The following is a 72,089-nucleotide window of genomic DNA, read 5'->3' as shown; positions in this document are numbered from 1 at the left end:
TATTTACATAGTCGAGCAAAGAGTACTAAATCTTGCATGAAGATTCTTCGATATCGAAAGTTTGTTTGCGGGAATATTCGCTTGTTGGTAAAACAGACAGACACTATCAAAATCTACTATAATGCAAGACTAGATCTTATCGTGCCTGTTATGTATTCCCAGTGGGGCTGAGGTACCACATTCCAAGCTGTATTTCCTCCCCAATGAGGAAGAAATTCACAGTGGACGTAGTTCGTTCTAAGACCATCAACATCACCCTAATTCAAGTCCATCTTCACGAGCAGAAGAGAGGTCAAGGATGAATACCATGATGACGTCTGGCGATCCTCAGCACTTTTGTGTGGTAGTATTACCGTCGACAAACGTTTGTTGACGTTCTCATTCAGGATGAGTGGACACTTATGATGAACAGTGAAGGATTCGCTCCAGGTAAAGCAGTAGACCAGTCAAGACCCTGGCTGCGATGAAAGGATCTATCAGAGATGAACGAAGTAGTCTGCTGGTCTCCAGATGTGCTAAGGTGAGTAGAAATCTTTCATAATTTGATGTTTTCCTTGTGTATATTCTCTCCAACCCTTCGGTTTATGTTTATCTAACCATAGAAGGAAATCGGAATGATAATATATCCTTCATAAAAAAGATAATTCTTGATATTTTGGTTAGCTTCAGCAAAAAACAAATTTAATTGGGTACTTTAGGGGAATTTAGAACCCTGAGAATTACTTTTTATTCCACCAATTGGAGAAGAGTGAGGAAAAGAGTTTAGTGTTTGAAAACCCATACATCCAAGGAAATGCAAAAATCTGTGTGTATATTACTTCTTATATCTCAGTCACCGAAATTCGAAGAACATTTCTGTTTCACATACATATTAATTTCTCGAGTCATCTGTCAGCTTTCTACTGCTGTGTAAAAAAAAAAAGTGCGTGTACACAGAAAAACCTTAGGCCCATCGTAACAGAGAGAGAGAGAGAGAGAGAGAGAGAGAGAGAGAGAGAGGGAAAGAGAGAGAGAGAGAGATGAGTGTACCCAGCTCATAAAGCTACACAATACAGGCCATCATTTCCCCTGCTCCACCCTGGCCTTGTTTAATTATACACCAGCTGTTTCATCATGTTGAACCATTTTTGTTTGTATTTCTGGCTTACATCTCGTTTTCCTTTCATGGCTGGTGTACGGGTTTTTCTCTTTCGTGTCTATCTAAATATCTTTTCTTTTGTGCTTTATCTTTGTCCAGGACGTAATCTGGTTTCCTATTTTGCTATTTTCATTATGAATGTTTACGTAAGAGCACCTGGAATAACAGATAACAGAAAACCTTTTGGTCTATGATAAATACATTAGGTAAACCATTTATTCTAGGTAGCTGAGGTTAAAATGGAATAGTAAGAAAGCTTTCGCTCGGTACTCCATTCCTTCCCACAACACCAATCAGAAGGAAAAATACGAACATAAAGCATCTATCGGCGAAGTAAAGCAAACATGGGATTCTAGATGAAGGAATGAAATGGGGGGGGGCAAAAAAAGAATTCTTTGGTTACTCTCAGTGCTCTCTTGTTAAACTGCGCTGCACTAAACTGCTCCACACTCAACCATGCTATACTGCACTGTACGCTGGCAATGGTTTTGGTTTAAGAGAGTCATCTTCTGAGTCAAGGATGAAAGAGATTATGCTCCTATATGTAAAGTGTTTTGTTTTTTGTTTTCATTTAATAGATACATGGACTGGGCATATATCTATCTCTCCAACCGCTCATAGAGGATGTTTACACTTCTTGCACTGACAACTTTCGTCGATGATCTGCTCACTTGCTCAATGGTCCTGTATGGAAAGAAGATTCTCCCACGTTTAGCTTTAGACTCTGAATCATTCCTTCTACCAGTCACAGCCGTTTCCTTCTCTTCCTGTATGGCCTTCCTTTGGAGAGAGAGAGAGAGAGAGAGAGAGAGAGAGAGAGAGAGAGAGAGAGAGAGAGAGAGAGAGAGAGAGAGAGAGAGAGAGAGAGAGAGAGAGGTGAACAGCAGGGCAGGTAATCCCTTACACCACCGCCCCTCACAGAGCCAAGTGAACAACACACTTCAACGAACCTGGCAGAAGCTGCAGTTGACCCTTTGATAACCATGCCTCTCTCCGATCGCTTATTTATCATCCCCCCACCTCTCCTCTCTCTCTCTCTCTCTCTCTCTCTCTCTCTCTCTCTCTCTCTCTCTCTCTCTCTCTCTCTCTCTCTCCTCCACCCACCCTTCCAAGAGCCAGAGCCCTCCTAAGGCCTCCTCTGGAGGGGACATGAAAAGTTTTCCATAAAGTATTAGGCACAGTAATATATTCCTCCCCTCCGTTGTCTCTCTAGGTTGGTGTTGTTAGGAGCGCTCATCCCAGCTAGGCTTGCTTACCCAAGTTGGACTTCCTGAGGAAGTGAGGTGAGCGCCCCCTCAGAGGGAGGGAGTGTACTAGAGAAGGAGGAGGAAGAGGAGGAGGATAATAAGAAGGGAGAGAAAGGGTATATATATGAGTATGTGTTATGAGGAGGGAGGATCATATTCTGCATCAGTCTTTTTTATTAGGGTAATGTGGCTACAACCATGTTTTGTGTGTTGAAGTACTGGTCTTCTGGTTTTACGGGCGCTTGTATTTGTGTGTGTGTGTGTGTGTGTGTGTGTGTGTGTGTGTGTGTGTGTGTGTATGTGTGTTTATGTGAATGACTAAAGGTGTAATTGATTTTCTCCATCCTTTGGGACATTCTCCTGTTCCTCAAACATAGGAAAGCGCACTGAGTAGGAGCGGCCCAGCCCATTAGCACAAGAATCGACTGTTGAAGACAAGGAATGCCGCCCTTTCATCTGGAAGTAAATACGAGTTGTCTTCCATCTATGAGTCAAATGAATTCGAAATCCAATGCCTTCACGTTAGGAAATTAGTTCGTATAGCAACCTTTTTCTTCCGCTGGAGGTTGGGGGTTCTAGCGACAGATGTGGGGGTATTATCGTTATTTCTCTGGTGGAGGTCGGTGACGTAAGAACTTACGTACGCTGGAAAAGACAGGCAAGAGAAAGTTCCTTTGCCCACATCCTGGTAACCTGCTTATAACCCACTTCTGTCCATTCGTGTGTTTTCTCGAAGTTGATGAAGTTAAGGTTGAACAATATAAAGGTTGTCTCCTCATTATCTTTACTCCTCCAGCAAGAGAAAAAAAGAAAAACGTATACATACAGACTACTTTCGAGAGAGGAAAGGTTTAAAGACAGCCACTCATACACAGAATAACATATAAACGGGATATAGAAATTTAGTGAAGAGACAAGCGTTGAATAAGGAAAGTACCTCATTCACAGAGAAAGAGAGAGAGAGAGAGAGAGAGAGAGAGAGAGAGAGAGAGAGAGAGAGAGAGAGAGAGAGAGAGAGAGAGAGAGAGAGAGAGAGAGAGAGAGAGAGAGAGAGAGAGAGAGAGAGAGAGAGAGAGAGAGAGAGAGAGAGAGAGAGAGAGAGAGCAGCTCTGCACATTCTTGAAAGCTCAGATCCCAGACACTTCGATCCGATTAGATGTGGAGAGAAACGACAGAATATGAGGCTGCGAAACTCTTGGTTCGAGAAGCTGACTGTTCTCTCCGTCAAAAGTCGAGGAATTATCATATTCGTGGCAACAACAACAACGATGTCAAAGGATGAAGGTCACACTCAAACCTGGTCGACACAGCTTCACAATTTACCCTAAAGGAAACCGCGTCCATTGTTGGGCGTTTGGACTTTATTTTTCTCAAAACTGGTTGATCTGTGTGACAACGTTTCTGTTTATTGCAAGTGGAAAGACGTTAATTATTATGTCAGAAACATTTTTTCTACCTTAGAAAAATTTTAGGATATAAAGCCAGCTAATTGTAATTGTTATCAATATATATCTTATCTTAGAAACGGTCTAGTTCAAGTTTATTCGTTTGGTTTATAAAGCAGCTTAGGTAAACAACTTAGCAAAACATTCAGAATATACGACTGAAGGAACAAATACAACACATGACCTAACTGGCACATTGTCCCTCCTGCGTTGCTACAGCAGTACACCCACGTGATAATACCAGCCATAGTAATAAAGTATAACGTCTAGGTCTAATGGTCAAGTATTATAGTACCGACGGCAGAGTATAATGTTCCATCATCTCCAGTCCTCCAAGTTCTCTTCCTGGCCTCTACAAATGATCGCTCTCTCAGCCTTTCCAACACAATGGTCTTTGGTCATCATCCTTGACGCTCTCTTTTCATCCTTCCTACAGTCGTGTCAATCAGACTCTTGTTCTCGAACACAACTGGTCCAATTCTACTTCCTCAACACGATCACCTCCAACCATTCCCATTAAGTAGTAATTATTGTTTCCAGACTATCTTCCGTCCTTTTTTTCTGTACTTGTCGGGTCATTTTTCTCCATCTTCCTCCATACCCACATCTCAAAGGCTATACCAGTCGATCAATGAATCCTCTCTTCGGTGAACACGTTCGGGATCCCGAGAGAGCCACACTTCACAGCCAACTCTCTTTCCAGTCTTATGTTTAATTCTCATGTTCGTCGTCAGCAATCCTCACTTCCCAGAGAACGTTTCTTGTGCCATCCTAATCCTTGATCTGATCCGTCCTTCACCTCTTCCATTATCTGTGATCAAGTCGCCCCCAGAGGGTCTGAAATTGTTAGCCTGTTCTACTCTTTTGCCATAGTTGATGATGTTAACCAAACCCTCACCTCTCAGTGGAGTCCCCATCATTCTGTCATTCCCAGATTCATTTTCTTGCTATACAATATTTACGCTTTTCATCAAATTCTTTTGACCTCTTTTCACACAGGCTGTCACTCCCTGAAAACCGTTTTTCCTTATCTTCATTCATCATTCAGATCATCAGGCATTTGCGCTCAGATCCTACACACACACACACACACACACACACACACACACACACACACACACACACACACACACACACACACACATGCGAGATAAACAGGGTCTATATTTCAAAAAATAAGAGTTAGACACAGAATGTTGTTACCAACTATTAATCAAAACTGCTCTTACTTTTACACAGCAAACCAGTTTAAGGTATTTGTTCACTGCTACATCGATGTTGTGTCATAGATCTTTGTAGGAACCTTGAAAAAAATGTGGCACAGAGAGCAATGAGCTGAACCATACGTTTGATTCTTGGTCCTACTGATTGTAAAGGCAGTCTCCTCACACACTGCGTCACAGGGAGTTTCAACGGGGTGAGCGACCTCCTCAGTGGAGCCCAGGATGTAAATGTCTCTTGGCCACAAAGATGAACATCACCAACGAACTATCCTCAGTGTAAATAAGAGAAAGATAAAAAATCCTTGGGATGGTACTTGTACTCAGGGTTAAGGCATTATGAGGATCTTGAATGAGCGCTATGTGCAACATGTTTCTGATGGGACTCGTACTTAACATTAACATAGGACTTAGCAGTGTTGTGCTTTCTGGATCTCAGAGGTTTGGTGAGTGCCAGACACAGGGAGAGGAGGGAGTGACAAGGAGAAGTGGGGGATGATGTGGTTGATAGGAAGAGATGAAACAGTGGCAAGGATAGATTTCGTTGCAAGTGATAAACAAGGAGAGAGAGAGAGAGAGAGAGAGAGAGAGAGAGAGAGAGAGAGAGAGAGAGAGAGAGAGAGAGAGAGAGAGAGAGAGAGAGAGAGAGAGAGAGAGAGAGAGAGAGAGAGAGAGAGAGAGAGAGAGAGAGAGAGAGAGAGAGAGAGAGAGAGAGAGAGAGAGAGAGAGAGAGAGAGAGAGAGAGAGGCAGACAGAAAGACAGACAGACAGACAGGCAGGGCAAAGAATACTTGCTACAAAATTTAGTCAAAATTCAGGGCTCACGTGTAGTGCCCACCGCAGGACTATGAGGTATGTGTTGTCAAGTATTGTGTGTGAGATGGCGTGATCGTACGTTTCTGGGCTGAAAACCACGAAAGGGTTAAATAGAAAGAGAAGACAGATACCTGAGTCAAGGGAGTGACACTTGACAGCCACTGAAGTGCTACCTCACTACGCATCCTGATACATAACCGGACAGTACATGTAATGTACTTCCCTTTGAAAATCCGGGTCATGCTGTTGATCAATGTAAGTCACTTGATATAAACCCAGCTTCATCTTCGTCAATAACTAAGATCCACATAAATTGATAATTCACAAAAGATAGAATATATAAATAAGATAAAATGGAAAAAAAAAAAATTATCTCCTGCATCCGCTCCATGATAAACTTGCAGAGCGAGGCAAAAATTATAATGAGACAATTAGGCGGAGGACATAGATTATACAGAACTTAATTATAACTCGACCGTGGGCAGTGCTGTATACAAGGGCACGTCGTAACTCATGTGAACAAAGGACGGATGTGGCGCTCGTGGGAACCACACCTCACATGCGTCTGTCGTACTTGTATTACCATTTTTCCGTCCTGTTTTCAACGTCTCTCAGATATAGTTGGAGAAGAATTTTGCTGTTTTTGTCTTCTCGGTAAGATTACCTTGTAGATGGAGGACTGCTATAGCTTCACTGAGATGAAGGCTGGATCGTCATCACAGACGTTCAGGGAATAAACAGTGAGAACCATGCTTGTTTGCTCGCGTCTGACACTCAGTGTAATGTCTCGATGTTCCAGAGTTCCATTCTCCAGTGAGACTTGACTGATTAAAAGAGTTATGCATCTCGTTATATCAATGTGATATTCATCTCTATAACCATACAGTTGTTTGATTGTACTGACAACTGCTTTTTCATTGATGTATAGTTTACAACAAAAGGTAAAAGCATAAATCATTGTCTTTATCATGTAGGTGTAGAGTGCACAATCGCGAGGTGACAGTGTGGCAACTGAGTTTTGGTTTTATGCGAAACTTGTCTTAAATAATGAAAGAGAAATGAGGAAAGCTGTAAGAGTAATATTTGTTACCAGAAAAAAACTGATTCTATTTATATATATGATTCACATCTGAATATATGACCATTATATCGAATGTTCTATATCAGGAAATCTTACTTGTATTTACTTAACTGACTTGAGAAATGGTTTCTTCCATCTAATGTTGTATGTCTTCCTTTCAATAATATCTAAGTGTACAGAGACTCTGCCAACGTACTTCTAATAATAATACTCTTGACGTATTTTTTCCTCATAGAGGAGAATTCGTTCATATCTAAATGTCTCAAGAAACACAGATTGGAATAGCGTCCAATATTGCAGTTGGAAGAAAACAGTCTCTGTCATTATCTTCAGCATCTGCTCTCCCTCACACCACCAGCCAGTCTACTTTCTCCCTCTGTGTGTATCACACAGTACAGGCAAGCCGCGGCAGTAGGAGGCAATTAGGGACTCTGAAAACACGTTACGACTCTTTGAATCTCTGCAGAATATAAAATAACACATAAACTCGCTAATGCCGAAGATGGGGGAGGCCACAAGAATGGAAGGCAGAAGATGGTCGGCCAGCTCCACTCCAGACCATCTGGGGACACACATAAAAGTAACGTTAGGCAGGTAAGAGCCAATCCCAACGTGATAAAAACTTACCCATGAAGTGGGTTCATGAGAGGGATAGTAATTGTCTCTCCTGAGGAGCTGGCGAGCTAGGGAACGGCCCTGGGAAAAAGAGAGAGTGAGAGGAGTGGGTTACAGTACACGACGATGTGGCCAGAGTGAACACTGGAAGCGACTGTGTCGAAGAGTTATCTGTAAATTAGCAAGATTCTCTTAATCGGTGATTATCTTTGGAGTCTTTGGTCTTCGGACTGCGATGACAGTCATTAAATATAATGATAGCAAAAGTGAAATTCATGGAGGATAAAGCTGATTTTCTGCAGAGAGGATTATTTCTCTTTATGGTGAAACTCTAAAACTTTCATTTACAAAAGTCGGTTTCAGAGTATCTGATCTACAAATACGAATGCAATGCAACAACTTATGGATAGACATTGAACAGAAAAGAGCGATACATATATACAGACTGATGTATTAGAATATATCAAAAGGGATTAGATTAAGCAAAAACACTGATAAAGACATTACAACATCAATACTCCAGAATAATCCGGAGATAATGGTTGAGCGTTGATATGTGAGGCTGCTTAGTGGCTCAGTAAGAAAGATTCTCCCTCCCTCTATCACTATCCTTCCTTGTGGTGCTGGTGAATCATGACTACCCCAGTTTTTGATCTCTTGTCTATCTAGCCCCATACCTTGTCCCCTGGTCAACAACTGCCCTGAAGTATTTCACTACTGCTGCCTCAAGCCACAGAATAATGTAACGATCGGTTTTCAATATTCTCTTCATCTTGTTGGAGTTAAACCTTAATTCTTTATGTTTAATAAGTAAAGTGACAATGTTCTTGACTCTGACATTTCTGCCTCGATCGTCTTATGTCTGAGCTGTTCTTGTGAAATGCTTTGATGTGTTCTCGTCCATGTAAAACCATCTAGCTTGGGCTTCTTAATCGTCTTAGTCCTCAGCTCCGATGCGCTGGTGCTTTGGAAACCTAATTCTCATACTTCCTAAACCGATTTCCCCTCCCGGTTTCCGTAATCTGGTCGCTATCACCTAGAGTATTCCCCCCCTAATTCTTTTGTCTCCTCTAAGAAAAATACAGAAAGGCCGTCAGTGACTGTATGCCATCGCGCCCTCTCAAACATTCACAGCAAATGACACTCCGTTCACTTCCCCACACTGGCTGTACATGACTCTGTGTACTTGAGTAATGTTCGGTAGTGTTATTCCAGGAAAACTGAATCGACATATACTGGAAAAAATGCTGAAATGAAGGTCTGTATTATAGAGTGTTTTACACACGATAAAGTGTGGTTCATCCTTTGAGAAAAAAACATGAGATACAATGAATTACAAATCTGTTTCCGACTCCTTATTTACTCAGCAGACGCGAAACAGATGTAATTAAGCTGAGCAAATGTTTACACTTCTATTCTTATGTCTTCTGTAATTACTATACTGAAGGTGCAAATAGAATCAGACATAAATTGTACATAGAATATTTTCCACGACCATTCTTTCATATCTTTGCACTTGCATATATGTCTTAGCCTCTTTAAGTATACCAAAACGAATATTTTTTTTTTCTTTACCGAATTGGAAGTTTTAGCTTAATATCAAAGGAAAAAAGAAATCTAAAGTAATCTAAGTTTTTCTCTTCTCCTTAGTTCCAGACACACACGCATACACACACACACACAGACACACACTCACACACACACACACACACACACACACACACACACACACACACACACAACACACACAGGAACTAATGCCAAACACAAGGACGTGTCCAACTTGACTATCCTCGAGTGAGGGAACTGTGAAGCGAGTGTCAGGATGGGTGTGTCTGTCTCACAGACGTCACTGTGTAACCTGAGTAGGCTACGTCTGACTGAGGCGCTGACAGAGGCGGAGGCTGGTTGGTCGGTCTTCAGATAGACTGAGTAGACATTTCGGGGCTGGCATGTTCAAGGAGGTGTAGGCCAGATGGTCGGTCACTAGATGGGAGTCACTGAGTAGGCTTGTCAGTGGGGAGGTTCAGGGAGCTGGATGGTTGGTTTGTGAAGACCACCGTAACTCTAAAGACATGTCTGGACTTAAAGGTGAGGATGGAAGACGCTGCTCTCCTCTTTTTGGGATGTTTTCAGCAGTTTTTGTAAGAATGGAATTGCTTGCTTGTTTTCTTACGTTACAGTACCTTCGTGTTTTTTCTACTTGTATCATTATCCAGAGATGTCTAACTTTAAAGTTCCGTTGATGACAAGTAGACCGTAAAACACCCCATTGAAGAATGAAATGCTATTTTTGCTTAAGGCTGTTTTGCGTCAATGATCCAGCAAAGTATGTGTCATGCCAATCAGTTTTAACAAATATATCATTTCTTTTCTACCGTACCAATGTCATCTGCATCTGTTTTGTCATATTCTACCCTATGTGAACAATGAAAATATAGATATACTCCGTGATATATTTCACCAAATATCATAATCTTGAGTCCTAAGAAGACGTCGTAGAGGAACGTGAATGAAAAATGTTGGATGACAGAGAAGAGCGACGCTGAAGGAAGAGGTACCCACTCCCACAACGTACAGGAGGGCCTGAGGCAGGGAAGATGATAGCTGGCGGGCAGGGAGCAGGGCTCCAGGTAACTGCTGCAACATGGATACTCACATCCTCAACTTGAGGCGTCATAGGGAGGAGAGTGAAACCGGGAAGGAGGGAGGAAGTTACCAGAGAGGGAGGAGTGTTCCAGGATGGGAAGAGGGTCCTCGCCAACTAGGGCTCACACCCACGTCCTGACAGGCGGAAAAAGGGAGGGAGGCAAGAACGTTGAACTCTTACGGTGGGTAGGGCCTAAGTCAGACACTACAATATGGAGGGTCACATTTTCAACTTTTCGGTGGTTGGGAAGTGGAGGAAGAAGCCTCAGGAAGTGTGAAGGGTCCCAGACAAGGATGAGGGGCTCCAGGTAGAGAGTCTCAGGAAGTGTGAGGGATCTCAAGCAAGGGTGGGAGCCCCAGAAAAAGGGCTTCAGGAATTGTGAGAGATCCCAAGCAGGGATGAAGGCTCCAGGCAGAGAGCTTCAGGAAGTGTGAGGGATTCCAAGCAGGGATGAGGGCCGCAGGAAGAGAAGTGGCTCCAGCTAGGTGGGAGGACACCATGTAGGGAGAAAGTCCAGAGCAATTGCATCAACGTAGAAGCTTACATTTTACCTAACGGGGAGGTGAGATATTGAGGAGGGTCCAAGTTAGTGAGGCCATGGACAAATGCTGGTGTTGCAGTGAGGAATAACAGCCCCATGCAGCTATATAGAGGCTGACTCCCACAACCTAACTGGGAGACTGAGGGAAGACGGCTGACTTCAGGAAGCTACTCCAATTCTTAGAACTCACTCTTTCAACCTGACAGACGATCAGAGCTAAAATGAAGGCTCTAAGGAACTGCTACATCATGGAAACTTGCTCTCTTAAGCTGACGGGGAAGCTAAACAGGGAGGAAGGCTTCCAGCAAGAAAGAGGGTCCCAGAAAGATAAGAAAGCCTCATGTATCTGATGCAAAACAGAGGGAAGCTAGGCAAGGAAGAGGATCCCTGGCCTCTGTTACAGCATGACCACACCTTCATCCTGATGGCAGCAGTGAGGCAAGCAGGAGGAGTCCTTCTCAATCGAAGGAAATACTATTCTACAGTGTCAGAAATACACACACGAGTGTGTGTGTGTGTGTGTGTGTGTGTGTGTGTGTGTGTGTGTGTACAGGAACAAAAGGGCATTCAGTTTGCTGAAGCCCAGGCAGTAAACAAAGCGAACGGACTGGGACCTGGCAGAATAAGTTCAAACATCAGTGCCACCGAAGAGTTATGGAAAGGTTCGACTGTTGACGAAACCCAGTGATGAGGGAGACTCGCTGCCCACCGTTTGATCTGACCCTTTGAAGGTCAGACTGTGTCACGTTCAGGTAAACAATCCTCTGACATTTCTTCACCTCCCGAAATTGTCACAATAGAAGGAGACTCAGCGTGTGCCAGCATCCTTGTTGACGTACAGTGTTTGTTGGGCCATTCGTAAACTGATCTGGCTCTTGCTTAGTACACACACAAGACAGCCTTTCAGTCCCGCTTGACCATATGGTAACAACAGGGGCAGAAAGCGATCTCACCTATGGACGATTTAGCACATAATGTATCAAGTCAGCTAAGAGGAGGAAGGTGAAAAACAATGGAGACTTAACGGCTCTTGTGACTAGGGACGACCCATCCCCCAAACCCCAGCCTGAGGGAATCCCTTTCTTTATATGTTTAGACGGATGTCATCAAGGAATAAAACAAAAGCAAGTTACAATGCACTGAACCGTAAATGATATTTGAATTATGGTCGTCCATTATTGGAGAGAAAAAGAATAATCGCTTTATTGTACTTGGACCTGATTAAGATCAAAGTGGAACTGTGCTTTTGGAGCGTTTTCCATTTTTCAACGAGCTTTAGAAAAAATGCGATGGCCATGATCGAGGTGGTAAAAGACTTCGAGCTGAAACGATGGAAAAACGTCGTTATCGTCATTAATTCCACAAAAAAATTGGGAGAGTGGGATGACACCAGGTGGTGCCCAGCTGAGGCATCATAAACAACCACGCCAGAAGTCGCCTGGAACAGTCTGCTGCACCACGCCTACAAGAGCTGATCGGGACGAATTTGATAAGCTCGACAGAGCCAGTCACTGTATATCTCTTTAACTAAATGTGTTCATTTCGAATGTTGCTTGGATGTCATAGTCTAGTGTTATAATGCTCAGGCATTCCCTACTGGATGTCTCATTATACGCAACAAAAGGCGTTAACTCACTCTTATCTTCTGATGTAAACATTTCAGACAATGCAACTTAACCCATCGGAGTAAATTTTATCAAAGAAGTGCATTCTCTCCATCAGCGACTTTTACCAAAGAATTAACTTTACGAGGACTTACGTAATGACCATTTTTTTCTTGTCTCTTTTACAGAATTTTACAAAAAAGTCATCATTACATGATTGGAATAGGGATTAGACACCTTTACAATTCAGAGATTAATGATAATAGGCAAACATCAAGGGTGCTGGTGATTGCAGAAAGGTAGAATGTATTCGAAATATTATATGGAAAACGATTCATTCGGAAAAGCCAAAAGGTATTAGAAGCATAAACAAATCAGAAGACCACATGAGTGGTATCCAGAGAATAAGGCTATGAAATGATGACACAGACAACATACGAAGAGGTAAAAGAACCCAAGTTCAGAATATAAAGATACACTCCAGTAGGAATATGCAAGTGTGGCATGGACTGTATACGCGGCAAGAGTGAATTTGAGTATAAAAAAGTTTCCACATTTTGAACTGAAGGCAAAAGTCATTATGAAGGCAGGTGTTCATTGTACCACTTAGAACTATGTAAATCATATTCAGAAGGTTGAAATTGCTTTATCTGCCAAGATAGTGATCTTGTATGATCAGCAGGACACACACACCTCCTTCTGGACTCTATGTACCATAATGTGACCAACAGAAACGAGATCAAGTGAGCATTATAAACCTTCAAGGGAGAAACAGATGAAGACAAGAGATGAAAGGATAGAAAAAGGGAGTCATTGTCACTGTTGTGCCCAGGGATGTGAAGGATGTCAGTAACATTGTTGCCAACTTATTTCTACAGCGTTGACTGCCTCACTCTGACTTGTCTCTCCTAAACCACTGACAGGAATTTTTTTTGTTATCCCCTTGAGCTCGTTACACACACACACACACACACACACACACACACACACATATATATATATGTATATATATATATATATATATATATATATATATATATATATATATATATATATATATATATATATATATATATATATATATATATATATATATATATATATATATATATATATATATATATATATATATATATATATATATATATATATATATATATATATATATATATATATATATATATATATATATATATATATATATATATATATATATATATATATATTCATTTATGGAATATATCTAAGGGGATTTTAATCGTGAAAGTGACTCCTATAGTTTAATCAAACATGATAAAGTCAACCAGCTCCCCACCACTGTTTCCAGACCGTCATAAATACTGAACAATATTTTTCCAAAATCCAGGGGAGCGGCGTTTATCATCCCTAGAAAGATAAAAAGATGAGAGAGTATGAAAAATAAAGTATAGATTTAACATTTTACAGTTACAGGCCAGCGACCTGGAGTCAGACCAGAGATTAAATGGATTAAATCATTTATGAATAAAGAACAGAATCATTTTTGTCTTTTTGAACTCCATCCGGCCAGCTTTTGTGTCAGCTAACATGTTTGGGTGGAGGGGAGGGACCTTAGTTCTGATGGGGAGGGAGAGAGGAGTAGGGAGAGAGGAGGTAATGGGAAGAAGAATATTGGGAGAACACACACACACACACACACACACACACACACACATATATATATATATATATATATATATATATATATATATATATATATATATATATATATATATATATATATATATATATATATATATATATATATATATATATATATATATATATATTATTATAAATATACTTAGCCGTTGTCTCCCGCGTTATCGAGGTAGCGCAAGGACACAGACGAAAGAATGGCCCAACCCATCCACATACCCATGTATATATATAAAGGCCCACACACGCACATATACATTCCTATACATTTCAACGTATACATACTTATACATACACAGACATATACATATATACACACATGCATATTCAAACTTGGTGCCTTCATCCATTCTCGTCGCCACCCCGCCACATATGAAAAAATAAAACAAGAAATCCCCCCACTCCCCGGAAACAGAGCAAAATGTATTGTATGATGAGATATGGTAAAGTTGGGAGGAGGAAGGATGTGATAGGAGATAGGAGGACTCCTACTCCTCCTGGAGGTGGTGGAGAGGAGACAAAGAGAGAAGGAGGAAGAGAGGGAAGTTATGAGATGGTCAAGAGGAGACAGATAGAGGGGGAGGAGGAGAGGGAAGCTATGGAGATGGTCAAGAGGAGACACAGAGAGAGGAGGAGTAGAGGGAAGTTATGGAGATGGTCAAGAGGAGACACAGAGAGAGGAGGAGGAGGAGAGAGAGGTTATGGAGATGGTCAGGAAGAGACACAGCGAGAGAAGTCAATATTCAGGTGTTGGCGGCCACAGTGAGGCAGGGAGACGGATGACAGACGGTCAATGTCAAGCATTATAACCGCCAGCGGTGTGGATCACGGCCACATGGTGCATGAGTCTGGTGCAGCTCTGATCTACTGCAGGGACTGGCTGACTACAGGAGGCAGGGGTTAGAGGGGCGACCCCTGCCTGGTGTGGGTGGGAGGTAGGAGGCTGGGTTGTGACTGGTTGACTACGGGAGGTAGGGGGTTAGGGAGACGTCCAATACATACACACACACTCTCTCTCTCTCTCTCTCTCTCTCTCTCTCTCTCTCTCTCTCTCTCTCTCTCTCTCTCTCTCTCTCTCTCTCTCTCTCTCTCTCTCTCTCTCTCTCTCTCTCTCTCTCTCTCTCTCTCTCTCTCTCTCTCTCTCTCTCTCTCTCCACTCAGCAGACATGTAGATAAGCATTTATCTATCTCTCTTCAGTCATGAAGGCAGGTCCTATGGGGAGAGAACACTATCCCCAGTAAGGTATAACTTCCTTCTTCTTCTCTACTTACGATCTTCCCTTCTCCTATTCTTCAATTCATAAGTCTCCAAATTTTCATTCACTCTTGTCCACCAAACCCTTTGCTTCCTCCTTTTCTTCAACTTACCCATCTTCCACCCTCCATCCATCCTGTTTACTACACCAATCACTCTCTCTCCCATAAATTTCTATCCATTATCCCTTATACCCTCTTACTATTCCATCCCTCTCCTCCTTTATCCGGGCCCATATTTCTTTCCTCTCCCTCACTTATATATCGCAAAAAATAAAAGAAAAGCAGGTAAGCCATCAAGGAAGCCATCAGGCAGGAAGGCTCCTGGCGAACCTTATCGCCAAGCTCCTTCCCAGATGGGGTCCTGATGGCCGCTCGGAGGGAAGCAGCTCTTGCCCAGCTCAGACTGGCTTTACTGAACACTTCTGGGGTAGTCCAGGATGGTCCTCCTGCTGCTGGAGGGCTGAGGTATTTCAGGATGGTCCTTCTGCTGCTGGAGGACTGAGGTACTACAGGATGGTTCTGCTGCTGCTGGAGGACTGAGGTACTACAGGATGGTCCTCCTGCTGCTGGAGGGCTGAGGTATTTCAGGATGGTCCTTCTGCTGGAGGACTGAGGTATTACAGGATGGTTCTGCTGCTGCTGGAGGACTGAGGTACTACAGGATGGTTCTACTGCTGGAGGACTGAGGTATTACAGGATGGTTCTGCTGCTGGAGGACTGAGGTATCACAGGATGGTTCTGCTGCTGCTGGAGGACTGAGGTACTACAGGATGGTTCTACTGCTGGAGGACTGAGGTATCACAGGATGGTTCTGCTGCTGGAGGACTGAGGTATTACAGGATGGTTCTGCTGCTGGAGGACTGAGGTATCACAGGATGGTTCTGCTGCTGGAGGACTGAGGTATTACCGGATGGTTCTGCTGCTGGAGGGCTCAGGTGTCCCTGGTCGAACCTGTAAACACATCATAATGCGAGGGGAGAGACGTGAGAACAAGGGCCGTGGTGAGGAGAGGGATTATTGTTTAAAGAGGTAGGAAGTAGAAGAAAAAAAGACTGGCGTGAGGGAAGAATTGAGAAATCTTTGATGAGAGTCGGGTTTGTACCAGTAAAAGCCGGAACAACTTAAAGGCGGGTCAAACCAGGCAAAAGAACAGATTACGAGAGATAGAAAGGGTCACTTCCGTCTTAGCCCATCCCTATCCTCACTTCCTCCTTCCGTTCCAGTGATAATGGCTGGATGGTGGAAAGCCTCTTCCACATTACCCTCAAGGAAGTTGATGATAGCCGCTGACTGTTGGCACATCTCTCCTACACTTCACAATAGTGGTGGTAGTACTCAATAGGAAAGTGAAATAAATAAACTAGGGGTAAAGTCAGTAACATGATAGATGTTTCTTTGAGTTTATACTTTTTCAGGCATGTACATATGTACTTTCGTCTGCCTGTTTGTCTACGTTTGTGCCTAGGGTTGAGAATCTCAGTGAAAATGAATGTATATGTCTGTCTAAACATCCTCGGGACTTCACGTGTGTTTATGTGTCTGCATTTTGTGTATCTTACCTTTTCAGTATTCGTGTGAAGATTGACACGCTAATTTGTAGCTAAGAATTCCCTTAAACACTGAAAACATGGCTGTAAGAAAGGATGGTCTCTTAGCCATCCTTATCCTCAACTATTTGTCATTCGCGTGTGATCTAAGGATCTGATCAGATCCTTCAGTATTCTCCCTCTTGGCTCTGACTGAGATCGACCACGGTACGAGATATGGCCACAGGGACACTATACTTCCCCTGGCTATCACGAATAGGGTCGTGTAACACATACGTTAGACACAATGCACATGACCGATAAGATATCAGTTAATCGCACACAGCCGAGCACGTATTTCCAATATGATTCATGGTCGAAATACCACAGCGAAAATGGTAATTTACTGCTTGACATCATGTCGGAGAGCTTCATCTCTTCTTCGTCTCTCACAAAGGTTATAGAGAAGTCAGAGGGACTTGTTCTCAGTAAGACAGTATGACAAGTGATCCAGCCGATGCTAGAGTGCCTCAGGGTAGTGTCCTTGGTCCCCCTTTGTTGGAATATCCTCTTTAAGGTCTCTATGAACCTGCTTCTCGGGGCCAACACCTACGCTGATGACTGCACCTTGACCTTCTATTCTGAGAAGGAGATGGCGCCATCTGTGATGCAAGCCATCAATCATCGCTATCTAAACATAACATCGTGTGGAACCGAATTTCAAGGAAAATTTTCTGCTAAGAATAACACTGCTGATGGCAATCACACAGCACCACGAAGTAATATTTTGCTCAATAATGACTACTGATGCATCACATATAAACCTTAGCAAGCACAGTTGAAGAGGAGCAAACACTACCTTATGGAGAATATCACATACATCAGACAGAACACGAATGGTTTACATCTGTGCAAATGCTCTGGTCTTTTTGGATGGCACTTCCTCTCACCCATATTAGCGTCCTGAACCAAAGGGGCACCGAACACAGTGAGGTATCTGCAGTCTTTATACTACCACACCAGACCGTACGTGTCGGCAGAGTACACTGCAGATTTTTTCCAGTCTATTCTTAGTAGAGAAACCCTGTAGGTAAGGTATAACATTTTCTGAATTCCTCTCCCATTGTGATACTTTCTTTCTAAAGTCAAAGTTTTCAGCTTTCCAAAATAGTTTTGTGGCAGCCATTGATCAGGCTTATGATAGAAGATCTTCTATAGATTACAAGTTACAACAGGGTTTACATCTATCATTTTCTTTTTTAGTTATTACAGAATTTTACATTGCCTTTGAAGGATGCTCGTGAAACCCAGGGGCTTCGAGAAACTCGGTAGAAAAAGGCAAGAACATCACAGAGATTTCTCGTTTCTAATATCAAATATTATGTTCCACACCTTCCTCCCTCCCACCTTCTTATATTCTGAAAATGAATATAGTACTACAATTTCTGAGCAAATGTCAGATGGCTTGGTCATTACATCAAGCAAAATTATGCCATATGTTTTTTTTAATTTCATTAAGTAGAATGACTACAAAGAAAGGAATTCTAATTAAAAATGTTTGTTAAAAATCGTATATATCGATTACATTACTTACTAGGTCCTCGCGAGAGGGAAGGACTTAGCTCCCAACCGATGATACATTTTCTGTGTAACGTTTGATGTTATTGTCGTATCGACATTCGTGAGAAAATCTCGTGGAATTCCAGGACTGTACCCTACGTGGGAGTCCATCCTTAGGAACCTGGCTTACCCCCTGCTGACCTTTCCATTCTGAAACTTGGCTCATTGATGTTAAAATCCCTTTCACCAACCAGCCCCCCTCGGGAGTTCATTTCACTCCTGATCTTCGCTACATTTCTCAGTACCGCTCCTCTTATTTCTATTTCATTCCTCTTAAATAAGTATCTTGGATCCTCTTGTTATTCCAGATGTGAGAATAATCTTAACATTGGTTCTGATCCTTTACCTTCATGATAAACAGACACAAAGTCATCATTACAGCATGAATGGTACTGATGTATATCAATAACATTCACACACACACACACACACAACAATTTATATATGAAATGTGACATACGGCAGGTACCGTGTATATGGTGGCGCATCACACATGAGGTTAATGGACTTGCCAGTCTGTGTTTAGAGTGCTCCTCGCACTGGGTCATTTGGTTCTTTACAGCAGACTGCTACAAGCGGCACACCAGCAAGATCATACGCTCTGGAAATTAATTCCTTCTTGCATCTACAGTTCATATTTTCCCTTCATATTGCCAGCAGTATCCTCACGGAGGGTCATTAGTGTTGGTAATTCTAAATTTGTTACATTTATTGCCCAGAAAAGATCAATATTGGATAATGGAAAGGCATTAGAAAATGACTTAGGTAGAGAAGAACGAATACCTCTTCAAGAGAAAGAAGGACCCTGGCAGAATGTGGTGGAAAGTGAGCCGAGGAGTGAAGGAGTCCTGGAGCAGGAGGGGCGGTAGGGCAGCAGCGGAGGAGGGCGATCAGGAACACATTTGGAAGTGTTGTGGAAACACTGACACTGGACGCTTGATTCTTGTGGTGATGGAACGATGCCAGACGTTTTTGTGGAAGCTCACCTCGACCGAGGCCCATCTGGAGGGTGTAAAGCGTTCTGGTTCTCTCTCTCTCTCTCTCTCTCTCTCTCTCTCTCTCTCTCTCTCTCTCTCTCTCTCTCTCTCTCTCTCTCTCTCTCTCTCTCTCTCTCTCTCTCTCTCTCTCTCTCTCTCTCTCTCTCTCTCTCTCTCTCTCTCTCTCGTACATATCGATTCCCAGCTGAATATCATATTGGCCATCTGTATAGATCCTCTCCCTTTTCATATATGTCTTAGTGTTTCAATTTTTCAGTGTGCCTACACGACCTTCTTACCTACTCAGCTCGAGGGATAGATATACCCATATCACTAACGTTAGTGCTGAATACTTTACTTTCTAACATGATAGATAGTTAAAGAACATATCAAAGTAAGAATACAAGTGAGAGAAGGCAAATGTTTGGCTGTGTACGAACTTGTAAACAACATGGTATAAAACAAGTACAAAACATTGAGACTGTGTGTTTCAGAGGTTCAGTTCCTCACAAGAAGCACTGGAGTTAGGTCTTGGTTCACGTGATATCCTGGCTCTCTTCCCGCATGATCCGACCCTGGAAAATATATTGGTAGCGCTCGAAGAAGATGGTTTCTATTCGCGATGGTCTCTGTTTCTCAAGTCTGGCCCATTTCAAATGAATTTTGTGTATACCATTCGTTCACCATTCAGATGTTTTTTCATTCAAATTCTTATATTCATTTTAATCTAAATCTTAGGTCACGGGGAGGTCTGCCTTCTTTGACTACCTGTTTACTTTCCAGTTATATATATATATATATATATATATATATATATATATATATATATATATATATATATATATATATATATATATATCAAAAAGGTTCAAAAATTTTGCGCATGATCATATATATTCATATGAGTCCACGGGGAAAATGAAACATGATAAGTTCCCAAGTGCACTTTCGTGTAATAATCACATCATCAGAGGAGATACAAGGAAGAAATATAAGTCAGCTGATATACAACGAAGTGACGTAGCTAGGACGCCATTTGGTAAACATGTGATTGTGCAAGACAGACACCGAGCGTATCATTAACTAATTACGTGAACAAGAAGGAGGCTTGGGCCTTAGCGCACTTCATCTAAATCAAAGTTTCTAAGTCACGCTGATCGCACTACAAAATAAATACAGTGCCGGTGTCGGTGTCAGCAACTTCTATGAATCTTTTTGAGTATGAAATCCGGTTACAGTGACACACAATCAGAATCATACCAAAGAAATGATTGATAAGATAATTTGGCAACGTATTGTATTTCAAAATTGAAATATAACATTGACTTGGGGGAAATATGACACGAAAAGCAGATGTATGAAAGATAATAAAGGAAGACGATCAGTAGCTGAAGAGAGGCTGTGGAAAACAGATGTAATATTGAGTTTACTTTACGAAGTCGTGGAAAAAGAAGATATGCGAATATTGAGATATGAAATATATGCAAAAACAAGGCTGGGGGTAGGATACATGTAAAAGATGTAATACAGTCAGATGGATTAGATCAAAAAGGGATATACAGTGATGAAGAAGAAAGTCGGGGGGGAGGGTGGAAGAACAGAGAGAGAGAGAGAGAGAGAGAGAGAGAGAGAGAGAGAGAGAGAGAGAGAGAGAGAGAGAGAGAGAGAGAGAGAGAGAGAGAGAGAGAAGGAAGCAGTTACGCGATATGATTCACATAGATCCATAAATTTAGGATGCTGATCGAAATTCTAAGCGAGCTAGGGGTAGGGGAAAATCCTTTGGATTCAGGTTGACCTGCTGGAGGGCGGGAAAGACTGAAGAATATAATACTGATTCATAGCGATCTATGGGTCTTAAAGACACAGCAATGACAACTCCTCCCTTGTAAATTGTGTGTGTGTGTGTGTGTGTGTGTGTGTGTGTTAGATATTTAAAACGATATCTAAATACGTTTCACATAACAGTAACTATGATTTACAAATTCAAATAAACTTTCTGGGATATTTTTTTATATTATAGTGTATGAATCAAATTCATGAAAAACCATTATCCGTAACTTTTCGTTTGAGTTTGTTTTTTTTTTTATGAATATGAATTGGATTAATTTTCCACTGTGAATTGTACTGAAACTGGTGAAAATGTTCTGGATAGAGACATAATAATTTAATGCTATGTCGTTAATAAATAACACGTATGGTATGTAAGGGATGACCTTAGATGACCAAGCATAATGACCTGATCTTTGGTGACCAACTATACTCAACTGAGGTGACCCAGTATAATGACTTACTACTGTATAATGACCTGAAGTGACCCAGTATAATGACCTGAGGCAACCCAGTACAATTACATGAGGTAATCCACTATAATGACTTAAGATGACCCAGTATAATGACATAAGTTAACCCTGTATAATAACCTGAGGTGACCCAGTATATTGACATGAGATGACCCAGTATAATGACCCGTGGTGACCATGTATAAAGACCTGTAGTTAACCGGTATAATGATCTGTAATGATGCAGTATAATGACCTGTAATGATACAGTATAATGACCTGTGGTGATCCTATACAGTGACCTTTGATAACCCAGTATCATGATCTGTGGTGACGCAATACAATGAACTGTCTTGGCAACTTTGTTCATCTCATTACCTATGTTATAGTACGGGTGAAATAATTTGTTGATATCTGACTGATGATTATAAAGTGGGAGATCTTGTGCTAACTGTGAGGGACGCTGATGTGGCGCTGTCCAGCATTTGGGTAGGTTAGGTTAGTGTAATTATGGTTGCTCTTGGTAAGGTTCTAATGACGGAGCTTTCTCGATACAGACAGATTTGATCTTGCAGCTCACTTAAATGAACATGTTACCTGGGCTTAAAAGCCAGTTCCCACTTTTGCTGAGTGTTCAACAATGTAAGAGAAACTCTTAAAAGATATTAGCTGTTGATAGGTTTACGGTATGAGGAAGACAATGCAACGAGAGCTTTCCTTACAATTACCCATTTCCTTTTCTACTATATTTTTTAGGATGGGAATAATGTACATTTGTTGCTCATAATGGGTAATGGGGGATTACCTTTGTATCATTAGACCGATCTAGGTAGGATCCCTCAACAGCCTTAAGTTCTGGGATTTAAACCTGATGATGTGACGTATAATCAAAATGAAAATTCAAGCGAGAAATCCATGGTAGATTTTTGGTGAACGTTTTTGTACCTGATTTTGCTGAATATGTCAGAATAAGTGAGAATCACTAGTAGAAAATACTAAGGTTTTCATATTCAAAGCTTATGTATGGAAGGATAGAGTGATCCAGGAACATCCTATCCGTGAACAGTCGATAACACATTTCATGGATAGATAGAAGAGAGAAAATACTGAACTAGAATCGCTATCATCAGACTGTGATATACTTTTGATAGCAGAATACAGTGGAGGTACAGACTTCCTCACGTAAAGTATGTAGAAATATGTATACATAGAAGTGATATGAAAACACGTTCCAAGGAAAGGAATCTTAATCATAGCATACTGATTGATCATAGTACATACAAGTTCTAAATTGAAGGAGGCATCTGGTGACTATGATTCTTATCTATATAGTTCCGCCGTTTCTCGTTTTAGTTTGGTTGTTATTTTAGTCTTGAAGGCTGTCAACTGCCAGGGTCATTAAGACCGTCAATATCAAGTTATAATCAATATCACTAAGTTCCTTTTCTTCATATTTAGTCACGTTTCATTCTTCTATTCTTTTCATTTCATTATTCCGCTTTGGTCTTTTTATATTTTCAATTTTCTTCTCTTCTTTTTCTTCCCTTCGCTTTGTATAATCCTATAATTTCTTTAACATTTTTGAGTCTTAGTCTGCTATCAAAAGAATCTTTATTGCCTTTATCATCAAAGTATTAAAACATACAGAAAAACCTTTAGAGTTAAAAATGTTTTTCATAAAACGACTGTAAACTATCAAGTGATAAAAACAATAGAAATTTGTACAAAGTGGATTATCAACATCATAAAGAGGACATAAAAATAAAGTAAATTCCAATTCATATGCAAATGTGCGCAATGAGAACCTGTGATATAAGCAAGAGACAGAGTTGTAAAGCAGGCACAATAGTATATCCATTATTACAGAGTCGATGCTGAGGTCTGTTTGTTCGAGGCGAACATATCCTGCGCTTGGTTGAGTCTTGCACATGGATGCTCCGGTAAATGGAACCGATTCAAAATGTACTATATTCTATATATCAGTTTTTCATCGTTCATCAATACTAATTCTGTGTGTTTTCTGTTGTCTTGATTACTTGAATAGATCAGTTGTATCTTCCACTGAACACTTTATTTTTTTTTATATTACTTTCGTCTCGCCTTATGTAAAAGTAATAAAGGAAACTTTGGTAAAGTCAAGGTAAATGATAAATAATAAGCTGATTTCTCTATAATCGTAATTCCACTGTCTCAGTGTAAGGCCTATCTCACTGCCTCAAGATAATTTGAGCCTTATTCTTAGAAGCAAAATGCGTTTTCTGCAAAACAAATGAATTTTACTTCTCCCCCTCTCCCACTTATCACAATAGACATTGGAAAAGCAGATTATCTCTTCCCTCGTAACAATGTATATCATTTGGATACCTTAGCTCTAAGGCTATAAGGGCCTTCCAAGCCATCATAAGGCATGTAGGGTAAGGTAAGGTCCCAAACCAAGCTACGACCATCCATAGCCGACGTGAGACACAGACAATAATTCATGAAACATTTCTTCAGCCTCAATTCCTCATGGTAACATATGAGAATATCTTCACTTTACAGCTTCAGTAGCCAGAAGTAACGGCAGGAAGATCAGAATCAAAGGAATGTAATAGCATAGTGGGCAAAAGTTTGTGTTTTATTTCATCTGTACATTGGTAGATCACTAAACTACCTCCAGATGTAGCAAATGCAAAGACTGTCACTACCTTGAACTCGAAGTTATCTAAAAGCTTCAGTGGAGGACGTCATCAGTAGATAATCCTGCTCTGAGGGATGTCATTTAAACAGACAAATACCTTCGGCTCCAGAAAACCGATGTAGATGATAAGGGTTAGACAGTTTCCAAAGATTCTTTCAGTACTCTGAATGAATTCTAGTTGTGTACAAATATTTTTGCATCATTAAAAACTATTTTCTTTTAAGTTGTTTGATCCAAGGATTACCTTTTTTTAAGCTTAAGAACCATATTAAATCCCTCACTCCTGGAGAAAAACGACAAAACACCCTGTATGATTTGAATTCCTTGTTGTTTACCTTCTCCCAGTTTCCCTTGAGTTAATCTATTGTTATTTCAATGATGTTTATATCAGTACCCCCTGGTGTCTTAAAAGCCTCATTTTCTAATACTTGATTTTCTTACTCCATTTTCCAGTGATGTTGATATGCAAAGTGATAGGGCCAATTAGGTAGGTTATGATTTTTTTTTCCTTCACTGCGAGCCGAAGTAATAAACGTTAAAAACGTTATTATGTGTGTCCAGAACGGCATAGGAGAGGTATTCCGTTATCAAAATGAGAATTTCAATGGGATAAATTCGGACATTACACTGACTACTGATGGTAATGTTTTCGTCGGAAAATTCACGGCAGAAAGTTTTAATTTTCGGATCAACATTAATTTTTGTTTTTGTTTTTGTGTCTGTCACAACTCAAATTTTGTGACATTAACTCGTGCGAATCCTAAGTAGAGCTTATACAGATATGATCTGAAAATGAGAGAGAGAGAGAGAGAGAGCGAGAGAGAGAGAGAGAGAGAGAGAGAGAGAGAGAGAGAGAGAGAGAGAGAGAGAGAGAGAGAGAGAGAGAGAGAGAGAGAGAGAGATGATCATACAACGCTATAGCCTCTAGGGGGTTATATATATATATATATATATATATATATATATATATATATATATATATATATATATATATATATATATAATCAACATAAATTTAGCATCTAATTAATAGCCAAGAGAGGCAAATGTATGTAAATTAGCTATATACGTTGGACACTAGTTATGGCCCAAGTTGAATTACTATTTTCGAACTACGTGCACTGATTGTAGATTGACGCGTTTGTTAACGTTTGTGGAGAGAGACAGCAGTGAAATGGTACCTTCACTGACTCTAGACACTGGGTCAATCACCCTCGCCCCACACTGATTGCAGGGGGATGTAGGTCGTATGGATGGCTCAAATGTGTTCCCTGTTTTCAGATGACGTTATTGGTTTTAATGACGTCATTGACGTTAAAGGTGACGAAGATAATGACGTTAAAGGTGACGAAGATAATGATGAACTTGATCATCATAGTGATGTTGATAATCACCATCATCATGATCATTATAGTGATCACATCGACAATAATAATGATAGTGCTAGAAGTGATGATGTCAGCAATGATAGGTAACTTAAGAATGATCATTATATCAATAAAAATAATAACTATGAATCATCAATGATGAGAGTAATTCAGACGGAAAAGAAGAGATCTTAAATTCTAACGATTTTCAAAATACTACTGCGATCTTAGGTTAGGAAACCTCCCTTCAGAAAATAGTGTAAGGTGGGAGTTATCATAACATAACTCACCTTCTCCCACCACCTAATACCTTTCTTGAGCTGGAAATATTTTCACCTCGCCACACCTGAAATCCCAACGTTAAAGAAGCAGAATTATTTTTGCTGTAAACCTCGTTAGCACTTCACGTTCTGCCTGACCCAACAGACGAAGAATGAAACTTAATAACAGTAGTGGAAAGGGATATGGAGTTTGGGCTAAAATACTGAGTTCTTTTATGTTGGAGTTCTCTCCTTTTCCTCGCCTTTCTTTGGACTTTTCGCACAGGTTATGAGTGTCGGCTTCTTGCTGGAGCACAGAGGACGAAAGGTAAGGAAAGTACTTTTGAGTTGCGGGAGTTCAACTCCAACCCAACACACCCTTTCTCTCGCACACAACACTGGACAACACATAACTCATGCATATCAATATTTCTTTTTCTAGTTTTTTTTTCTTATTTTTCAATATGCATCTACAATTAGAAGCTTAGCATCTAGAATCCAAAATTTAGCATCTAGAATCCGAAGCTTTGCATCTAGAATACGAAAAAAACTGTTAACATCGATTTTCTCGTTCAAAGTTTAACTTCAATACTACATACAGAAATGATTGCAGAATCCTAACATCTGAAAAACTCGTATCCTTTAACAGAGGGTTTCTAAACTTAGCCAGTACCTTTCTAAAGGTCCCTGCAACCCAAGGCTGAGCCACTTCCAGAAGTAGGAAAACGCAGACTCCTTGAAAGTGAGGTGTTCTTTGACGAGACCCTACTCCTAATGGTACAGACTTGCAGAACCGTGAGTTATCACTCGCGAGAAGGCGGAGTCCGGAAACACGCACACACACACACACACACACACACACACACACACACACACACACACACATATATATATATATATATATATATATATATATATATATATATATATATATATATATATATATATATATATATATATATATATATATATATATATATATATATATATATATATATATATATATATATATATATATATATATATATATATATATATATATATATATATATATATATATATATATATATATATATATATGAAGACATAAGAATTGCGACACACCTGACAGTAGCTATACCTAACACTTTGTCTAGCAGGACTTCGGAACATCAGGTATGTCTCGGAACCTTTGTCCACGACTGTGTATATATCTAGCACATGTAGAAGGCAATGCTTATCATGTAAGGTACAAGGTTCAACTCTGAGGTATTATTTTTCATTTATGCGACCGTTGGCACGATCATTTTTGTGACTATAGTTAAAGGAATGCATTCTATAATCATAATCAGGCATTTGTTAATGATAGAGAAGTACACCTGGTTCATTAAGGTTGAAATCTAGGTAACGAGTTACAAACGCTGCTTAAATTTTGCTAATTACAAAGCACAGTTTACGTGTATAATGAAAGTGAAGATAAATTTTCGTACTTTATGACTTCCTGTTGAAATCGAACTTTTTCAAATGATTCTGATTTTATAGTGGTTATCCCTCCATTCCTACCTACGGAACAGTTCCATATGTTTTTTTCTTTCTTTTTTCTTTAATTTGTCAAGAAAACGATCCCATGGAACCACCATCTAAACATCTCTCAAGAATAGTTCATCTCAACTCTTACTCTCGCTTCGTTTCTCTTCATTTTCATTTCTTCACATTGCTTATACTACTCTCCTGACTGCTGCTTCTCTTCCTTTGTACGTCCTTGGAAGCTTGCCGAGCATTTCTGAATGGTGCTACTCTTTTCGATCGAGCCTCCTCGGTTCTCTACATCGTGGATGGTCTCTGGGAGAGGTCTGTTCCTGGTCTCTGGTAGGAGAAGGGCTAGGAGGCCTCCTAGGATCCCCGCGCCTCCTAGGATTATGCTTATCGCCCACTTGGCATGCAGTGCCTGGATTAGAGAAGGAATGAAAAGAATGCCTTAGCAAGATGCACACAGGCTGATATAACGTGGTTCTTGCAATATCCTCACTGGGTAGCCAAACTGAGGCCCTGAAAGAGAAAGCTGGCTGCTCTCTTGATGGAAATACGTACTGGGCTCACTTGTTTCTGGGATCGATAGGAGTGTAAACTTACCAAGATGTGAGTGATGAGAGGAGCACACAGGTCACCCACACCACCAGCAATTTCCACTAAAGTCATCCCTCGTACGCGTATCGCTGTCGGGAACAACTCAGTCATGAAAAAGGTGATTGTCTGTGGAATATACCATTATTTTCATGTAGACGTCTTCTGATTTTCCCTTGAATGTTGGCTAGTATTTTACCCATAAGAATATGAATGTACACTTTTGTATGGAAAGATATGACTACTTATTACCAGAGGGGATAAGAAAGCCTCTGTATCATGTATGAAAAATGTCAGTATTAGCTGGACTGTATGTTTGATACTTCTGAATAGCATACCTTCTGTTGATGCATGAATATACTCTATATCATATGTCACTAGAAATACTTGAATGTTGTATGGAGAGACTGTTAGAAGAAATCAATATCCTACCTGGAATATTGAGCTCATTGGGAAGAAAGCCAAAGCGATCAAGACCCATTTCACCCAACCATAGTCTGGAAGAGACAGAGAATGACACTGTTTGTATATGACAGATATATTCTAAACACAATAATGTATTGATGATAAATCACATCCAAGTAAAGAAGGTGAGACTTACTATTATGAGAGAGAGCTGTCACTGTTCTGAGAGAGAGAGAGAAATAATGAATGGTACGTTGCATCTCAGAGAACCAGTTTACTCAGCTGTCCTGCTTGATACTTTAAGAATACTTTCATCTGGTCACATGATAGTAACAGGAAAAGTATTCAGAATGATTTAAGTTTACTTGAGTTAATGAGTTCAGAAAACTTTCAAAATGGAACGTCATATCAGGTCTGCGGGGCCTGGATGTGGATAGGGAGCTGTGGTTTCGGTGCATTGCATTATGACAGCTAGAGACTGAGTGTGAACCGATGTGGCCTTTTTTGTCTATTTTCCTGGCGCTACCTCGCTGAAGCAGGGGGTAGCAACGCTGTTTCCTGTGGGGCGGGGTAGCGCCAAGAAAAGATGAAGGCAAGCAAGTATGAATATGTATATACATATATATATATATATATATATATATATATATATATGTATATATATATATATATATATATATATATATATATATATATATATATATATATATATATATATATATATATATATATATATACATATTTTTTTTTGCTTTGTCGCTGTCTCCCGCGTTTGCGAGGTAGCGCAAGGAAACAGATGAAAGAAATGGCCCAACCCACCCCCATACACATGTATATACATACACGTCTACACACGCAAATATACATACCTACACAGCTTTCCATGGTTTACCCCAGACGCTTCACATGCCCTGATTCAATCCACTAACAGCACGTCAACCCCGGTATACCACATCGATCCAATTCACTCTATTCCTTGCCCTCCTTTCACCCTCCTGCATGTTCAGGCCCCGATCACACAAAATCCTTTTCACTCCATCTTTCCACCTCCAATTTGGTCTCCCACTTCTCCTCGTTCCCTCCACCTCCGACACATATATCCTCTTGGTCAATCTTTCCTCACTCATTCTCTCCATGTGCCCAAACCATTTCAAAACACCATCTTCTGCTCTCTCAACTACGGCCTTTTTATTTCCACACATCTCTCTTACCCTTACGTTACTTGCTCGATCAAACCACCTCACACCACACATTGTCCTCAAACATCTCATTTCCAGCACATCCATCCTCCTGCGCACAACTCTATCCATAGCCCACGCCTCGCAACCATACAACATTGTTGGAACCACTATTCCTTCAAACATACCCATTTTTGCTTTCCGAGATAATGTTCTCGACTTCCACACATTCTTCAAGGCTCCCAGGATTTTCGCCCCCTCCCCCACCCTATGATCCACTTCCGCTTCCATGGTTCCATCCGCTGCCAGATCCACTCCCAGATATCTAAAACACTTTACTTCCTCCAGTTTTTCTCCATTCAAACTTACCTCCCAATTGACTTGACCCTCAACCCTACTGTACCTAATAACCTTACTCTTATTCACATCTACTCTTAACTTTCTTCTTTCACACACTTTACCAAACTCAGTAACCAGCTTCTGCAGTTTCTCACAAGAATCAGCCACCAGCGCTGTATCATCAGCGAACAACAACTGACTCACTTCCCAAGCTCTCTCATCCCCAACAGACTTTATACTTGCCCCTCTTTCCAAAACTCTTGCATTTACCTCCCTAACAACTCCATCCATAAACAAATTAAACAACCATGGAGACATCACACACCCCTGCCGCAAACCTACATTCACTGAAAACCAATCACTTTCCTCTCTTCCTACACGTACACATGCCTTACATCCTCGATAAAAACTTTTCACAATTTCTAACAACTTGCCTCCCACACCATATATTCTTAATACCTATATATATATATATATATATATATATATATATATATATATATATATATATATATATATATATATATATATATATATATATATATATATATATATATATATATATATATATATATATATATATATATCTACGTATGATTTACACTCGCATAATGTGACACAGCTCTGAATCTCTTTGGTGAGCAGAAGAGGAGGCTATGTGTGTAGATAGACACTCACCCGAGGGGATAAATGTGTCTAATGCAAGAAGTGACCCCGACATCAGTAAGGCACAAGCGACGAACGCTCTTCGTCCCACTCTGACGCTCATCGCTGCACCAAATAGGTTGGCCGCCATGCCCATGGCTCCCAAGACAATTACGTACTGGAAGGGGCTAGTACTATGGGCGAAAAAAAAGGAAACTATAATTATCTAAGATAATCTTTGGTCACAGAATGCATTTATGTTTGTATTTCTTTATCGTAAATGGTGACTCTAGCAGTTAAGGTATGAGGATGAAACACGGTGAAGTATTAAAATCATATACGTTTATTATGATTAATGATTGATTAAACAGTATCAATGATTAATGGAGGAATGCTGTGAGTTCGAGGGGACCTGAGTATCTTAATAATTGGGTTATAAAAGGAATGATTGTTTGCTTTATTATCCTATTCCCCCCCCCAAAAAAAAAAAATCAAAATAAGCATTTGTTGAATGTAAAATGATATAGTAATGGATGTCCAAAACAGTATACATACAAGGATATGAATGACGTAGATTGGAGAGATCATCCCTTCATGGCTTTTGAAAATAATAATGATAATGTTGATAATGATGATGATGATACCGCTACTAATAATAATAATAATAGTAATAATAATGATAATGATAATAATAACAATAATAATATTTTTTTTCTTTTTTTTTGTCGCTGTCTCCCGCGTTTGCGAGGTAGCGCAAGGAAACAGACGAAAGAAATGGCCCAACCCACCCCCATACACATGTATATACATACACGTCTACACACGGAAATATACATACCTATACATCTCAATGTACAAATATATATACACACAGACATATACATATATACACGTACATAATTCATACTATCTGCCTAAATTTATTCCCATCGGCACCTCGCCTCACATGGAATAACATCCCCCTCCCCCCTCATGTGTGCGAGGTAGCGCTAGGAAAAGACAACATAGACGCCATTCGTACACACTCAGTCTCTAGTTGTCATGTAATAATGCCCAAAACCACAGCTCCCTTTCCACATCCAGGCCCCACACAACTTTCCATGGTTTACCCCAGACGCTTCACATGCCCTCATTCAATCCATTGACAGCACGTCGACCCCGGTATACCACATCGATCCAATTCACTCTATTCCTTGCCCGCCTTTCACCCTCCTTCATGTTCAGGCCCCGATCACACAAAATCTTTTTCACTCCATCTTTCCACCTCCAATATGGTCTCCCACTTCTCCTCGTTCCCTCCACCTCCGACACATATATCCTCTTGGTCAATCTTTCCTCACTCATTCTCTCCATGTGCCCAAACCATTTCAAAACACCCTCTTCTGCTCTCTCAATCACGCTCTTTTTATTTCCACACATCTCTCTTACCCTTACATTACTTACTCGATCAAATCACCTCATACCACATATTGTCCTCAAACATCTCATTTCCAGCACATCCACCCTCCTGCGCACAACTCTATCCATAGCCCACACCTCGCAACCATACAACATTGTTGGAACCACTCTTCCTTCAAACATACCCATTATTGCTTTCCGAGATAATGTTCTCGACTTCCAAACATTCTTCAAGGCCTCCAGGATTTTCGCCCCCTCCCCCACCCTATGATTCACTTCCGCTTCCACGGTTCCATCCGCTGCCAGATCCACTCCCAGATATCTAAAACACTTTACTACCTCCAGTTTTTCTCCATTCAAACTTACCTCCCAATTGACTTGACCCTCAACCCTACTATACCTAATAACCTTGCTCTTATTCACATTTACTGTCAACTTTCCTCTTTCACACACTTTACCAAACTCAGTCACCAGCTTCTGCAGTTTCTCACATGAATCAGGCACCAGCGGTGTATCATCAGCGAACAACAACTGACTCACTTCCCAAGCTCTCTCATCCCCAGCAGACTGCATACTTGCCCCTCTTTCCAAAACTCTTGCATTCACCTTCCTAACAACCCCATCCATAAACAAATTAAACAACCATGGAGACATCACACACCCCTGCCGCAAACCTACATTCACTGAGAACCAATCACAATAATAATGACAATAATAATAATAATGATGATAATAAGGATAATAATAGTGATAATGAAAATGATAATGATAATAATTATATTGATAATAATGATAATAATGATAAAAATGATTATGATAATAATAATGATAACAACAACAACAACAATAATAATGATAATAATAATAATAATAATAATAATAATAATAATAATAATAACAATAATAATAATAATAATGATAATAATAATAACAGTAATCATAATAATAATAATAATAATAATAATGATAATAATAATAGTAATAATAATAATAATAATAATAATAATCATAATAATAATCATAATGTTAATAATAATAAAGATAATAATTATAATGATGATAATTATGATAATGATAATGATAACAATGATAATAATGATAATGATAATAATAGTAATGATGATAATAATTATAATAATGATAGTAATAATAATGATGATAACAATAATAACGATAGTGATAATGATGATAATAATAGTATAATAATACTAATGGTACTAATAATAATGATGATAATATTATAATGATAATTATAATAACAATGATTATAATGATAATGATAATAGTAATAATAATAATAATAATAATGATAAATGTAGTAATAATAACAATAATAATAGTAGTAATAATAACAGGATAATTGGTTGCATGCAGTGGGTGTCAAATCAAACATCTCCAACTCATTGACTGTACCAATAGATGGCACTCATGGATCAAGACTTATAGGATAACAATCCCTTGAACATCGTTAGACAAAGATAAGGAAGATCAAGAAGAATTTCCTATGATTGGCAGAGTCTGGTTTGATGTCTTGGTGAAGGTGTCTGGCCCCACATTTTGTTTGTTTGTTGGATACACCTTAAGTACCTGGTTAGCTTAAAGGTTCGTCTATGGCGATATCTTTGCGTGTGAATATTGGTATGAATATAGTGTGTCTTAAACCTCCCTAGAAATACAGTGTACCAACCCAATGGTGGATTAGGAATGTAGGATTCCACTGCTCTCTTACAGGATATAACTTCTTCTTAAACAATGGGATGTCCTACCTGACTCTTACAATGTCCTCTCGTGTACATTCTGCCATATTAGCAAGTAACTAGGGACTGTTAGCTGACCTCCAGCGTATGTATAGTACGGATCCCAACATTGCCAGCGATGAACAATGGCAGTTAACACCTACCTCGTGAAGTTGTTGCTATTGAGGGTGATTCCCATGTGGGACACCCGTGACTGGAAACAAACAGCTGGGGTGACAAGGATGATGGCACGCATGACAGGGAATTTCAGGGCTTGCCATAATGTCTGGTCTTCTTGTTTCTCAGTCGTTACTTCGTCCCCTGACGCCATATTCCTGATGTCGTTCATCTGAGTACGCATGATAACATCATCAATTATATATATATATATATATATATATATATATATATATATATATATATATATATATATATATATATATATATATTTTTTTTTTTTTTTGCTTTGTCGCTGTCTCCCGCGTTTGCGAGGTAGCGCAAGGAAACAGACGAAAGAAATGGCCCAACCCACCCCCATACACATGTATATACATACACGTCCACACATGCAAATACACATACCTACACAGCTTTCCATGGTTTACCCCAGACGCTTCACATGTCCTGATTCAATCCACTGACAGCACGTCAACCCCGGTATACCACATCGATCCAATTCACTCTATTCCTTGCCCTCCTTTCATCCTCCTGCATGTTTAGGCCCCGATCACACAAAATCTTTTTCTCTCCATCTTTCCACCTCCAATTTGGTCTCCCACTTCTCCTCGTTCCCTCCACCTCCGACACATATATCCACTTGGTCAATCTTTCCTCACTCATTCTCTCCATGTGCCCAAACCATTTCAAAACACCCTCTTCTGCTCTCTCAACCACGCTCTTTTTATTTCCACACGTCTCTCTTACCCTTACGTTACTTACTCGATCAAACCACCTCACACCACACATTGTCCTCAAACATCTCATTTCCAGCACATCCACCCTCCTGCGCACAACTCTATCCATAGCCCACGCCTCGCAACCATACAAAATTGTTGGAACCACTATTCCTTCAAACATACCCATTTTTGCTTTCCGAGATAATGTTCTCGACTTCCACACATTCTTCAAGGCTCCCAGGATTTTCGCCCCCTCCCCCACCCTATGATCCACTTCCGCTTCCATGGTTCCATCCGCTGCCAGATCAACTCCCAGATATCTAAAACACTTTACTTCCTCCAGTTTTTCTCCATTCAAACTTACCTCCCAATTGACTTGACCCTCAACCCTACTGTACCTAATAACCTTACTCTTATTCACATTTACTCTTAACTTTCTTCTTTCACACACTTTACCAAACTCAGTCACCAGCTTCTGCAGTTTCTCACGAGAATCAGCCACCAGCGCTGTATCATCAGCGAACAACAACTGACTCACTTCCCAAGCTCTTTCATCCCCAACAGTGGTTTCGGTGCATTATACATATTAGCTAGAGACTGAGTGTGAACGAAAGTGGCCTTTGTTGTCTTTTCCTAGCGCTACATCGCGCGCACGCGGGGATAGGGGGTGCCATTTCATGTGTGGCGGGTAAGCGGCGAGAATGGATGAAGGCCGCATGTATGAATATGTACATATGTATATGTCTGTGTATGTATATGTATGTATACGTTGAAATGTATAGGTATGTGAATATGCGTGTGTGGGTGTTTATGTATATACATGTGTATGTTGGTGAGTTGGGCCATTCTTTCGTTTGTTTCCTTGCGCTACCTTGCTAACGCGGGAGGTAGCGACAAAGTATAATAAATAAGATGAATATATAAGTTGCGTCAAACATTACTACTAACTTCCTAGTAATTACCCGGCATTACATTTTTGGTTCCTCGGAAAACTCTCACGTCCTTCACATTATCACTTATCTGCTACCATCGCACAAGGACATTGACTTTCCCTGGTTAGCTCTTAGATTCAGCTTTGAGATATCATATTCATCTTATTCACAAATGCTAAAGAGGAGTATAATATTACCTTGGACTCAATTGCCAAACTGGTTCAAGAGTTGAGTTGTTCTTTTGTCTTTATTCTACTCTTATTTAAATGTGTCTTTGCAGGTGCCAGCCGAGCTGGACGTAAAGGGTCTTACCTGCAACTTTGCCAGAGAAGCCTGGAAGGCGGACTGGTCGGAGCGGTTGAGGATGGCTGCTTTCTCCAGTACAGAGATCGCTTCCTCCCAGCGGCCTTTCTGTATCAGCCATCGGGGAGATTCCTTCAACAGCCTGATATTCCATCATGCAAAAAAGTATGTTCGTTAAATCCTTGAATGTAAATGTTTCCTTCAGCAACAACAATACTATAAAGAACATCTTAATCGAGAACTCACCAGAAAGTTCTGCAGGCTGTGTTTATTGAGTTATAGGTAAAAATTGTGATATGTTTTACGTTGGGCGGACTAGTAAGATCTTTCTGTTGGACTTAGGCACAATATATAAAGTACAAGAACAGGACAAGAATCAAATGCCTTATCTAATCATGTTAAAACTTATGATCATTTTATTGATTACAGTAATGCTATATGACTTATCAATTCTACTTCCGGTACCACGAGAAACATCCTTGAACCTTCTATTATTAGATACACAAAGAATTGTAACATTTATATTAGTGAAGGCTAAACAAATTGGATAGCTTTACTGTTGGCTAAATTTGTGAACAATTCCCTTTCTTGTCCGCATAATGTATTATAGGATACGCATGTTGCCAGACTTGAACGCTCTCAACCTCTGTTTGGGTAGTCACTTGTTTACCAAATGGCGTGTTATCTACGTCCCTTCCTTGTATATCAACTGCTATATTTCTTTCTTGAATCTCTCCTTGAAATGTGATCATTACACGAAAGTGCACTTGGGAACTTATCGTATTTCATTTCCCCGTGGGTTACAAGGAATATATATATATATATATATATATATATATATATATATATATATATATATATATATATATATATATATATATATATATATATATATATATATATATATATATATATATATATATACATATATATATATATATATACGAACAAAGTGCATATGAACGCGCACCTTCAGAGAACATACAAACCTCCAACAGCCAGGGTCGAGCCCGGGACCCATGTGCAACAGGCGGGAGCGCTACCGCTAGGATATGATCGCCCCTAACGACCATAGCCTAGCGGTAGCGCTCCCGCCTGTTGCACAGGGGTCCCGGGTTTGATTTGGCTGTTGAAGATTTGTATGATACATATATATATACATATATATTTTTTTTTTTCTTTTTTTTTTTTATACTTTGTCGCTGTCTCCCGCGTTTGCGAGGTAGCGCAAGGAAACAGAAGAAAGAAATGGCCCAACCCCCCCCCCCATACACATGTACATACACACGTCCACACACGCAAATATACATACCTACACAGCTTTCCATGGTTTACCCCGGACGCTTCACATGCCTTGATTCAATCCACCGACAGCACGTCAACCCCTGCACACCACACCGCTCCAATTCACTCCACTCCCCGCCCCCCCCCATATATATATATATATATATATATATATATATATATATATATATATATATATATATATATATATGTATATACCTTTCCTTACCTTCCTGCTCCAAAATTCCCATTTATTTCTAATGAGGCTCTTGCAGCAATCAGAAAGAAAACTGGCCACTTCCACCGGTCGGGCCCATCGGTCATAAAAACATTATAAAGAAAGAAACAAACGAATAACGTTTCACAAGATCTAGGCAGCCATTCGGCTGAAAATACACGGTTTATGTCTACCTCAGAACTGGGAGGGCATGATAGTTACAATCTAACTAATCACAAAAGAGTTTAAGATCAAGTTGGACCAGATATTTCCATATTCTGGATAAGCAGATGTACAGGGATGTTTATAGAGTAAATCGTAAGGTTCATACATTATGCAATTGTTTTTCCGTTAAATGAGGAAGTGTTACAGTAATACAGTATGTAACTTACCTCATAGCAAAACTAATAGAAAACTGAACTTGTTTGTGCAAATGCAGAGGGTGCAGGGCAACTGAGCAATGTGAAATTTAGCAAGAAGTTGGATAAGAAAGATATAAAGGAGTATTCTAACAATATGAGATTGGTGGAAAAATTACATAAGTTGAATGAAAAAATGGTACATGAGGACAGCAGACAAATATAAGAAAAATTAGGATAGAATAATGTTCGAGAGAATGGGGCCCAACGCGTTTAAAACTCGCTCCTTAACAGTACAATGGCACATGGTCCATTACGTCTAATGAGCATGATGTGAATGTTTCCTTACAATATCAGAGGAGGAGCGATGCATATCTGCACGGAGCTGACCAGCAAAAGGCGTCGCCAGGACCTCACCATGTACCCAACTGCTCCGAAACATATAATCGCAACACTCTGCATGATGTTGATCAGTATGCTGAATGTAGACCGATTCCTTGGTGGTATGCTCTCCACGACTGTGGTGAGGGAAAGCGAGAGAGAGGAGGAGTTAGGAACAGAGTATGACATGGAATTATGAGAAAGGAGGGACTAACAACGTGGTATAACGTGATGGTCAAGGAAGATTTTATAAATAGCTCGTTCGATCCCAAATGGTATTTAAGGAGCAAAGGGGTCTAACATGAGCAGGAGGCGTAGTTATGCTAATGACGTCGGCAGCAGGAATCTACAAAGATTCTGCACATTGTCAAATGTGGAAGGTACCGCAGGATATCAGGCTCAACAGAGTACTTACAGAGAGTGTAGGAAGCAAAGTAGATTATGAGGTTGGCTATTCCTGTGGCGAACCTGGCGGCTAGTACGACGCTGTACCACGGCAGGAAGACAATAACCATTATTGAAGGCAGGGATATCAGGGTTCCCAAGAGAAGGGTTCTCTTCCGGCCCAATCTACGGCAATGGAAAAGTATGTGTCACCAGAGGATCGAAAACACAGTATCAGCAGCGAAATGACACACACACACACACACACACACACACACACACACACACACACACACACACACATCCAAATCTTTGTACCTGTCACTGTGCCAGTTACTGAGATAAGAGGCGTACCCATCCATGGCACTGATCATTGAAGCGCCTCATGACCCCTGTAGCTACCACTGAGTTGTGCCAGTAAGGTATGTGTTGCTGTGGTGTGAATGACCGTTTTACTCCAGTTACTGAGGTGTACCCGATTACTACATCCTGTCACTGAAGTGTTTCCGACTATTGTATCCTGTTACTGAGGTGTACCTGCTGACTGATGCTACTTTGAAGTGTGCTCCGCCACCTGAGTGTCTCTCACCACTGTGTCTGTCACTTGAGATGTGACCACTAAATATCAATTGTTAGTGAGGTGAATCCAGTCACTGTAGGTGCTCACCTGTCACCGAGGAGTCCACAGATGAAGCATCCCAATATATTGCCGCAGGTGTACACCATCTGGAACAGGGGGCGAAGGGACTCCCTCTCGCACACCATGTGCCACTGAGGAGGGAACACAAGTTCTATAGTGTCTACTTGACTTACGGGTAATGAACCAATATATTGATATTCGCCCACAAAGGAGCTACTGAAGGAGCCTCTTGTTTGGCTACCCTGACCCTAAATATACATAATAGGGATACAAGATACCATTACTGTCCTTCACCAGATAACCTAGGTCATAGCATAGCCCAACAGGTTTTTTTAATATATGGCTTTCTTATGCAACACCTGACCTACAGCTATAGCGAGAAACGTGGATAAGATACACTTTTCATAACCACAGAGTAGCATAATGACTAAGTAATGCATCAGTGCACTTACCTACAGACACATTTGCTGAAAAAAAACTCTGATACTTCACATTAACATTTATATAGCTTATTTTCAACATATTTTAAGAAACATTACGGAGACGTAGTTGGTGAAAATTGAATTCCACATTATTTACCCTTGTCTTGCACCCAGGGGGTAAGTGACAACGTTTCTGTGACTTCAATTTCACACTGGAAATGGATGTTAGGCACTGTATGTTTACTGACCGCTTCATATTGCTGAGGACAAAGGAGAAACCTTATTTGGCTTTTACGACGTTTCCGAGATAAAACAAATAATATCAATCAGAAGTTCTTCCCAGGATCGGCGCCGGTGACTTGATTGAAGACAATGAAATCACAGCAAAAATATTATGTAACTTTTTTTTCCATCTGCATTTGCGAATGAAGGCACGATGGATATCCCGAACCGTTCCAGTTTCAATGAAAAGAGAGGGAAACGTTCTTCAACAAAATGACATAAACAATGAAGACATTCTTTCAGCAATAAACGGAATGAAAATAAATAAAACGGCAGGCTATGATAAGTTTTATGCGAGAATAATGGAAGAGACGAAAAATGAGATACTTAAGCTCTTGACTGCCCTCTTCTATATATCACTTGCTCCGGGAGAAGTTCCAGACGAATGAAGTTTGCCAATGTAACACCGATATTCAAAAGGAGAATAACTCACTGCCCACAAAAGTCCCATTATCCTAATGTCTACAGTTGGAGAACTTAGAGAAACCACCATTCGAGATAAAATTGTAAACCATTTAGAAGACCATCTCATATTAAGCGATTCTCACCATGGTTTTCATCGATATCGCTCATGTCTGACAAATCTGCTTAATTCCTTTTATGATATATTCAACACGTATGACGAAAGTTAAGCAATTGATGTTATCTAACCAAATTTTCAAAATGCTTTCGGTAAGGTTCTGCATCAAAGATTACCAACAAAAATCAAGTTACATGGCACTGATGGAGTTGTACTTCAGTCTGTAGGAAATTGATCAACTGGCCGTAAACAAAGGGTTATGATTAATGGTCAAGCTTCAAAATGGTTAGACGTAATAAGTGGAGTGCCACAAGGCTTAGTCTTGGGACCGGTTCTCTTTCTCATATATATCAGTTACATTGATAATGGGCTGCGTTGCAAGGAATCAAATTTCGCTGATGATACAAAGATAAGAAATATCACTACACAAGAATAAGAAAGTCTACAGCTTCCATCTGACATACACAATCTGACTCTTAAGTGGCAAATGAATTTCGCTATAGATAAATGCAAAATTTTGCACCTCGGTAGCAAAACTGAAAAGGCAAGCTACAGTATGAATTCTGTTCAACTGCAAAAGGTAAATGAGGAAAAAGACTTAGGTTTGATAATCTCTCGTGACCTAAAACCCAGTATGCAGTGCACAGATGCATTGAAAAAACCTAACAAAATTCTACTCTTTGCAATTCACTGATCATTCACATCTTGAATATTGTATTCAATTTTGGTAACCCTACCTGAAGAAAGACATTGACAGAATGTAGAGAGTACAGCGTCAAGCTACCAAGATGATTACCGAACAGAAACAAATCCTACGAGATCAAATTGAATTACTTGAATCTATTTAGCTCAGAAAAGAGAAGTCTGAAATGTGATCTAATGCAAGTATCAAAAATTATTAAAGCTTTGAGGATTTTGATCTATCAAGTTACCTAAGACTTGACTCGTCAGATTTTACTTAATGGATTCAAACTCGTAGGCAAACGCGTTACCTCGAATGAGGCGAAGTACTTTTGCTTCAACAGAATGATTAACATACGCAATGATTTGCCGAATAGAGCTGTTGAAAGCAACACTATGGCTACATTTAAGACTAGACTTGGTAAATTCTTCGCTCTTAAGTCCACGACTTTCATCACTTACGCCTCTTTAGTCAGTGACAATTTGCAGATTATCTGTATGTCTAATTTTGTCCACACTATTCCTGTGAGTTTCCTTGATATAGTCCACCATCACAAAGAGCCTCAAAAGAACCCAGTGGTCTGTTGCTGTTCTAATGCCTATGTATTCTTTTGTATAAATGATTTTGATTACTTATGACTATAATAAGGGAAAAAGGAATTCTTCATTCGTGGGGCTCTATCTTTTTGAACTCATTTATAACAAAAATTCTAAATCATTCTATACTGTCAGCATTCACAGTTTTATTGTTTAGTTTATTCCATTTATCCATTACTCGTATGTTATAAAAACAAATCTTTATATCTTTTCCCATAAGATTGTTCTTGTTTTCTTTTACGCTCAATTTCATGATATAATATCAAATGATAACTCTGCTGGGGGGCCTTACCTCGGAAATGATAGAGTTCTCGAAGACGGACGTGTCATAATGGACGACTGGGCAGGAGGGTGGACCAGGAGGGTTGATGTAAAGAAGCGGAGGGCGTTGCTGGTCCGCCTGAGAGACAGGGACGACCTCGATGAGAGGCTGGGAGCTTTGCTGGTCCACCTCGCTGAGACACCTGTTGTCGTACCCACCATCCACGTCACTCTGGTTGTGTGCTTCGCTCCACCAGTATCCCGTCTCACTGTTGAGGAGGGAGCAGCAGGTTACTGATTTGCTTCCTGACTATTGCTCTGTCTCCCATCTATATGTAACGTGTTGAGCACAACTGGTCAAGTACAACTGGAGGGATGTATAAGGACTTCATAGTTCAGCAAAAGAACATTTACCACTTAATCTTCCTAATGACACAGTGTATTTTCATTTTGATTTATGATTCATCCTTCTATCATGTTAGGTGGGTTACATACGTGATATTCATCGTTGGAGGAAGTAACACGAGTGCATTGTTGCTGTCGGTTATGGTGATATATGTCTCTCCAAATCAGGTTGACGTGAGTCTATGGCCGACCTTGATGGAATGTCATTGTTAGTTAAATTCCTCAGGTCATCGCTGAACCATTACTTCCATATTCCTCTACAACACTAGAGGCCGTGGTCGAGCTCTTTGACACAATGGTTTCAAAACGGAGGTAGTTGTGCTGTATGTGATACGTGAGAACAATGCACATACTCCATGGCGTTAACCTTAAAAGTTACTCCGTTAGTAAGTATATTATGAATGTGTTCCTTAGAGTAATAAATGTCTGGTAGTCTGTCTTACGTGTATTTCATTAAGAACAGAATATCTATTCAATCTGAATTCTTAAGCGCGTTGAAGTGATTTTTGCAGAAGTGAGGCGGGTCACAAGGTGTTGGAGGGGGAGGGTAAGAAGTGCCCTGTACATGACTTTGGGAGTCACAGTAACATGATGTGTAGCAGGAAGATGTTACCTGTTGATAGTCGCGTTGGCTGTGCTTGTGATGAAATAGCCACCGCTGGAACACTTGAAAGGTAAGGGTGCACCGTAGAGAGAGACGCCCATCCACTGTCCCGGGCCTGAGGACTGCGCTGAGATAATGAAGGGATACTATAGTCTCCTTGCCTCCCAGGAGCATAGGTTTGCAGATTTTTTGTTATCATGTGATGTGACGACAAGGAAGAAAAAAGGATATCTATGATTGAGGGCCTGGCAGCCAGAGATAATCATGACATGAACAGGAAAGAAAGCTGCAGACCGAGCCCTTTGGTGAAATCTACATCTATAAAACTGGACCTTTTTGACAGAGCACCAGAGACGGTATCTCTCAGAACGGTAAAGTAAAATTCTGCAGCTGTGATAAAATACATAAAGATATTGTGAAGCCCTTTAGTTTTGTTTTCTTCTTCTCTAGTGTGATATTCCCATCGGTGCTTTAAGAATGCCAGGCGTGGACACCAGATGCAAATGTAGGGGAGAGGATGGATATGACAGTTTACGTATAACGTACCTAAACTAGAGTCTTCCATCATCATTCATTACTAGTTTTCAGCATTTAGTACGAAAAAAGGCTAAATCAGAACCCTTCCCTCCCTCACCCCCCTTTTTTTCTAATACATTTTCTTTACCTGTCACCTTCTTTTTTCTTTTTCGTCTGCACCTCACCGTTGTCATGAAATCAAACTAACCTATAATGATGAAAACGACGATCGGTGCTTGCCACAAACCCCAGCCCACCTGCTCCATCACATCGTCTAGGTTGTCCCTCACCATCGTGGCCGCCAGCCTCACTCAGCCCAGGAGCCCTGACGCAGGGGAAAGCATTGACAGTGACGTGGGTTTCGATCACAAACGAATGCTTGTGTTACTAGAGGATGTAAAGCTATTGATAATAAGATATGGTTAGTTATGCTCAGTACGACTAATACTTGTATCAAGGGTATCATTACCATTTATTGGCTCTACTGTTACTATCATCATCAATTGTTATTATCATTTTATCATTATCATTATTATCATTATCATTATTGTTATTATTATTATTATTATTATTATTATTATTATTATTATTATTATTATTATCATCATCATTAATATTATTATCATCATTATTATCATTATTATTAATATTATCATTATCATTATAATTATTATTATCATCATCATTATTATCATTATTATTGTTATCATTATCATTATTATTATTATTATTATTATTATTATTATTATTATTATTATTATTATTATTATTATCATTATTCATTTTATTATTATTATTATTATTAGTAGTAGTAGTAGTAGTATTAATACTATTATTATTATCATTATTATCATCATCATTATTCTTGTTATTATAATCAGTATCATTATATTCATTATCATCATTATTCTAGTTGTTATATTCATTATCATTAAATTCATCATCATCATTATAATCAGTGTTATTATCATTATCATTATCATTGTACAAAACCAAGATTCCCGTGACGAAGAGGTCCTGGGGCTATAACCACAGTGACCTCACCCGTCATTTTCAGCCTGAGCTCGTGCATCTGCAAGGCTGCTCAACACACCAGCAGGGACAGAATGAACTCTCTAGAAAGGAATTCTCTGACAAGACGACTCTCGTCCGTCAACTTACGATGATACGTCACTAATTCGAAGAAGACAGCGAAAAAGGATTGATGTAATTAAGGGAATTGTTACATCTAGTATATTCTCGAATGCAAAAGAGGCAAAAACATTAATTTGCGTGGTCATACTGCTTCAGGGTCGCGCTGGGAATAGAGGAGACATGGGAAGTCATGTGTCTACTTGCTACGATAATAATGCCCGTCCATGAGACCCCACGACTCACAGTCAGAGCGTGTCTTGGCAAGCTTGAGACCAGGATGATGTCCTGTGTAGCAACAGGAGAGTATTGATTGCCTATGAACAAGGTTTTGAGGATCCTCTATTCTTTCAGTCTGTTCTTCAAACAATTCCTTCTCATGCCTTCTGAATAATCATCCGTAACCAGCGTCCATATACTGGTTGGTTGAGCATTTCCTAGTGCGTTTTTTTTGTCACATGCAGAATCAGCTTCGAATTTTCAGAACCATTCTAACACCTTATCCAATACGAGGACTGCATGTATGTAGTCTACATTACAACAGCAGGATTTCAGTCCAAATCAGAAAGACTGGGATATCGCGAGACGCTTCGAGAACAACATGAGAGATGTTAGATGCTGCAGATGTGAGATAATGTGATAGCTTAATGCCTCCTAGTGTCTTGCGTGCCCGATAATAGCTGTGGAGTTAATCCACCCGCCTTCCTAATCGAAGATGCTGGCTCACGGCCATGATGTGAGTGAAGAGCATTTACCTCCCCAGTGAAGCTTTTTAATTTGCTTGGTTCTAGGTCTTCATTCGCATATCATGACTGGCGGAGGATGAATGACTAGATATAGTGCTGTGGATACGGAGTGTGATGGTTATAGGTGGGGCGTAATAACCAGTCACAAATGTGTCCACTGGAATAATGTTTTTCTAACAGCATCGCAACATCGCTTCAGGAAGACATGACGGTGAATGAGTGCCGATGATCAGATCAATAATTCAGAGAGACCCACCATGCTCCACTTCGAAACCAACACAGGACATGCTGGAGCATGTTCGTGTTATGTAGATATACAAACCAGTTCGGTTCAGTAATGGTTCTGAGGCTGCAGGGATACACTACACGAACATTGAGTCACCGAATGACTTGGTCACTATCGATGCAGGAATCTATTTCCCAGAGCACTCATGAAATGTGAGAAATACTTAGAAAAGCAAATGAATTTGTATGTAGCATTTATGGATCTGGAGAAGGCATATGATAGAGTTGATAGAGATGCTCTGTGGAAGATATTAAGAATATATGGTGTGGGATGCAAGATGTTAGAAGCAGTGAAAAGTTTTTATCGAGAATGTAAGGCATGTGTACGTGTAGGAAGAGAGGAAAGTGATGGGTTCTCAGTGAATATAGGTTTGCGGCAGGGATGCGTGATGTCTGCATGGTTGATTAAATTGTTTATGGATGGGGTTGTTAGGGAGTAGAATGCAAGAGTTTTGGAAAGAGGGGCAAATATGCAGTCTGTTGTGCATGAGAGAGCTTGGGAAGTGAGTCAGTTTTTGTTCGCAGATGATACAGCGCTGGTGGCTGATTCATGTGAGAAACTGCAGAAGCTGGTGACTGAGTTTGGTAAAGTGTGTGAAAGAAGAAAGCTGAGAGTAAATGTGAATAAGAGCAAGATTATTAGATACATTAGGGTTGAGGGACAAGTCAATTGGGAGGTAAGTTTGAATGGAAAAAACTGGAGGAAGTGAAGTGTTTTAGATATCTGGGAGTGGATTTGGCAGCGGATGGAGCCATGGAAGCGGAAATGAATCATAGGGTGAGGGAGGGGGCGAAAGTTCTGGGAGCGTTGAAAAATGTGTGGAATCGAGAACGTTATCTTGGAAAGCAAAAATGGGCATGTTTGAAGGAATAGTGGTTCCAACAATAATACATGGTTCGAGGCGTGGGCTATAGATAGAGTTGTGCGGAGAAGGGTGGATATGCTGGAAATGAGATGTTTGAGGACAATATGTGGTGTGAGGTGGTTTGGTCGAGTAAGTAATGAAAGGGTAAGAGAGATGTGTAGTAATAAAAAGAGTGTGGTTGAGAGAGCAGAAGAGGGTGTTTAGAAATGGTTTGGTCACATGGAGAGAATGAGTGAGGAAAGATTGACAAAGAGGATATATGTATCAGAGGAGAAGTGGGAGACCAAATTGGATGTGAAAAGATGGAGTGAAAATGATTTTGAGTGATCGGGGCCTGAATATGCAGGAGAGTGAAAGGCGTGCAAGGAATAGAGTGAATTGGAACGATGTGGTATACCGTGGTCGATGTGCTGTCAATGGATTGAACCAGGGCATGTGAAGCGTCTGGGGTAAACCATGGAAAGTTCTGTGGGGCCTGGATGTGGAAAGGGAGCTGTGGTTTCGGTGCATTATACATGACAGCTAGAGACTGAGTGTGAACGAATGTGGCCTTTGTTGTCTTTTCCTAGTTCCACCTCGCGCACATTTAGGGGGAGGGGGTTGTTATTTCATGTGTGGCGGGGTGGCGACGGGAATGAATAAGGGCAGACTATGAATTATGTACATGTGTATATATGTATATTTCTGAGTGTGTATGTATATGAATACGTTGAGATATATAGGTATGTATATATGCGTGTGTGGACGTATATGTATATACATGTGTATGTGGGTGGGTTGGGCCATTCTTTCGTCTGTTTCTTTGCGCTACCTCGCTAACGCGGGAAACAGTGACAAAGTATGATATATATATATATATATATATATATATATATATATATATATATATATATATATATATATATATATATATATATATATATATATATTCCTATGAGTCCACGGGGAAAATGAAACACGAAAAGTTCCCAAGTGCACTTTCATGTGATAATCACATCATCAGGGGAGACACAAGAGAGAAATATAACAGTCAGTTGATATACATCGAAGAGACGAAGCTAGCACACCATTTGGTTATATCTCTCTATTGTGTCTCCCCTGATGATGTGATTATTACACGAAAGTGCACTTGGGAACTTTTCGTGTTTCATTTTCCCCGTGGACTCATAGGAATATCTTGATCACGCGCAAAATTGTAATCCTTTCCAATATATATATATATATATATATATATATATATATATATATATATATATATATATATATATATATATATATATATATATATATATATATATATATATATATATATATATATATGTGGAGGAGAAAGAATACTTCCCATGTATTCCCCGCGTGTCATAGAAGGCGACTAAAGAGAGCGGGAGCGGGGGGGACTGGAAACCTTCCCTTTCTTGTATACTGAAAGAGAAAACAGAAGGAGTCAAGCGGGGAGTGCTCTTCCTTCTGAATATGTGTGGATGTAACCAAGATGAGAAGAAATGAGAGATAGGTAGTATGTTTGAGGAAAAAACCGTATATGTTCTGGATCTGAGTGAAACGAACCTCACGGGTAAAGGGAATAATGATTTGGAAAAGTTTTTTGAGTAAAGTCAGAGGTTGGTGCGAGGACAAGAGCTAAGGAAGGAGTAGTACCACTCCTGAAGCGAGAGTTGTGTGAGTGTGCGATTGAGTGTAAGAATGTATATTCTTGATTGATGAGGGGGTAAAACTTAAAGTGGATTGAGAGGTGGGTACTTATTGGTGCTTATGCACCTGGTCATGAGAAAAAAGATCATGAGAGGCAAGTGTTTTGGGAACAGCTGTGTGAGTTTGCCAGTAGCTTTGGTGCACGAGACCGTGAGTTAGTGATTGGTGATTTAAATGCGGTCATTACTGTGGCAGTTGAGGGCATAATTGTTGTACATGTGAACAGATATGGTGAAGAGCCCGTGGATTTGTGTGCTGAAAAAAGACTGGTGATTAGGAATACCTGGTTTAAAAAGAAAGATATACATAAGTATGCGTATGTGAGGAGGAGAGATGGTAAAATGCCATACTAAGATAACGTGTTAATTGATAGGAGTGTAGAAAGGAGACTTTTAGAAGTCAATGTTCTGAGAGGGGCAGTTGGTGGGATATCTGATCTAATTTTTGTGGAGGCAAAGGTGAAGATTTGTAGAGGTTTTCAAAAAAGAAGAGAGATTGTTGGGGAGAAGAGAGTGGTAAGAGTAAGTGAGCTTGGAAAGGAGACTTGTGTGAGGAATTATCAGGAGAGATTGAGTGTAGAATGACAAAAGGTGAGAGCAAATGACGTGAGGGGAGTGAGCAAGGAATGGGATGTATTGAGGGAAGTAGTGATGGCATGTGCAAAAGATGCATGTTGCATGAGAATGATTGGAGGTGGGAAGATTAGAGTGGTGAAATGAAGAAGTAAAGTTGTTAGTGAAAGAAGAAAGAGAGGCCTTTGGACGATACGTGCAAGAAAGAAATGTAAATGACTGGGAGATGTGTAGGAGGAAGCGGCAGGAGGTCAAGAGGGAGGTGCAAGGGTTGAAAAAGAGGGCAAATGAGAGCTGGGATGAGAGAATATCATTAAACTTCAGGGAGAATAAAACGATACTTTGGAAGGAGGTAAATGATTAGTGTAAGACCACAGAACCAATGGGAACATCGGTGAACTGGGCAAGGGGAAGTGATAACAGGTTGTGATGAAGTGAGTAGATGGAATGAGTATTTTGAAGGTATGTTGAATGTGTTTGTTGAATGTGGCATAAATAGGATGTTTTGGTCGGGGTGGTATGCGAAGTGAGAGGGTCAGGGAGAATGGTTTGGTGAAGAGAGAAGAGGTAGTGAAAGCCTTGCGGTAGATGAAATCCGGCTTTGGATGGAATTGAAGTCGAATTTCTGTTGTTCATTGGTTGGTAGGGATATTCAATGTAAGCATGGACCATGGTGAAGTGCCTGTGCATTGGCGGAATGCACGTATAGTGCCATTGTACAAAGGCAAAAGGGATGAGGTGAGTGTTCAAACTACAAAGGCATAGCTTTGTTGAGTATTCCTGGAAAATTGTATGATAGGGTATCGATTGAGAGGGTGAAGGCATGTACAGAGCATCAGACTGGGGAGGAGCAGTGTGGTTTCAGAAGTGGTAGAGGATATGTGGATCAGGTTCTTGCTTTGAAGAACGTGTTCGAGAATACTTAGAAAAAGAGACTGATTTTTATGTAGCAGTTATGGATGTGGAGAAGGCATATGATTGGGTTGATAGAGATGATTTGTGGAAGGTCTTAAGAGTATTTGGCGTGGGAGGTAAACTGCTAAAAGCAGTGAGAAGTTTTTATTGAGGGTGTAAGGCATGTGTACGAGTAGGAAGAAAGGAGAGTGATTAGTTCGCAGTGAAGGTCGGTCTACGGCAGGGGTGTGTGATGTTTCCATGGTTGTTTGATCTGTTTAAGGACTAGGTGATGTGTTAGGTAACGGCAAGAGTTTTGGAGAGAGGGGCGAGTATGCAATCTGTTTGGGATGAAAGGGCCTGGGAAGTGAGTCAGTTGTTGTTCGCCGATGATACAGCGCTGGTGGTTGATTCGAGTGAGAAACTGCACAAGTCGGTAACTGAGTTTGGAAAAGTGTGTGAAATTTGAAAGTTGAGAAAAGTGTGAATAAGAGCAAGATTATTAGGTTCAGTAGGATTGAAGAAGTTAGTTGGATATTTGGGAGTGGACTTGTCAGTGAATGAAAGTATGGAAGCGGAAGTGAGTCATAGGGTGGGGGAGAGGTTAAAGGTTCTGGGAGCGATGAAGAATGTATGGAAAGAGAGAACGTTATCTCGGAGGCCAAAAGTGGGTATGTTTGAAGGAACAGTAGTTTCAGCAATAGTATATGCTTGCGAGGCATGGGCTATATATAGAACTGTTCGGAGAAGGGTGGATGTGTTAGAAGTGAAGTGTCTGAGGACATTATATGGTGTGAGGTGGTTTGGTCGAGTAAGTAAGGAAAGGGAGAGAGAGATGTGTGGTAATAAAAAAGAATGTGGTTGAGAACGCAGAGAAGATGTGTTGAAATGGTTAGACGCATAGAGATAGTTAGTGAGGAAAGGTTGACAAATATGATATATTTGTCAGAAGTGAAGGAACAAGGAAAACCGGAAGACCAAATCGGATACGAAAGGATGAAGTGAAGAAGATTTTGAGCGATTAATGCCTGAGCATGTACGAAGGAGAAAGACAAGCACGAAATGAATTGAACTGGAACGATGTGATATATCCAGTTCAAACTGCCGTCAAGCATTTTTCGAGCCTACCTAAGTTGTACATACAAGAACTGTTCATTATGGAACCTTTTACCTTCCTTCCAAAACATTTTGTTATCCCTCCTAAAGTTTAGTGATATTCGCACACCCAAACTCTCATTTTCTTTCTTTTACAGACCATGCAGCTTCCTTTTGATCTCCTGCCGCTTTCTTTTATTTATCCTTCAGTCATTTGCACTCTTTCCTTTAGATACTGCCGAAATGCCTCTCTTTTCACGAGCAACTTTTCTTTTTCATCCCACTACTTGTTACCCTTTCTAATCTGCCCACCTCTCACCATTCGCATGTCACATGCATCTTCTGCATACGCCATCACTGCTTCCCTAAATACCTCCCACTCACCTTGCTTCATTTACTCTTACTTTTCCATTCTACACTAAATCTCCCCTAATGTTTCTTCACACGTCTCTATTCCAAACTCACTCACTTTCACCACTCTTTTCTCACCTATATTGTTTCCTTTTCCGAAAAGATCTAGAAATCTACACCCTCGCCTCCACAAGATAATGATCAGACATCTTACCAGCTACCCCTTTTAGCACATTTACATCCAAAAGTCTCTCTTTTACGCGACTATTACTGATAGGTGTTCCATCAGTGTCCACGGACCATCTTTCCTACTCACACACGTATACATGTGCAAGTTCCTTTTTCAGTCCAGGTATTCCCAATCACAGGTCCTTTTTCAGCACACAGCTTCACAATCTGTTCATTATTTCTATTCATAACTCTGAATACCCCAAGCCCCCAACTACTCCCCCAACTACCACATTACTTACCTTCGCATTTAAATCACCCATCACTAACACACGTTTCCATCTGCTCGCAAAACACATACCAATATATATATATATATATATATATATATATATATATATATATATATATATATATATATATATATATATATATATATATATATATATATATATATATATATATATATATATATATATATATATATATATATATATATATATATATATATATATATACAAACTCACGTTAGGGCAAGGATGAGAGTATCGCCCAGAGAAAGCCAAGTGACCTTCGCAAGCACCTCACCGGAGCAGATCTCTGGACGTCTCACCCGTTTGATAGCTGCCCGACGACTGTTGCCAAATTGTGATGATCTCGGATGAGAACTTTAAGCTGACTGAAAATCACTGATATCTAATCAATATAATCTCGCGTGAAATTTACTGTAAGTCTTGTCCAGCTGTCAGAAGTCGATGAGGACGCTATTGGTCAACTAATTCCCTTGTCAGGCAATGTTATAGTTTGCTTTTACTGTGTCACTGTCTATTTGAAATGAATGCGGGACGTGTCGAGAAGTTCTGGGATAAGCTGTGCTGAGAGCAGTGGACCAGTGCGCTACCTGACAGTCTTTTCTTCCTAACACTCATGGGCAGGAATGGAAATGAACAGCATTTTCTACCACTTTCTTCTTACGAGGATGAATTCGAGATAGCTTAAAGTAGTCTGGGAATAACCGTTTTCCCTCATCGTCTCCACCAGGGACTGACTTGCTAGTGATGGGACTTGTCATTATTGTTGTGGCTGTGTCTGATCAATTCTTTGCGATACCACTCATCATCGTTTGACTCATTCAATTTTGGTGGAACATGGACATCACTTTCAAGAGTCATGTTCGAACACTTTCAAGCACCTGGTCCTGAACATATTGTTGCAACTACAAAGAAAGTCCGGGTGACGGATCACGGACGGTCTATTTCTCTGCGTGAAGACTTGTGAGTTATACAGACGTAGGCGATAGCTTCCTTATAGACGAAGACCATAGCTTCCTTATAGATGTAGAACATAGCTTCCTTGCAATCGTTTACGTAAGTTGACCATAGCTTTCTTACAGACATAAACCATAGCTTCTTTTCGTAGGTTGACCATAGCTTTCTCGCAGACGTAGATCACAGTTTCTTACAGACGCAGACAATAGCACCCTTAAAGACATACACCTTACCTTACAAACGAAGACCACGGCTCTAGTACAGTCAGACCATAGCCTCCTTAAAGACGAGGACCATAGGTCCAGTATGGACATAGACCATAGCATAATCATAGCCGCCTCACCTTCTGTGGTGGACCATATGAGTTGCACAGACGAAGATTATGGTTCCAGTGCAGATATAGAACAAGAAATGCGTCAGAATTATAGTGGTCTGTAAAGTTACTCACTCCTTAACAGAAGATGCGCTTCACTCCTAATCTTGGTGATATATGATAAGCCCGAGCCTTGGACCACTGTACCTTTTTTCCCAAGCGAGACAAAATGTTTTCTTTTTTTCCAAAATATGTGACTTATAAGGTGCTTTCCTTTGGCCAAAAGGTCCTGAAAAATGCCCCAAGACGAAGGGTATTCGATTACTAGTGATGAACCAGTCATTTCCCTATCAGGACGATTACAGCTGAGCGGTTAGGGTTCCCAGCTACCACGCAAAAGATCCGGGTTCGAATCCTTGCTGTCTGAAGGTATATTATGTGCTTTACGAAAAGTGTGCGTTCATAAAACTCATATACACATACCCACACACTCCCAGACACACACATATGCACAAGTTGTAGTTGTTCGTTCCTTGTGTGTGCTTGGTATTTTTGATGATGTCGTGAACTGGAGACCCGGTCGCAAGAGGAAATGTCGTATGATGTTCCTTTGAAGTATAACAGCGAGTTGATTCAAGTGATATGATCATTTGCGTTAGAAGCAAGTATCTTCACATGACACAATCTCTCTTTTATTGTGACATGTGACCTGCAATCAGTCTACAGAATAGCAGACAGGATCAGATACATATAAATACATATTGGAAAGGATCACAATTTTGCGTGTGATCAAGATATTCCAATGAGTCCACGGGGAAAATGAAACACGATAAGTTCCCAAGTGCACTTTCGTGTAATAATCATATAATCATATATATATATATATATATATATATATATATATATATATATATATATATATATATATATATATATATATATATATATATATATATATATATATATATATATATATATATATATATATATATATATATAAATATATATAGATAGATAGATAGATAGATAGATAGATAGATAGATATAGACATATATATAATGGTTCGTTTGGAGATAACTGGATAAGTTTATGTTCTCATTCGTTACATGTTCTACAGGAGAGCCATCTCCTGAAGGATCCAATACATGTTTAAGTTAACCAGGACAAATCCAGGAACAATGAAAGTGTTATATTAGCCTGGGTTGTGTTGAGGGCGACCCGGCAGCCTCTTGGGCATGCAGAGATGGCCTGAAGCTCCTCTTACGGCTTTTACGAGATTACTCCTAAACTTGTACTTTATCTCTGCTCAGTAATCTCGAACGAGGCAACAAGGATTTAATGGAAAGTTGGAAGGATTTCCCAGAACAAAGGAGATTTGTTGACAACTGCATTTAAAAGAAACATTTATTTTCGTTTTTCTGTCTGTGGTATTGTATAAATCTTTTCCAACATTTATACCAAATTATTTAATTTCCTTACCTTACCTTGTGATAAGAATACAAGAAATGTTAGATCAGCTCGTGGTGTACGTAGTTTTACAATGTGTTGCCTTACCTTGAAGGAAAACGGTAAGAAACAAGAATACAGCCTCACAACATCTAATCTAACAGTACACATCCAGAGCCTTCGACTGTTCTCCGTGGGTCCAGTGCTGGCGAAGTGGCGCTGTCTCTTAAGTACCTTGAGGAGGGGATATGAGAGGCTAAGGGAGGCGAAGAGACCTGGAGGTACTAAAGACAGATTGAATTGGTATTCGACTGTTTCATGAGACTTTCTGCATTACCTTTGCTGAGGTAACGGCTTGTGGACTCGTGCCTGTCTCTCTAAGATGATTACTGGTTTCTCTTAGATGAAAATGATATAAATCGAGATACAGAACTAAGGATGAGAAACAATGATGATGTTGATCAGGGAGAAAAGCTTAGAAAGAAGAGAAGAGAAGATGAAGGAAAGGAAGATGGTCAGTGTCTTTACTTACAAGCACTCCCATCCTTAGTGTACATCTGTCAGTTACTTAATTACCCCTACAAGAAATGGGTGTCTACACAGTAAGGCTTGTCACAGCTGCAAGCTTAAGTCATTATTCATTCACAGCTGAAGGGTGAAGTTCTCAGTCTTTGGCTTGTTACAGCTGAGGGCTCGTGTCTTCACTAATGGGACGACTAGAAATAGAGTGAGTACAACAGGGTGTCTCTGTGTGTTTATGTATTACTGTGAGTGTGTGTATGTCTGCGTATGTTCATGTATGTGAGCGAGTTTCTGTGGATATTAGTGCATGCTTGTGTGTTACAGAGGAAAACAGGTTATACATTCGTGTTGTCCCATCTCGGATTGATGTACATATAACACCTTATAAGTATATATATATATATATATATATATATATATATATATATATATATATATATATATATATATTTTTTTTTTTTTTCTTTCATACTATTCGCCATTTCCCGCGATAGCGAGGTAGCGTTAAGAACAGAGGACTGGGCCTTTGAGGGAATATTCTCACCTGACCCACTTCTCTGTTACTTCTTTTGAAAAAAAAAAAAAAGAAAAATGAGAGGGGAGGATTTCCAGCCCCCCGCTCCCTTCCCTTTTAGTCGCCTTCTACGACACGCAGGGAATACGTGGGAAGTATTCTTTCTCCCCTATCCCCAGGGATAATATATATATATATATATATATATATATATATCATACAAAGCTCCAACAGCCAGGATCGAACCTGGGACCCCTTGTGCAAGAGGCAGGCATGCTAACCGCTAGGCTAAGGGACTGTATAATAGGAAACAACTATTCGAAATACTAAGTACTCGAATACCCTTCGTCTCACAATGGTGAGCAACGGGGTCTATCGGTTGTTTCCGAACAGAACACATAGCCAGCTGATAGCGTTTTACCGAACCTGACTGTACAACGCGGAGTTATATGAATACGAATAAAGTGTATATGAACGCGGTCATATACACTTTATTCGTATATATATATATATATATATATATATATATATATATATATATATATATATCCTCAAAACTTTCTTTTCCCTGGGACCAAAAAAAAAAGCTGAATCCAAAGTGCGATCTTTTTCCTTAATGTTTTATCTGCAGTCCTGCCTGCATCCATTATCTAAAAAATTGATATCCCGTTATCATATTTCCATCATATATGATGAAATCTCTCTGAGCTCTCAGGCCAAAGGATACCTATGACACTATTTCTTTCCTGTACCTGAATCCATTCTCCAGTTCAGCCCTTTGCTTCAAGCTTCAACCTTCATACCAAATCCCAGTCACAACTTTCCTTGTTAGAACTTTTCATCTCTACAGTTTCTCTCAGTCATAAGTTTCATTCAGCTTTTCCACGTATCCAATTTGTAAGTTTCCAACTCGACACAATCTTCTCTCCATATCAACAAAAACTTTGTCTCTGCTTAATTGCATTCCCTAGAGCACCTAGCCCTCAGCACAACCTCTTAATTTTACTCTTTATCTACAGTTCTTAAATCAGTTCGTCTCGCAGATCATCCAACCGTCTTTGCTCTCTATGTGTCCATGTTGCATCTCACGTCTCAGTTAAACCATCGACCTTTTTCCCTCATGGCAGATCAGATCCTGTGCTTCCTTCTACTATCTATCTTAACCCTCCTCATAGAACCACTCTCAGGCAAAGTTTGAACTCAAACCGTTCTGTTACTAATCTATCTACTATGATAAACACCCGCGGAACTGATTGGCATGCAACATTTTCCCAGCAACTTCTCGAGAATATTTGCAAGAACTTGTTGCATCACTGATGCGATCTTTGCCGATCTGCAGGCTGGATGAGACACTTCTGAGGAAACTGTGTCTTTGACCTAGCACCACCTAGGTGTGTACCAGAGCCCGTGTCATGCTTGTCTTGGTTCATTGCCACCTGCAGTGGCCATTAGGGAGAGGGGAGGGAAGATACCAGACTCAAGGTACACCGTGAGACACGGAAGATCACTTCCTGTTAGCGCGCCCGAGTGGATGCTTATGGAGGTCGATTATAAGGAGTAGGTAAAAAGCCATAACTTCAATAGACTCGTTACGGTGGAAAATTACGGGTAATTGGTATTTGCTGATGTCTTAAGAGCATTTACGGTCAATTGAGCAGCATTACCCTGGAAGAATGAGAACCCTCTCACTGCTGGAAGATTGCTCTCTTATTGGCTCACTTCAGGAATCAAGATGTTTATTCTATAATGAGGAAAGCCAGAGGAGCGCTGTTTGTGTGTGTTTGATTTTCTTTGAGTGTGTTTGTACACGTGTGTGTGTGTGTGTGTGTGTGTGTGTGTGTGTGTGTGTGTGTGTGTGTGTGTGTGTGTGTGTGTGTGTGTGTGTGTGTGTGGTCTGTGTGTCTGTCTGTCTGTGCACATATAGGAGTAAAGACATGGTACATATATACACGTTAAACAGTCGAGACCGCATGAGTGTAAAAATGTCTCCCATTAATGCACAAACAGCAATCACACACACACTTGGCTTTTTCTAGGGTGTATGTGTGTGTGTGTGTGTGTGCGTGCATACTAACTCCAGATCATTCTTGGTCATGACCATGTATTTTTTTCTTTGTGTGTTGCGTGAACAACCTGTAAGGCATTATCACCCGTAAACATTCTAGCATAAGAATGTCCATGTTAAACGTTCATTTCTCAATATCATTTCACTGTGTATATTCAGACCCAAACACCTCATATCTTCTGCTTTCCGACGGTCTGTAGTGATATAAGGAAGCAGTGGTGATATTGGTTCCACTGGCGATGCTCCAGGGGCCCGCCCAATTACTGTCTCAATGTGGCTGAATTACAAGCCTGAAATACGGCCTCTCTCGCTGACACTGAACTAAAATACGAGAGCATTAAGGAGCTAATATATAAAGTGAGTCTGGTTCTCCAGACTTGTGTTATTGCAGTGGAGTCTTCCGTTATCTGCGGCGAAGAGAAATGGTATCCATTTTCTTCACACAAGATACCCTAACTTCCATTTTCTTCGTGTAACGAAGGGGGGCCTCTCCGTGTCCGTGCTCTGCACGAATCATAGTCTGTAAGGCATGATTATTCGTCAAGTTTGCATGTAACTCGTTTTACTTTGCCGTGAGATACGATTAGATGATCCAGCTCCGGAGCTTACGGTAGTGGATGCGAAATTCAAGGTTCTAACAATTATGTTTTCGGAGTTTCTAATCTTGAACACAGCTTATGGATTTTTGTTGACACTTATTTCATACTGTTATGGGGACTGGGTATTATGTATTCTCTTTTACGTTCTTGTGTTCTAATGCTTCGTCAAGTGTATCCTGCATATCCCACGAGTATAACAAGGACTGGAGGGTAGGACTCTCTATAAGATTTGAATTTTTGCAGCAGATTATTGGTTCTCTTCACAGCAGCGATCTGAAATATGGAGTTTAGTTTGAAGAAAGTAGAACAAGTTAATAAGTCGTTAAGACGAAATTCTATTAAAGATTTCATCAAGAAGGTTCAAGTAGCGTTTGTCGAGGCTCTGAAGCATGTTTTTCATGTGGTCCACATCCGCTCTCATTTATGATGCTGCTTCGAACGTTTCTGATGTGGGTCGTTTGTGATTCGGATAAAATAACTAAACAAAGATCATCAGTTCTGCCTGTCAGGTTCCTTATCATGCTGTTATCAGCCATTAAGATGTGGGCTTTTACTAGCAGGAACATCACCTGTTGGTATTATTTTGTCGCAGTTGACTCTGAAACCGATGGGACTCGCACACCCATCTCCCAACACAATCAAATCTATACAGATGGCAGTTTCAGGAGAAACCAAGACGACCTCCCTGAAGGTAGTGAAGACGAAGACACTACTCTCAGTGTGATGCTTTAGCAGCACACTGCTTGCATACTACTAACGAAGGTGTTGCTGCTGTTGCTGTAAAGGTTCTAAAGGCGTAGGGTCATGGTTGGGCCACTGCTGGGGTGCTACTGACGTAGTTAACATTATATCTGTACAAGTCCCAGACGTACAAGTCTGGGACGTGTCAAGCTATGTTTCCCTCTCTATCCTCGTATCCCATTTTCTCCGCCACTCTCTACCCATTTTTCCTTCTAGCGTCCTTCTCTCTGCCTCCACCCAAGGCTCAGCGAAAGTGGAAAAATGCAGGTAAACTTTTGGCTTATTGGGGAAATGTTTGCCCGTCCTTTTCTTTTTTTTTGGCTATGGCGAGAAATATGCCAGACATATTTTCTGCTCTATAAAACCGGAGTCGGGCGAAGCCCTCATGTAATAAGCAACTGGCTTCTCAAATGGGCTTTAATTCAGCCCGTCGCGCAACCCATTCTGCAATACAATTAGGATTCCATGTTGGCTGGAGAGATAAGTAGGAAGGGGAGAAATGGTTGGGAGTGAGGAGAAGGGAGGAATTTGATGATGGTGTAGGAGGAAGTGAAGGAGGGTAAGGAGAGATCTCACAGAGTGAAATAATAAGTGAAGTAAGTGTATGTAGGAGACTTTACTCTAACGGTTGTAGGTTCAGGTTATATGATGCCTGAGGTTGTATAGTGTCTCTCGATGTTATGACAACCCTAGATGCTTGTCTGTCGTCTGTCTGGGCAGTGACTATCATCTACATTTACTGGACGAAATGACATCACTGTAACGTTTGATGACGTTTAACATTACCTCTGTATCAGTATCGTCAAGTCCTGAGATTGATTTTAAGAAGATGTGAATAAAAGAATATAAAGAATAATAAACTGAAGTTTATTTTTCCCTCCCACACGATAAAGATGATCGTCTAATATTGGGTGAAAGAGTCAGTCCTTAGGTATACTCTGTGTTCGGTCAATGATGTGACACATTGGCGCCACTTAACTTATCTACATATTTCTTATCCATCTCAAACATACTTGATTTAGCTATTCTGAAGCATGATTTTCTTCTCGTTTATTTAGAAAAAGGTTAGGCTTATCCGAGGCCGTGTCTTAGAAGTCTGGATATCAGAACGTCACTAGCAGGTATTGTCTAGCTACAACCTGTAAAATCATGGCCCAAACAATCAGTTGTGAGGCTCGAGTGTATATATATTGTAGATCTGAAGTAAATCAGATTTTGCAGGATTTTGACAAGTATATGGTTTTCGATGCGTTATATGTCGCAGTGAAAGGAAACGAGGATATTCATAGAGTATAAACATATAACACCCATTGAGACGGAAAAGCCGACATTTGTTAACAAGATAGTGCTATCCACGAGCGTAACTTCCCGTAAAAGCCGAGAGTCTGCATGGTCGTTAGTCACGGGGTAAAGATATATACCTGTGGCCTTGTCACCTTAACCAGACTTGATGTAAAAGGGATATTGAAGGTATAAATGGATATGAAACGATGATTTCACCTGAATATATGCATTTCATGATCATTAGTCATCTGTATTGTGTCAAGATTAAGGTTTCTACGTTTATACACAAAATAGAATAGCTTGTGTTATCACGTCTATATCTAGCGTACAAATGACCGAAGTTAAGGATAAACAGTGTTGCCTTTTATTGACTTACAGCTCCAACACCTGTATTTGTTCATGCCATGTCTCTATTATATAGTGGAGGGTTCCTTCTTGGACCCAGGTCCACCTCCCACTACGACCTTACACTTGGCTCACCTGTCATTTGCTCCATTAGCGAATGCCTGCTGGTCCTGATATCTAAAAACAGGCGAAAACTTAATCTGTAAGTCCATCAAAGTCTCTGGTGTAAGGAGAAAAAGTCACTCTCCTACTGGCTGGAACTAGTAAGTTTCCCAGAAGCCAAGTCTGCTGTGCGATTTTGTAATCTCAGTGAAAACTTAACTGAGTTTTTTTTTCAGATTTTGTTGAAGTTACTGAATGAGGGGTGAGGGACGGGTAGTGCAAGAGGTTGGAGGAGAGAGAGAGAGAGATGGGGTAGATGGAGGGTGTTTGAAAGTACATTATAAAGAGATGTAGAGTTCCTGCTACACTGCTGGTAAGACCAAAAACTTCTTATCTGTTCCCAGTGTTGAAGAACAGCTAATCAGACGTCCCATTCTTGATCCAGTTCTCAAGATCAGACTTCCAGCACATCAGATCTCTCTCACACCTTCAGCCCCATCCCTCCCAGTACACAGTCTCGCTCCCACCGGAACCTTCTGATCACAGTCTATCACTTGCCTTATCTCTTATAACACTCCCTTACATTCTCACTCTAAATGCAAAGAAAGTAGCTTTTTTATATGATTTATTTTTGGGCTTTCCTGCGGTAGCTGACGGTGTTAAACTATTACTAGTGTAAGTGTGTGTCGTAAAGCCCGGCTCCCTTACGCCTCCTTAAACTCAACGCCTCCGCCACTTCGTCAGGAGAAAAATTCTGATCACCATTTGGTATCAGACGCTTTACGATGGGCGTCGCTCTATGAGATGGTGGAGGCAATTCCCTTATCATCTGGTGGCGGTGTGCCTCGCCTGGCACCAACCCTACCACATCCCCCCCCCCCCCCCCCCAAGCCATAAGAAATGTTCACATTAACTTTACAACAGTTGGAGGATACAGTACAGTGTCTGGCCAGCCTCTTGGTCACGCCCGCAAACTTTATGATAACTGTATCTTGAAAACTAGATGACATAACCTCCAACTTTCTTTCTGTTTCGAAACAAAATCTTTCAGCCACAAATTTATAGATCAGATATATCAAAAACGTTTTATTGCCCCAACTATTCAAAGACCCGGGTTATCTGCTTTTTCTCTCTAAAAAGACACTGATCATTAAATCATATTACACAATTCATATCGAAAAGAGATACATTCTCTCACTACACGCTGTGCCGTAATGACATAAGAAACCTACATTCAAAAGAATCTTACCCTTACGAAAACGAGGTTTCTTAACTACTCAATCAAATGTCCAATTTCGAAAGCATTCTAGGATTGATGTGCTGTAACACGACGGAGAGTATGTACTTAGCGATTATATCGACGTCTACAAGCACAGTGAGTAGGTGGTGACAGTAACCATACATAGCCTTAACGCCACGGCAAAACACATTTGACCGGAGAATAAAGGTAGGTAGTGATATCTTGCTCTTAGGTAAAGCTAATCTGAATCTCGTATTAAAGATATCGTAGCTGCGGATGATATCGTGTGAATCAGACGTAATCTTCATATAAAAGATAACGGTTAGGATTGTCTTATAACTCAACACACACATATACGAGGTAGTCAAAAGACTTTCTGACTAGTTAGCAGAAGTTTGTAATGAGTTTGATTCGAATATAGTGTAAAGTTTTTCTAACCTGTTGGTATGTACGTGGGAGAATTCCATTCTAGTAACCCCGGGTGTTGGCTCTGGCTACTGTAAACTTCCATGGTAGTGTCTTAATGCAATTTATTGCGAAATTCACTCGCGTCGGGAGCAGGCTAGACTTAGTCCTTGCTAAAAACAAGAATTCTGTTTATGATGCTGAAGCTGGAAACACATTTGGCACAAGAATTCACCGACAAATACTGTTGAGTAGCTTTTAACACTGCTCGTTATGATGATCAAAATGAAAGTCAAGACGAGGTGATACATTCTAGACTTGCACAGTTCAATGATCTCAGCATTACGCTAAACGCAAATCTGGCATGATATCGTCAAAGATATATATATATATATATATATATATATATATATATATATATATATATATATATATATATATATATATATATATATATATATATATATATATATATATATATATGTATATATATATATATCACCTTTTCTCATAATAGTAATAATGACGGGTTTGTATTTCAAAGGGAACTTTGGTGTTCGCTTTTAAACTGGGACTTTTATGTTTGATAAAGGGATTTTGGATTTGGTGTTATAAAAAAATATTCAGTATTTTTGAGTTTTCGTGGTGCAATACAAGGATTTTTTTTTCTCTTTTGGAGGAGGATTTTGCATTTGATGTCAAATGGAAATGTTGTGCTCATTTCAGATACGGAGAGGGTATGGAGTGTGACACGTTTCCTTAATATATATTGTCGACTTAATCCAAAAGTATTGAACAGTTTTGATACTGTTGTTCGAATCGATTTTACTGGTCCTCATCTTTTCTTGTAAGGTATATATAAAGGTGGGATTAGGTTTTAACCATCTTCCATTGTTGACGTATTCAGTCTGCCCTGAGAATAATCTTATAACACTATTACGCTGGACAAGGAGCTCTCATTTTCTATGACAAATATATAGAAACTCTTCAAGTATAACGTAGGCTTTTAAAATGTAGACGATTTGCTGTTTGTGTAATATATGGATTGGTAAGTCTGGAGACAATTTGTTGCATTACTTAAATGTCGGTTGGTAAGTCTATAGACTGCAGACGTGCCTTACTGAATTGTGGGTTGGTAGGATAATAGAGGGTTTTTTTCCCTGTTTGTGAAACATGGTTGTGCATGACTGTACAGTTCTCAGATATGATGGCGAAATGTGTTATGGTAAACCTGTAGACTCTCTATTGTGCCTGTTGCTGCATCTTATGTCATATTGTACTCATATGTATTCGTATCTAGGCTGTTAGATCATGATTTCTGCTATCTCTGTTTCACTAAGTATATCAGGAATGAGCTGGCATTAACTACAGGATATTGGAGATGTTATTCAGTGGTCAGTGTAAAGTCTAAGTGAGGACCTCCTCCTTCATAAGCATCTTATATATATATATATATATATATATATATATATATATATATATATATATATATATATATATATATATATATATATATATATTCATTTAGGAAGTCGTAATGATCATACGTGTAATAAGAACGTCTACGGCCTTTAGATATTCAATATTTTTCAACTGGTGGTTACAACCTATCGTTCTTGTCATCTGCTAACCTTGGCATAGTGACAACCAACGAGCCTGATCTGTCTAAGAAGAAACCATCGCCATGAAAATGAATGACTACTATATGAAAAAAACTCTGCATCATACGCATCATGGTAGTGTCTTTAATACCGGGCGATGAGTCGGTCGACATCCGGGAAATAAGATCATATTTATCAAACGAATGGAAGTGTTAAGCTATAGGTTTGTGGCATCTTGGAAGTGTTAAGCCATAGGTTTGGGGCATCTTGGAAGTGAACACAGCCTATAAGACTTGCTAAGGTGTGAGGCAAGGGGAACGGTACAGGGTGAGGCAGGGGGAACGGTACAAGGTGAGGTAGGGGGGCGGTACAGGGTGAGGCGTGGGGAACGGTACAGGGTGAGGCATGGGGAGGGTACAGGGGAAGTCAGAGTGATGGTACACTGCAAGGCAAGGGAAGGGGGATGGTACAAGGTGAGAGGTAAACCCCGGCAATGATATGAAATCCTAACATTCAACAATTCATTTTTTCCCCTACTAAGGTCTATCTACGGGCTTTCCCCTCCTTCTCTTATCTGACTCGGTGTGAAACTTACATTGCAACTAGAAAAATTATCCATATGCTTTTATCTCAGGAATGAGAATTGGGCCAGATGACTTTTTACGATTGCTATGATTTTTTTTCTCTTTTTTTCGCTTCTCATAAATCCTTTCAATGTGAAATAATTCTTTTAAATGTCTGAGTAAAGGATTCGAACTTGTCTTCTGTGAGCATCATTGAGCTTCAGCCACTGTTGTTCCGATGAAACAAACCCATCTACCAAAATGTGTCATGGACTGTAATCAGTCCGTTATCAACGTCTCCATGATAATGGTCCCATATGACATGATAACCTACTCTGTTGTCTCTCTTGCATGATCAGACTGATCCAATATTTCGATTATCTGTAATTTCCTTCAACTGCTTATTGAGAAGTCATTGTGACAGTGTTATGACTGGGGAAATGTTGGTCCCGCTCCACTCGCTGATGAGTAACGACGACTATCCATTACCAATATCCAGTACCATGCGAGAGTAAAGCCTGCATCATCATTGACACTCCCATGAAAATAACAAACCAGTTGCCAGTTTTGTCCGTGTTCTGAACACGGATGGTGAGGATATAATCATGGATATGTATGTCTCCTTTATTCTCTGGAGACATGTAGCATCTGCCTGTTTCTCTCTGATCAGTCTTCGATGTGACATTACTCACCGTACGGTAATTGGCTTCACTTAGTTTATGTATGTTTGAAAGCTTTAATGTTCTAGTGATGTAAGAGAAAGCAGCAGCCATGATCTTACTCAAGAGTAAAGTGTGAACAGTTCCAAATGATACAGCAGCATGCCATTATAGTCACTAATGATGATAATATGATAATGACAACATTTATAATGATGATAATGACAACATTTATAATGATAATGACAACATTTATAATGATGATAATGACAACATTTATAATTACTGTCATAAAGTTATTTTTTTCTGGTGTAATGATCTGTGGAGAAAAGAATGTCTCACCAAGTTTCCTATATCATATGTCTTGTGATTCGTACCAGAAATGTCTCCTTATTTCAGTGTAACGTTGAAAGGGATTTCATAAAAAATCTCTCTCTCTCTCTCTCTCTCTCTCTCTCTCTCTCTCTCTCTCTCTCTCTCTCTCTCTCTCTCTCTCTCTCTCTCTCTCTCTCTCTCTCTCTCTCCTTTCGTCATCACCATCTATAATGACCATAACCACCTCAACTGGCTCTTTTCTGGCTGGAGACTACTGTGAGCCAGTTCATCCCACACACCTGGTTTTCTTTCCTTCCATCATTAGGCATTGTCTCAGGTGTCACTCTCATCTATCTCAGTTGTCAACAACATACCTGCGTCACAAGGAAAGATGTTCTCTGAATGCTTGTAAGGTAACCATCGTCAGAATCAACTATACACACATCGTTACCTCCATAAAGTGCAGGTACGAAACACAAGCATCTGTTTGAGGTTGTGGGACAACCATTGGCTAGGTAAATTATTGGCTAAATCATACTTTTGCTTAATGAATCTAGCGAGCAAATGAATTTAGATAAAGTGACCTGTTTCATTTTGACCTCAACTAATGAATCTCCTCTGGTTTTAATCATGGGGTACTGAAAGAAAATAATGAATTCTTTTCGTTTTGAAAACGAGAGGAAAAAGAATATTTTTCCTTTTATCTATTTCGAAAATAAAAATCAGAACTGTTTTTACTTTCTTCTATTACAAAGCGATTAACTGCTGACTTCCTAAAATTTTTCCCACTTCTTTTAACACAGTGTCTCCTAATCATAGTAAACATGATACACTCTCTGACCGAACGACACGAGGTGTAACTACAGATAATCTAACCTTCGTTTCCAACCGAATGAAACAAAATTTAACGTAATAGTCTTGCTTCAAATAACCTTCCGCCACACTCATTTCTTCCGTCTCTCTTCTCTCACTTTATACGTTCATCTTATATCTCTCAATACCATCTCTTTAGATCTCTCTCTCTCTCTCTCTCTCTCTCTCTCTCTCTCTCTCTCTCTCTCTCTCTCTCTCTCTCTCTCTCTCTCTCTCTCTCTCTCTCTCTCTCTCTCTCTCTCTCTCTCGTCCCTTCCGTGATCTCATAAACTTTCCGTCTAGTCAGTTACAACATTAGTGATCAACTGCGGTCTGCGAAGAATTCTTATTCCATGGCTCGCAGACTTCCTCAGTTGAGCGTGGGCAGGCTGTCCGCTTGCGAGGGTCCATCCCCATCTTCCACCCCCACCTCAACAAAGAGGGCACAAAGAGTCGACGGCTCTAGATCCTCATCGTCATACACCATATCCTCGTCGATCTGCTTGTCTCATTAACATTAGCTCATCTGACTCCATAGCTTCCTAGAACACCTCCAGAGGTGTAACATGGCCACCAGGTCAACATCTGACACACCTCCAGAGGTGTAACATGGCCACCAGGTCAACATCTGTCAGACAAAGACCACAGTTGTGGATATCAGTTTTTCCTCCAAACACGTCTCACCTTCTGTAGTTCCACCAGGCCCTACTTCCCTCCAGATCGTCCACCAAGCTTAGTTTCACAGTGTCACTCTGTACTATAAACTAAGCTTCTATTTATGCGAAGAAAACGGATGACACGCGTATCTATGAACATATGATATGACGACTATCTCTTTGATGAGGAAAAGAAGGTTCTCTTAGCAGGAACACAGCACTGGCGAGATAAGACTCACTTTATATATATCAGCCACTTAAAGCTGTCGTATTCTGGCTCAGGAGCAGCGAGCGAGATCAAACTCAACAGGCCTGTAATAAAACCACAGGCAGGCAGTTGCAGGGCGGGTCCAGTGACACTGCAAAACGATCCAGTATCACGATTGCCTACCAGATCACACTAGACTGTAAAATTAGAGGACATCACAGTTTCGTTTGGTAATGTTTTCTGAAAGATTAGCTGATGTTGTCAGCCCTTTTCTCATTGTCTGGGGATGTACTACCCTGCGTCAAAACAAGTAGGTGAGATTGAATGATTATCTTTGTGAGCTGAAGTTCATATTGCACTTGGGCCGTAACCCTGCTGTGGTGTCGGTCTCCACAGTGAGTGAGGACAGACGCTCACCGCACAGCTGGATGTGGACGGGAGTACTTCTGTTGTGCTGGTCTCAATAGTAAGTTTTGCAGTCAGCAGGCTACGTACATGATGATGTATTCTGTCCATTATTTTACTCTCAGGATCCATAATTGAATATTGACCAGAAACAACATAGGCACAGAGGTCTTCACGGAACTTACTGCCTAACTGTAAGGGTAACACAAAAATGTCTTCATCACATGCTTACTTTAGTTAGTGACGTAAGTTTGTAGGTGAAGCAGACAATAACCCAAGATGAGACATCTCACCTCTGTCTACCACATATCAAACGTCCCGTCTACGGCAGGTCTATGGCTGAGGCTCCTGTTCTCTGTCTACCACTTGCAGACGCACTGGTCTACGGCTGGTCTGAGCTGCTGTTGAAACAACACCTTTTACTGCTGCTGCTGCTGCATGTTGAATTTGGTAGGTGCTGAGGTTAGTTTTTAACAAGTGGAGATAATAGTTGGCAGGTGGAGTGGTTAGCTGGCTGGTGGGGAGATGATTTTTAAAGTGGAGGGGTTAGATGGCACCCAACAGCTTGTCCTCTTTGCCTTAGTCTATATCACACATGACACTTTCCACATTTATTGCACTGTGTTTCCACACATTTCTTCCTCTTTTGTCCACAACTGCTCCCTACTATTGTTCCAAGCTCAGATGACGTTGTCCATCATAACACCGTTGAAGGTCGGGTTTGGGTAATAAATCTAATGTAAAGATTATTTCTGATGGAGGAACGCTTGCATCACTGGTCTATATAAACACAGTGACACTCCCTTCCAATCACAATATTATTAGTACAGGAGGGTCGCTGTACCAGATATGGAATTCTGTCTCAAAAAAAAAGAGAAATAAAAATGTGAGAGCGTGTTTAACAGGGTAGGAAATTGGTTGTCATATTTTGCAATGACTCCACACAAAGAAAAAGGCCCAGGGATCGGCGCTTGGACGAAAAATATTGAATGGAAATGACAAAAGGATCAACGGAGTGAAATAGAATTTTATTGTACAACCTTCATGGAATAGGATGATTGGAAAGGAGGGCGAGGGGCAGAGGAAGTGGTCTGGACAGTGAGGGTGAGAGAGAAAAGCAGAACAATAGAAGAGGACCACAGGCAAGGAGATAACGCTATTTTTCATAGTGAATGACTTTGGCACAATAATTCTTTTTCCTTGGTCAAAATTGAAATGAAATTGTGTAATTGAGATAAGATACAATGACCATTGAGGCTGATTGTCGTTTTCCCTATACCTTTTTCCTGAAAAAAAAAATATGGGACGTTTTGTAGGTTGTGATGAGCGATGTATACCTAGCAAGCAATGTTTAACTTATTAGTAATGTATAGCTACTGAAGATTATACAGCTAGTAAACAGTTTACTATGACAGCCAGGGTTTATGTACAAAAACCAGTGTATCTACCACATATACATTATCTCATATCATACTCTCCTTCCACATACAGCATTTCAGCGTCGTGTAAAATTCCTACAAAAAGGCATAGAGGGAATCAGCTGAACCATTCATGGATGATGCAAGATCATGTTGTCCTCCTAGGCGTGCCGTGCTGGTGAGACAGATGAACAGATGTGAAAACCATGAAGCTACCAGTCTGGGGAGGCTGTCATGTGGTCTGGTCTTCGTCCTTGAGTTGGTCAGGTGGTGGTAATCTGTCCCCAACATAGATGTGACTCTCCCGTCTGTTACATGACCAGCAACACAGTCAGGTTTACCCCAGAAGGTAATGTAATCCTGCAGTCATCTGGCTGTAAACCCAACCCTGAAATTTATGAACAAACGGAAATGATGAACATTGAATTAATTCGTTCATTAAAGTGTTTTATCATGACCAGACGAGGAGGAAACACTAATGATGATAAAAAATCAAGGGGGGGTGCAGGGTGGGAGGGACGGACTCACTGCGCATATCAAAACTGTACAGAGAAATACTGAGGCCTGGTAATGAGGAAACTGGCTTTGTGGTGTGAACTGCATCATCACAGCCGCTCCACATCACAGGCTAATTATATAGACAATGGACGGAAGAAGCTCTTGGGTAAGGCTTCTCGTCATGTGTTGTCACGTCGCACGGCAGTATAGGACCTCCAGCCGACGAACATAAGGTCGAAGGTCGAGGGAAAACCTGCGTGAGGTTGCAGCGCACGCAGTCAAAAACGCTGCCATTTTTGCCTTTGGCTTTAAGAGTCGCCTCAGATATATTGTTGACGATGTTATTGTTGCTTCGACTCTACCGTCATCAGTTTTTGGGCCGGAATATTTCAGATGGTTCAAAGGCCGGCGTTGGGAGCCAACTTTACCTTGGTACAACAAAGACCCGTGTGTGGGGTCAAAGCTACCTTGACACAGAAAAATATGTTATGACCATAAGGCCTCGCTGTACAGTCTAGACTGTCCATGGGTTATCAAGGGGACAGAAAATGGTGGTTCCTTTTGATCTGGGAGAGTCGAAAGAAATTTGTTTATCTCCATGAAATGATATGTAACGATGTGTTTATTCTTACAACGGGAGAGAAAAGCTTAATACATCCTTCTCAAACTATGTAGACGTGTGTGTGTGTGTGTGTGTGTGTGTGTGTGTGTGTGTGTGTGTGTGTGTGTGTGTGTGTGTGTGCGTGTGTGTGTGTGTGTGTAGGAGAAAGAGAAGGCGGGAAAGCTTCACCAGAAATATCTACCTGTGCCTCTAGCAATGTGCACAGTAGACTGCAGGTCAGCCATGTATAACGAACCATGGTTACACATACCAGCCATGTATAGCGAGGGATGGTTATACAGGCCAGCCATGTATAACGAACGATGGTTACACAAGCCAGCCATGTATAACGAGGAAAGGTTACAGTTTCGTTCACCTCTAAGGTGATTTCCGACAACCTGTAGGCTAGTCATATCTAAGCAGGGGAAGGTTACAGGCCACTGTACCTCAGACAGGATGTCCAACCTCGCAGGCCAGCTGTAAATGAGAAGGGAAGGTTACAGGTTCCCTCACTTCTGTCATGATGCTATGTGCAGAGGTGAATCACGCGTCGGATTTACTCACACAATGAATCAACCCTCTGACCTCACTCAGAGCTGTCTCTCTCCTCTCCACACCTGTATGACACATTGTTCTAAGGTGGAGAAAAACATTCTCATCCTCAGAGAATGAGAGACAAACAACATTAAAGCAAATTCATTCCCCCACAAAACGCCAGGTCAAGCGCTGTGTCGCTGTCATCACAGAAATCAGTGGACAGTGTTGCAATCATGTGTGATTTAACATTCAGTTTTTTTCTGCCAAATACACTGATGGAACGATTCTTCTCTTCTTTATTCTACTTTACCTAGCTTCATTCATGGGGGAATTATATCATTAACACTTACACAAATATTGTATATAACAGATGTGAACGCTAGAGCGAAATCTACGCAAACTACATAACAGCCTTGAAATTATGGCGTAGAACTCTACAGCGTATAGTTATGGTAGGAGTGGCTGGCGCGGTGACAGACGCACATGCACGTGCTGAAGGGGTTAGAGATCTATAGAGCTTTTGAGAGGAACTGAGGTATTATTACTGAAGTTTTAGATCTAGCATCGCTTGATAATGCTCCAGTGTTGTTTTTTTTTAATGAGGAGGTATTTAAAGTTGATGGATAGTTTATGTTAGGCTGGGAGATGAGTCACCACACGAACTGCACCTGTGAATGGACTGGGAGATGAGTCACCACACGAACTGCACCTGTGAATGGACTGGGAGATGAGTCACCACACGAACTGCACCTGTGAATGGACTGAGAGATGAGTCACCACACGAACTGCACCTGTGAATGGACAATGTTGTGTTAACAGATTCGTTTCTAAGACCTCAGGTTCATCCTTTCCTTCCCTGTTACACGGTGCTGGACACCCAGGTTCAGTATATGACACACCAAGTAATCGTGCCGTAGTAAATTCTTTCTTTTGAGTGTAGTAAAAAGCTTCATAGAAGGCCGAGTAGGTACACTGAATTCGTTACTATCAAATGAGGAAGACCTGTGCTCAGATCTTAATTCAGAACGAGCCACTGTGGATGTGACATTCATTCAGAATCAATAGTGTTAACCCCAAACGGATCTGGATATCTAAGCATACCAATCTATCGGTATAACCATCATCTACTTATCAACTCCTCCGTATACATGAGTATAACGAGAACCTACGAACATATTACATAAATTCGTGGAAATCCGTTTTTCAGAATCCAAATGCCCAACCCCGGCTTCACAGAGATATGGAAATATAGAAATATTCTTTACGAATATCAGTCACCCTAGAAATAGTACATGTACGTGATAGAAGTTTGTTCATCAAATCCTTTAAGTGTATATGCTACTGCTTCGAGACGTCTAAGGTCCAGGGCATCGAGGTAGTATACGTCCTGGATATTACACGCTGCTTTGCTGTTAAACAGCAGGAAAATAACACACCATATTTAGCAAACTCGGCTAATAACACGGTAAAAAGGGAATCGTTTTTCCCACCTAAACAACATTTGAGATTTTTTATCATGTGTGGTAAAAATCTGGCTTCCTCTTAAGCAAGAAATATGTACCATAAAGGTTTAGGAAATTACTACCGGCTTTTAATCCAGGTGAGAACCTTAATATCCGGCGCAG

General features: G+C 40.3%; 1 protein-coding gene across 3 annotated transcripts; it reads right to left on the bottom strand.

Moving 5' to 3' along the window:
* Positions 1–27,037: 27,037 nt before the first annotated feature.
* Positions 27,038–51,942, bottom strand: LOC139752899 (solute carrier family 22 member 6-like). Of its 3 annotated transcripts, none has more exons than XM_071668940.1 (13): positions 51,834–51,942; positions 43,697–43,813; positions 42,982–43,099; positions 41,995–42,232; positions 39,228–39,331; positions 38,592–38,746; positions 38,145–38,313; positions 35,945–36,077; positions 33,969–34,153; positions 30,704–30,864; positions 28,536–28,600; positions 28,113–28,232; positions 27,038–27,927 (listed from the first exon to the last, which is right to left on the bottom strand). In XM_071668940.1, exons 2-13 carry the CDS (start codon positions 43,779–43,781, stop codon positions 27,703–27,705), a joined length of 1,758 nt encoding a protein of 585 aa, XP_071525041.1. In that variant the 5' UTR covers positions 43,782–43,813; positions 51,834–51,942; the 3' UTR covers positions 27,038–27,702. The 3 variants fall into 3 exon arrangements, with proteins under 3 accessions (XP_071525041.1, XP_071525051.1, XP_071525061.1); XM_071668950.1 differs by having other exon boundaries at positions 51,895–51,922; XM_071668960.1 differs by lacking the exons at positions 38,145–38,313; positions 38,592–38,746.
* Positions 51,943–72,089: the final 20,147 nt, after the last annotated feature.

The sequence above is a fragment of the Panulirus ornatus genome, chromosome 2, assembly GCF_036320965.1.
Source record: "Panulirus ornatus isolate Po-2019 chromosome 2, ASM3632096v1, whole genome shotgun sequence".
Classification (NCBI taxonomy): domain Eukaryota; kingdom Metazoa; phylum Arthropoda; class Malacostraca; order Decapoda; family Palinuridae; genus Panulirus; species Panulirus ornatus.
This window is presented reverse-complemented; position numbering and strand designations above follow the sequence as displayed.

Excerpts from the sequence above, each read along its gene's own strand:
- LOC139752899 (XM_071668940.1), bottom strand. The coding sequence starts at position 43,781 with ATGGTGAGGGACAACCTAGACGATGTGATGGAGCAGGTGGGCTGGGGT. Across the intron at positions 38,314-38,591 it reads CTTTGCTTCCTACACTCTCT|TCGTGGAGAGCATACCACCA; the intron begins GTAAGTACTCTG and ends CCCTCACCACAG. Across the intron at positions 36,078-38,144 it reads ATCGCTCCTCCTCTGATATT|GCTGTTGAAGGAATCTCCCC; the intron begins GTAAGGAAACAT and ends ATGGAATATCAG.